The following is a 72,089-nucleotide window of genomic DNA, read 5'->3' on the forward strand; positions in this document are numbered from 1 at the left end:
AACTAAGTAACGTTTCTGGCTTTTTTACATTATTAAACATTATTAAGCATCCTACCCTGCATGGTAAATTCAGTCAACTCTTTAAATTGTTGCAGAGACAATTATTCATTATATATATTCATATATAAAGTATTCATTATCACCCAAACTGTGCCAAGTACTACATAAAGCAAATGCATAATCTTTGAAACTTTTGGAGAAATTCATACTTATTGCTGAATTTTTACCTATATTAAGTAACCCAAATGACAGAAAATCCATAAAAAAGTAAGTCACATATCTTACAATACTACCCTATAAACAGGTTGGAAAAAATGAAAATTGTTGTATGCTGATTTATGTAGGACCCCATAATAAAATCCCACTAAGTCTTAATTTTCCACAATCAAATTTTGTTTTCTTCCATGTCTTACGTGTATTACATTGTTTCATCCTATTTTAAACCATTTATTGAATTCTATGACAACAGGAATGACTAATATGGACTAGTGGAAAAGTACATAGCGAAGAAGTCACATAATTGGTCTAGTGAAGAAGGCAAAAGTCTTATAGTAATCTGTCCTAATGGCGGCAGTCTAAAGAAGACATATGCCTCTAAAATAGAGTAGTACAAAGCAAATCCAAAACAACTAAGCAATTCTTTCTTCTGCTCTTATTTGGGTATACACATGATAGAGGATCATCAATATCATACATTGGGATTTACTCTCTTTACTATGGAAAATATCTGATCTAAACAAAGAATAGTTTTCTGTTTAAAAAAATGCTTTGGAGATGGAGAATTACCACATATACCACACATGAATAACCATTTTGTAATGACTTAGAAGGTACTTCAAGATCTTATACTGTTGAACATTGATTTTTACTATATTGTAGAAGTACAGAAATGCAAGAAAAGGTATCATTAATAGACTACTAGGAAGATGAGGGCTTACGTTAAATTCATTCATTCTGCCTTGTATCTATCCATTTACTCATCCACCTATGCAGTCATCGATCTATTGATCCATGGATGCATCCATTTATCCATACTATCCATTCATTTACACACTATGGGATTTATGGGGATACAGTGGTGCACTAAATAGATATTTTTTTTTCTCATGGAAGTTTCAGAAAGAAAAATACACAAGGGCTATATTGATAAGTAATCTTTTCCCTTGTAAATTTTTAACTATGTAATTTTGACTGATATAGTTATTTCTATTGTTCCAAACTTTCTATTAACTCATTTGATCCCTGTAGCATCCTTTTGAAGTAGTAACTATTAGTCTTCTTATTTTACAGTTGAGGGAATAAAAGCAGAGAAAGAGTGAATAATTCCTGTGGTCACTCAGGTAATAAATAGAAGAAGCAGGATTTGAGCTTATGCAATGCCTCTTCAGGCACTGTGACACTGTGTTCTGAACCCCACACCTCGATATTAGAAGTGTGTTAATACAATCATCAATACTGCAATATTATCAGCAAGAATAACCATAATAATATATGCCACTTTTACTGTTTATAATAAACTTGTCACTATTGACAACTGCTTATAGATATATACTAGTTTAGTCCTCCCAGTGATCAAATGAGTTAGGTATTATTGTGCTTCATTCATAGAATGAAAAATAAGGCACAGAGTGGTTTAATATCCTGCTCGAGATCAAACAGCTTATAAGAAAAAGAGCAGGCATTTGAATCAGGTCTCTTATTCTAAAATCCAGATTCTATGCCAAGCAGCCATAAAAAAGAACAAGATCGTGCCATTTGCAGAAACGTGGATGGAGCTGGAGGCCATAATCCTAAGTGAACTAAGGCAGGAACAGAAAACCAAATACCGCATGTTCTCGAGGTTTTTTTTGTTTTGTTTTGTTTTTGTTTTTGTTTTTGGTGGAGTTTCTGGAGTACAATGGCATGATCTTGCCTCACTGCAACCTCTGCCTCCTGTGTTCAAGTGATTCTCCTGTCTCAGCCTCCTAAGTAGCTGGGATTACAGGCATGCACCACCATGCCCAACTGATTTTTTTATTTTTAGTAGAGATGGATTTTCACCATGTTGGCCAAGCTGGTCTTGAACTCCTGACCTCAGGTGATCAGCCCACCTAGGCCTCCCAAAGTACTGGGATTACAGGCGTGAGTCACCACTCCTGGCCCGCATGTTCTCACTTATAAGTGGGAGCCAAACATTGAGTACAAATGGACACAAAGAAGGGAACAACAGACACTGGTGCCTACTTGAGGGTGGAGGGTAGGAGGAGAGAGAGAATCTCTCGGTGAGATTCTCCGAGGGCACGGTGGCTCATGCCTGTAATCCAGCACTTTGGGAGACCGAGGTGGGCAGATCATGAGGTCAGGAGTTTGAGAACAACCTGGACAACATAGGGAAACCCAATCTCTACTAAAAAAAAAAAAAAAAAAAAAAAAAAAAAAAAATTAGCCGGGTATGGTGACAGACGCCTGTAGTCCCAGCTACTTGGAGGTTGAGGTAGAGAATCACTTGAACCTGGGAGGTGGAGGTTGCAGTGAGCCAAGATTGTGCCACTGTATTCCAGCCTGGGTAACAGAGTGAGACTCCATCTCAAAACAAACAAACAAATAAACAAACAAACACAAAAACCTACCTGTCAGGTATTATGCTTATTATCTGGGTGATGAAACAATCTGTACACCAAATCCCCATGACACGCAACTTATCTGTAAAACAAACCTAGACCCTTGAACCTAAAATAAAAGTTTAAAGAAAGAAAAAAACCTCACATTCCTGACCACTTGCTAAACTTCCAGTTAAATGTTTAATGAAATAAATATTGTGTATAGGCCGGGCACAGTGGCTCACACCTGTAATCCCAGCACTTTGGGAGACTGAGGCAGGCTGATCACGAGGTCAGGAGATCAAGACCATCCTGGCTAACATGGTGAAACCCGTCTCTACTAAAAGTACAAAAAATTAGCTGGGTGTGGTGGTGGGAGCCTGTAGTCCCAGCTACTCAGGAGACTGAGGCAGGAGAATGGTGTGAACCCAGGAGGCGGAGCTTGCAGTGAGCCGAGATCACGTCGCTGCACTCCAGTCTGAGCGGAAAGTGCAAGACTCTGTCTCAAAAAAAATAACAAGTATTGTGCATAAAAAATATGACATACATTGGAACAAGATGGTCAACTAGATGCAGCCGGGGGAATAGCTGCCGCTAAGGGACTGGGACTACTGGTGCACTCCTAACAGATCTGCAGAGGGAAGACACTGAGAGTGCAGGGAGGAAAGACACAGAAGCTGGGCTGAAGGGGAGGAAGCTGGGAACCCTGCGAGGGACCACCTCGCACGGGGACTCCTACCTGGCCCCCACTGACTCTGGCAGAATGGGTGAGTTGGACTGGCAAGGAGCAACCTGCTCTCATTATAGAACTCTGGAATCCTGGAAGGAGGACACCCCTTGACCACAATGGACACTTGAGCTGGCAGGGAAAGCTGCTTAGAGAAGTCTTAGGGGTAGCACATCTGCCAATGCAGAGCCACGAGGGTTTGGTGTGACAGCATCTGTAATAAAGCATGGGTAAGAATGCCCATCCCCCTAGGCCCCACTTGCACCCATAGCAGACTTTGGTCCTAGGGAATCTGTCAGACCTAAGCTCTGCAGGGCAGTCTTGCTCATCAGACGACGCCAGTCCTACCTGAGCAATCCTTGGTCTGCTGGCCTCTCCCAGGGCCCCAGCCTGTCCATGCCTGCTTGCATTGCATCCTCAGGTGCCCTGGGGGCCCACATCATAGCTCCTAGGCTGGCAGACCATGCCTATCCAGCAGACAGCTCCAGCACGGCAGCCAGTCTACAGTGTCATGCACCAGCCTGCCTGCTCCCTCCCCAACCTGCAGCTTCCTTGGGGACCCATGGCCACCCCCCACATCACTTTGCTGGTGTGTGTGCACACACAAATTTTGCCTTCCCAGTCCTGCCAGCACATGTATGTACATGCACCATGCCCTGCCACTGCTGCCAGTGGAAATGCACTCTGCCCCTCCTCTCCTGCTGTACTGCCATTGCACTTGGAGCCTTGGTGGGCTCAGAGCCTGACAGACCCACCCCCACCAGCACCTCACCCTCACCAGTGCCCCACCCATAGGGGTGAAACTAGGCATTGGAGAACAGTGGACACTCCCTCACCCTGAGTGGCCACCCCCACCTGCATTAATGCACAGAGAGGGCACACACAGGCCTGCATCTGCCACTGCTCTGCCCCTGTGCTAACACTACCACCAGTGTGACTACGTGCAAAGTTACCAGTGGAGACCACCAGAGCCATGCTGTCTCCATTGCTACTGTGAATGCAGGCATGGAGGAAGGCACCCCAGCACCTGCTAGCACCCTGCCACAACTGATGAGCATGTACCTTGCTGTGTTACCACTGCTGCTGCTGGCACATGTGAATGAGGACAGATCCTGCGGCCACCACCCTATGAAACACTTTGGCTGGGTGGCACCCATCAGAGGGTAGTGGTCAGTGGTCCAGGAGCACCTTGGCTCCACTGGTGCAGTGGGTTCCTAACCTCGAGGAGATGGAGAAGAAAGTTGGGCCTGTCACAAGTCCTCCAGAGTTAAAGCATGCAGCCCAGGAGATGGGATCTGAGTCTTGGTCCCTAAAATCTTCCAGAAACAAAGCCAGTCAGGTGAACCCATCTTATACCACAATCAAACTCTCAAGATCATCAAATAGGATAAAATGAAAAAAAAAAATCCAAAGGACAGCAACTTCAAAGATAGAAGGAACATCAGCCCACAAAGATGAGAATGAGCCAGTACAAGAACTCTGAAAACTCCAAAAGCAGACTGCATTCTTTCCTCCAAATGACCACACTACCTCTTTAGCAAGCATTCTGAACTGGGCTGAGATGTCTGAAATGACAGATAGAATTCAGAATATAGACAGGAATGAAGACATTGAGATCCAGAAGTATGTTGAAACCTGATATGGTTTGGCTCTGCGTCTCCACTCAAATATCATCTTGAATTGTAATTCCCATGGTGGGAGGTGATTGGAACAGGGAGAAAGTTTCCCCTATGCTGTTCTTGTGATAGTGAAGGAGTTCTCATGATATCTGATGGTTTTAAAAGTGTCAGTTTCCCCTGTGTGCTCTCTCTCTCCTGCTGCCATGTAAGATGTTCTTTGCTTCTGCTTTGCCTTCTGCCATGATTGTAAATTTCCTGAGGCCTCTCTAGCCATGTGAAACTGTAAGTCAATTAAACCTCTTTTCCTTATAAATTACCCAGTCTCGTGTAGTATCTTTATAGCAGTGTGAGAGCAGACTAATACAGAACACAATCCAAGGAAGCCAAGAATCATGAAAAAATGATACAGGAGCTGACAAAAAAAGAATGTACTGATCCAATAGAGCTGAAGAACACATTACAAGAATTTCATAATGCAAGTATTAATAACAGAACAGAGAAAGCTGAGAAAAGAATCTCAGAACTTAAATACTGGCTTCCTAAAATAAGATAGCCAGACAAGAATAGAGAAAAAAGAATAAAAAGGAACAAACAAAACCTCCAAGAAATATGGAATTACGTAAACAGACCAAATCTATGACTCATTGATGTCCCTGAAAGAGATGGGGAGAATAAAACCAATTTGGAAAACATATTTCAGTATATTATTCAAGAGAACTTCTCCAACTCAGCTAGAGAGGCCCACATTCTAATTAAGGAAATGCAGAAAAACCCAATAAGACCCCTCTTAAGAAGGCCATCCCCAAGACACATAATCATCAGATTCTCTAAGGTCAAAATGAAAGAAAAAATGGTAAAAGCAACTAGAGGGAAAGGTCAGTTTACTGACAAAGGGAAGGCCATCAGTCTAACAGAAGACCTGACAGCAGAAACCATACAAGCCAGAAGAGACTGGGGGCCAGTATTCAACATTCTTAAAGAAAAGAAATTCCAATGAATAACTTAATTTCCAACCAAACTAAGCTTCATAAGCAAATGATAAATAAGATTGTTTTCAGACAATGCTGAGGGAATTTGTTACCACCAGACCTGCCTTATAAGTGGTTCTGAAGAAAGCACTCAATATGGAAAGGAAAAACCATTAGCAGCCACTACAAAAACACACTTAAGTACAAGACCAATGACACTAAAGGAACACACAATCTGCATAATAAACAAATAACATCATGATGACAGTATCAAATCCACACGTATCAATACTAACCTTGAATTTAAATGTGCTAAATGCCCCTAATTAAAAGACATGGAGTGACAGGCTGGATGAAGAACCAAGATTCATTGGTATGCTGTGGTCAAGAAACCCAATTTACAGGCAGTGACATCTGTAGGGTCAAAATAAAGGGATGAAAAATAAAATCTACCAAGCAAATGGAAAACAGAAAAAAGCATGGGTTGCAATCCTAATTTCAGACAAAATAGACATTAAACCAACAAGGATTTAAAAAAAAGAAGGCTGTTACATAATGGTAAAGGGTTCAACTCAACGAGAAGAACTATCCTAAATATATATGGACACAACCCAGGAGCACCCATGTTTATAAAGCAAGTTCTTAGAGACCTTCAAAGACTTAGACTCCCACACAACAGTGAGAGATTTCAACATTCCAGTGACAGTACTAAACAGATCATGGCAGAAAATTAACAAAGATATTTAGGACCTGAACTCAGCACTGGTTCAAATGAACCTGATAGACACCTATGGAACTCTCCACCACATTAAAGCAGAATATACATTCTTCTCCTTACCACAGGGAACATACTCTAAAATAGAACACATAATCAGACAAAATGCTCCTCAGCAAATGCAAAAGAACTGAAATAACAACCACTCTCTTGGACCACAGCACAATAAAAGTAGAAATCAAGACTAAGAAATTCACTCAAAACCATACAATTATTTGGGATTCAATAAACTGTCCCTGAATGACTTTTGAGTACATAATGAGATTAAGAGAGAAATCAAGAAGTTCTCTGAAACTAATGAGACAGGACATACAACGTACCAGAATCTATGGGACACAGCTAAGGCAGCATTAAAAGGGAAACTTGTAGCACTAAATGTCCACATTAAAATGTTAGAAAGATCTCAATTTAACAACCTAAAATCACAACTAAAATAACTATAGAACCGATTTGATTTGGCTGTCTCCACTCCCAAATCTCATCTTGAATTGTAGCTCCAATAATTTCCATGTGTTGTAGGAGGTACCCTGTGGGAAATTCCCCCATACTGTTCTTGTGGTAGTGAATAAGTCTCACAATATTTGATGGTTTTATAAGGGGTTTCCTCTTCCACTTGGCTCCCATTCTGTCTTCTCTGCCAGCATGTAAGACACAACTTTTGCCTTCTGCCATGATTGTGGGGCCTCCCCAGCCATGGTTTTTCTTTATAAATGACTCAGTCTCAGTTATGTCTTTATTAGCAGCATGAAAATGGACTAATACAGTAAATTGGTACCAGGAGTGGGTGCTGCTGTAAAGATACCTGAAAATGTGGAAGTGATTTAGAATTAGGAAACAGGCACAGGGTGGAAAAGTTTGGAGAGCTCAGAAGAAGACAGGAAAATGTGGAAAAGTTTGGAACTTCCTAGAGACTTATTGAATGGCTTTGATAAAAATGCTGATAATGGTATGGACAATTAAATCCAGGTTCAGGTGGTCTCAGATGAAGATGAGATACTTGTTTGGGAACTGGAGCAAAAGTGACTCTTGCTATGTTTTAGCAAAGAGACTGGCAGCATTTTGCCTTTGCCCTGGAGATTTGTGGAACTTTGAACTTGAGGGAGAGGATTTAGGTTATCTGGTGGAAGAAATATTTAAGCAGCAAAGCATTTGAGAGGTGACTTTGGGGTCAGGCACAGTGGTGCATGCCTGTAATCCCAGCACTTTGGGAGGCTGATGTGAGCAGATTACGAGTTCAAGAGATCGAGACCATCCTGGCCAACATGGTGAAACCCTGTCTCTACTAAAATACAAAAATTAGCTGGGTGTGGTGGCATGCACCTGTAATCCCAGCTACTCAGGAGCCTGAGGCAGGAGAATCACTTGAACCAGGAGTCAGAGGTTGCAGTGAGCCAAGATTGCTACTGCATGCCAGCCTGGTGACAGAGCGAGACTCTGTCTCAAAAAAAAAAAGTTCAGAAAATTTGCACCCCAATAATGTGATAGAAAAGAAAAACACATTTCATGAGGAGAAATTCAAGCTGGCTACAGAAATTTGCATAACTAATGGGAAGCCAAATGTTAATCACTAAGACTATGGAGAAAATGTCTCCAGGGCATGTCAGAGACCTTTGTGGCAGCACCTTCCATCATAGGCCTGGAGGCCTAGGAGAAAAAAAATGATTTCATGGACCAGGGCAGTGCCCCCCTGTGGTTTGCAGCCTAGGAACTCAGTACCCTGCATCCCAGCTGCTCTAGGCATGGCTTACAAGGGGCCAAGGTACAGCTTGGTCCATGGCTTCAGAGGGTGCAAGTCTAAAGCTTTGGCACCTTCCATGTGGTGTTGAGCCTGTGGGTCCACAGAAGTCAATAATTGAGGTTTGGGAACCTTTGCTAGATTTCAGAGGATGTATGGAATTGCCTGAATGTCCAGGCAGAAGTTTGCTGCAGGGGAGGGACCATCATGGAGTATCATTGCTAGAGCAGTGTGGAAGGGAAATGTGGGATCAGAGCCCCCACAAAGAGTCCCCACTGGGGCACTGCCTAGTGGAGCTGTGAGAAGAGGGCTACTGTCCACCAGACCCCAGAATGATAGATCCAGCAACAGCTTGCACTATGCACCTGGAAAAACCACCGACACTCAACTCCAGCCCGTGAAAGCAGCCAGGAGGGAGGGCTATACCTTGGAAAGTCACAAGGACAGAGCTGCCCAAGACCAAGGGAATCCACCTTTTGCATCAACATGACCTGGATGTGAGACATGGAGTCAATGAGGATCATTTCAGAGCTTTAAGATTTAGCCGCCTCACTGGATTTTGGAATTGCATTCAGCCTGTAGCCTGTTAAATTTTGGCCAATTTCTCCCATTTGCAATGGGTGTATTTACCCATTGCCTGTATCCCCATTGTATCTTGTGAGTAACTAACTTGCTTTTGATTTTACAGGCTCATAGGTGGAATGGACTTTCCTTGTCTCAGATGAGACTTTGGACTGTGGAATTTTGAGTTAATATTGAAACGAGTTAAGACTTGAAGTGAGTGTTGGGAAGGCATGACTGGTTTCGAAATGTGAGGACATGAGATTTGGGAGGGGCTGGGGCAGAATGATATGGTTTGGCTGTGTCCCTACCCAAATCTCATCTTGAATTGTAGCTCACATAATTCACACATGTCATGGGAGGGACCCCATGGGAGATAATTGAATAATGAAGGTGATTCACTACTACTGTCCTCATAGTAGTGAATTAGTCTCATTAGATCTGATGGTTTTATAAGGGGTTTCCCCTTTACTTGGCTCTCATTCTCTTTGTCTGCCACTGTTTAAGATGCTTTTCACCTTCCACCATGACCGTGAGGCCTAACTAGCCATGTGGAGCCGTAAGTCCATTAAACCTCTTTTTCTTAATAAATTACCCAGTCTCTGGTATGTTTTTGTCAGCAACATGAAAATGGACCAATACAAGAACCAAGAGCAAACTAACTCCAAAGCTAGCAGAAGATAAAAAATGGCCAAAATCAGAGCTGAACTGAAGGAGATTGAGACATGAAAAACCGTTAGAAAGATCAACAAATCCAGTTGGATTTTTGAACAAAATGATAAAATAGACCACTATCTGGAAAAATAAAGAGGAAAAGAGAGAGGATACGAAGAAACAGAACAGAAATGACGAAGTGGATATTACCACTGACTGCACAGAAATACAAATAACCATTAGAGAATATTGTGAACACTTCTATGCCCACAAACTAGAAAACAGAGGAAATTGATAAATTCCTGAATACATGCACCCTCCCAAGACTGAATCAGGAAGAAAGTGAATCCCTGAATGGACCAATAATGAGCTCTAAAATTAAATCAGTAATACATAGCCTGCCAACCAAAAAAGTCCATGTCCAGATGTGTATTAGTCAGTTTTCATGCTGATGATAAAGACATATACAACACTGAGAAGAAAAAGAGGTTTAATTGGACTTACAGCTCCGCATGGCTGAGGAGGTCTCAAAATCATGGAAGGAGGTGAAAGGCACTTCTTACATGGCAGCAGCATGAGAAAAATGAGGAAGAACCAAAAGCAGAAACCCCTGATATACCCATTAGATCTCGTGGGACTTATTTACAATCACGAGAATAATAGTAAGACTGGCCCCTATGATTCAATAATCTCCTCCTGGGTCCCTCCCACAACACGTGGGAATTCTGGGAGATACAATTCAAGTTGAGATTTGGGTGGGGAGACAGCCAAACCATATCATTCTGCCCCTGGGCCCTCCAAATCTCATGTCCTCACATTTCAAACCAATCATGCCTTCCCAACCATCCCCCAAAGTCTTAAGTAATTTCAGCATTAACCCAAAAGTCCACAGTCCAAAGTCTCATATGAGACAAAGCAAGTCCCTTTTGCCTATGAGCCCATAAAGTCAAAAGCAAGCTAGTTGGTTCCTAGCTACAATAGGGATACAGGTATTGGGTAAATACTGCCATTCCAAATGGGAGAAATTGATAAAAACAAAGGAGTTACAGAGCCCATGCAAGTCTGAAATCCAGTGTGGCCATCAAATTTTAAAGCTCCAAAATGCTCTCCTTTGACTTCAGGCCTTACATCCAGGTCACGCTGATGCAAGAGGTGGGTTCCCATGGTACTGGGCAGCTCTGCTGCTGTTGCTTTGCAGTGTACAGTCCCCCGCCAGGCTGCTTTCACAGGCTGGTGTTGAGTGACTGTGGCTTTTCCAGGTGCACAGCGCAAGCTGTCAGTGGATTTATCATTCTGGGGTCTGGAGGACGGTGACCCTCTTCTCACAGCACCACTAGGCAGTGCCCCAGTGGGGACACTGTGTGGGGTCTCCAAACCTACATTTCCCTTCCACACTGCCCTAGCGGGAGGTCTCCATGAGGGCCCTGCCCCTGCAGCAAACTTTTGCTTGGGCATCCAGGCATTTCCATACATCTTCTGAGATCTAGGTAAAGGTTCCCAAACCTCAGTGATTGACTTCTGTGTACCTACAGGTTCAACACCACATAGAAGCTGCCAAGGCTTGGGGCTTCTACCCTCTGAAGCTGCAGCCCAGGCTTTATGTTGGTCCCTTTCATCCATGGCTGGAGTGGCTGGGACACAGAGCACCAAGTCCCTAGGCTGCACACAGCAAGGGGACCCTGGGCCCAGCCCAACATACCACTTCTTTCTCCTGGGCCTCCAGGGCTGTGATGGGAAGGGGTGCTGTGAGGGTCTCTGACACGGCCTGGAGACATTTTCCTCATAGTCTTGGGGATTAACATTAGGCTCCTTGCTACTTATGCAAATTTCTGCAGCTGCCTTGAATTTCTCTCCAGAAAATGGCTTTCTCTTTCCTGATGTATAGTCAGGCTGCAAATTTTCCAAACTTTTATTCTCTGCTTCCCTTATAAAACTGAATGCCTTTAACAGCACCCAAGTCACCTCTTGAATGCTTTGCTGCTTAGAAATTTCTTCTGCTGGATACCTAAATCATCTCTCTCAAGTTCAAAGTTCCACCCTTCTCTAGGGCAGGGGCAATATGCTGCCAGTCTTTTCACTAAAACATAGCAAGAGTCACTTTTGCTCCAGTTCACAACAAGTTTCTCATCTTCATCTGAGACCAACTCTGCCTGTACCTTATTGTTTGTATCTCTATCAGCACTTTGGGCAAAGCCATTCAATAAGTCTCAAGGAAGTTCTGAACTTTCCCACATTTTCCTGTCTTCTTCCAAGCTCCCCAAACTGTTCCAACCAGTTCCAAAGTCACTTCCACATTTTGGCGTATATTTCAGCAATGCCCCACTCAACTGGTACCAATTTACTATATTAGTCCCTTTTCACACTGCTGATAAAGACATACCTGAGACTGGGAAGAAAAATAGGTTTAATTGGACTTACAGTTCCACATGGATGGGGAGGTCTCAGAATCATGGTAGGAGATGAAAGGCACTTCTTACATGGAGGTAGCAAAAGAAAAATGAGGAAGAAACAAAAATGGAAACCCCCAATAAACCCATCAGATCTCGTGAGACTTATTCACTATCATGAGAATAACACTGGAAAGACTGGCCCCCATGATTCAATTTACCTCCCTCTGGGTCCATCCCACAACAAGTGGGAATTCTGGGAGATGCAATTCAAGTTGAGATTTGGTTGGGGAAATAGCCAAACCATATCAAGATGGTTTCACAGCTGAATTCTACCAGATGTACAAAGAAGAAATTGTACCATTCCTGCTGAAACTATCCCAAACAATTGAAGAGGAAGGACTCCCTGCTAACTCATTCTATGAGGTCAGCATTATCCTGATACCACAACTTGGCAGAGATACAACAATAAAAGAAAACTTCAGGACAATATCCTTGATAAACATTGCTGCAAAACTTTTCAAAAAATACCAGCAAAGCAAATCCATCAACACACCAAAAATCTTATCTACCGTGATTGAGTAGGTTTTATTCCTGAGATACAAAGTTGGTTCAACATATATAAATCAATAAATGTGATCTAAACAGAACTAAAGTCAAAAACATGATTATCTCAATAGATGCAGAAAAGACTTTCAATAAAATTTAACATCCTTTCATGTAAAAAACTGTCAATAACATAGGTATTGAAGGAATATACCTCAAAATAATAAGAACCGTCTATGACAAACCCATAGCCAATGTCATACTGAATGGGCATAAGCTGGAAGCATTCTTCTTGAAAACTGGCACAAGGCAAGCCCTCTCTTGTCACTCCTATTCAGTGTAGTATTAGAAGTTCTGGCCAGGGCAATCAGGCAAGGGAGAGAAATAAAAGGCATCCAAATAGGAAGAGAAAAAGTCAAACTATCACTGTTTGCAGATAACATAACTCCATATCTAGAAAACCCCATAGTCTTGGCTCAAAAGCTCCTTCAGTTGATAAACGACTTTTGCAAAGTTTCAGGATATGAAATCAAGAAACAATGATCACTAGTATTCCTATACACCAACAACAGTCACGCTGAGAGCCACATCAGAAATGCGATTCCATTAACAATGGCCACAAAAAGAATCAAATACCTAAAAATACAGCTAACCAGGGAGGTCAAAGGTCCCTATAATGAGAACTAAAAACCACCACTTAAAGAAATCAGAGATGATACAAACAAACAGAAAAGCATTCCATGCTAATGGACAGGAAGAATCAATATTGTAAAAATGGCTGTACTGCCCAAAACAATTTACAGATTCAGTGATATTTCTATCAACCTACCAATTACATTATTCACAGAATGAGAAAAAAACTATTTTAAAATTCATGTGCAAACAAAACAAAGCTCAAATAACCAAGGAAATCCTAAGTGAAAAGAACAAAGCTGAAGGCACCATGCTACCTGAAACTCTAGTATAGGGTCAAACTCTAGTATAGGGTTACAGTAACCAAAACAGCATGGTACTGGTACAAAAACAGACACATACACCAATGGAACAGAAGAGAGAAGCCAGAAATAAGGCTGTACACCTACAACCATCTGATATTTGACAAAGCAGACAAAACGAGCAATGGGAAAAGGACTATCTACTCAATAAATGGTGCTGGCTATCCATATGTGAAAGTTTGAAACTGGACCCCCTTCCTTACACCATATAAAACAATTAACTCAAGATGGATTAAAGACTTAAATATAAAACCATAAACTATAAAAACCATGGAAGACAACCTGGGAAATACCATTCTGAACATAGAAACACTATGTATATTTGTTTAAGTTCCTTATAGATGCTGAATGTTAGATCTTTCTTAGATGCATAGTTTGCAAATATTTTCTCCCATTCTGTAGGTTACTCTGTTGACAGTTTATTTTGCTGTGCAGAAGCTCTTGTTTAATTAGGTCCGATCTGTCAGTTGTTGCTTTTGTTGCAATTACTTTTGGTGTCCACTCTGGACAAAGATTTCATGACAAAGACACCAAAAGTAATTGCAACAAAAGCAACAGTTGACAAATAGGATCCAATTAAACTAAAGAGCTTCTGTATAGCAAAAAAAACTATAACAGAGTAAACAGACAATCTACAGAATGGGAGAAAATATTTTCAAACTATGCATCTGACAAAGGTCTGATAAAGAACTTAAACAAATGTACAGAATAAAAGCAAACAACCCCATTAAAAAGTGGGCAAAGGACCCGAACAGACACTTTTCAAAAGAAGACATAACATGCGGCCAAGAAGAATATGAACAAAAGCTTAATATCACTGATTGTTAGAGAAATAAATATCAAACCCACAATAAGACAGCATCTCACACCAGTCAGAATGACTATTATTAAAAAGCAAAAAATAAAAGATGCTGGCAAGGCTATGGAGCAAAGGAAATGCTTACACACTGTTGGTGGGAGTATAAATTAGTTCAACTATTGTGGAAAACAGTGTGGCAATTCCTCAAAGACCCAGAAACAGCAACACCATTCAACCCAGCAATACCATTACTGGGTACATACCCAAAGGAATATAAATTGTTCTTTTACAATGATACATGCACACGTATGTTTATCGCGGCACTGTTCACAATAGCAAAGACATGGGATCAACATAAGTGGCCATCAATGGTAGACTGGATAAAGAAAATGTGGTACATATACATGATGGAATACTATGTAGCCATAGGAGAGAATGAGATCATGTCCTTTGCAGGAACGTGGATGGAGCTGGAGACCATTATCCTTAGCAAACTAATTCAGGAACAGAAAACCAAATACTGCATGTACTCCCTTGTAAGTGGGAGCTAAATGACGAGAATACATGGACACATAGAGGGGAACAACGTACACTGGGGCCTACCAGAGGGCGGGGTTTTGGAGGAGGGAGAAGATCAGGAAAAATAACTAGTGAGTGCTAGGCTTAATACCTGGGTGACTAAAATCTGTATAACAAATCCCTAGGACATGAGTTTACATGTGTATATAACAAACCTGCACATGTACCCGTGAACTTAAGATAAAAGTTAAAAGACAAATGCATCCAAAACATGAGTCAAAATATACATTGTCTAAATGTAACTATTAGAAATAATAAAGTTTAAATTAAAAATAATCTTTTGATAATTCATATTAACATAAATAAAACTTAAATTTTGCTTTTCCCCCTAATTGCACAAAGTAATGATTCTAGGCTATCTGTATCATACCAAGGGATATTTGACTCTGGTATGGACTCCTTGGTATTTCTTGGTTGATGTGTCTAACTAGAGTGAAAGTGTGGGATAAAAAATTTAGCAGAGAGTTTTCAATTAGCATGCAAGCACTTGAGTCCCTGCCACTGAATGGTTAACAAAATCAACAAAGTAAATAGTCACAAAAGTCCTTATTTGCAGGTTTTGAAGTCCAGACTTCTTTGGAATAGTGATGGATGGTCCCTGGCTGATAATAAAAAATTGTAAAAATCTATCTATGATACAAGAGTCCAATTCTAACATAATAAAGAGGAGACTGGGCAGAACCCCTAAAGCCAAGTTTATGATTTCCCAATCAATAACTAAAGCTATTAACACAAGGAAGTGAGATCCATAATGATGGAGAATTTCTGTTGTTCCCTCTCTCCATTAGATGCTAGGGTATTGAGAACAGATTCCATATTTTATAACTTACTTTGTAATCTTAGGATCTAACACAGTGCCTGACATGGAGTAGAAGTCAATGTATGTTTGCTTCACAATTAAATGACAACTGTCTTTTTTAAAAAAATTTTTTAACAGAGACTTAAATGTTAGACCTAATACCATAAAAACCCTAGAAGAAAATCTAGGTAGTACCATTCAGGACATAGGCATGGGCAAGGACTTCATGTCTAAAACACCAAAAGCAAAGGCAGCAAAAGCAAAAATTGACAAATGGGATCTAATTAAACTAAAGAGCTTTTGCACAGCAAAAGAAACTACCATCAGAGTGAACAGGCAACCTACAGAATGGGAGAAAATTTTTGCAACCTACTCATCTGACAAAGGGCTAATATCCAGAATCTACAAAGAACTCAAACAAATATACAAGAAAAAAACAAACAACCCCATCAAAAAGTGGGGAAAGGATATGAACAGACATTTCTCAAAAGAAGATATTCATACAGCCAACAGACACATGAAAAATTGCTCATCGTCACTCGCCATCAGAGAAATGCAAATCAAAACCACAATGAGATACCATCTCACACCAGTTAGAATGGCAATCATTAAGAAGTCAGGAAACAACAGGTGTTGGAGAGGATGTGGAGAAATAGGAACACTTTTACACTGTTGGTGGGATTGTAAACTAGTTCAACCATTATGGAAAACAGTATGGCAATTCCTCAAGGATCTAGAACTAGATGTACCATTTGACCCAGCCATCCCACTACTGGGTATATACCCAAAGGATTATAAATTATTCTACTACAAAGACACATGTACACGTATGTTTATTGCGGCACTATTCACAATAGCAAAGACTTGGAATCAACCCAAATGTCCATCTGTGACAGATTGGATTAAGAAAATGTGGCACATATACACCATGGAATACTATGCAGCCATAAAAAAGGATGAGTTTGCGTCCTTTGTAGGGACATGGATGCAGCTGGAAACCATCATTCTTAGCAAACTATCACAAGAACAGAAAACCAAACACCGCATGTTCTCACTCATAGGTGGGAACTGAACAATGACATCACTTGGACTCGGGAAGGGGAACATCACGCACTGGGGCCTATCATGGGGAGGGGGGAGGGGGGAGGAGGGAGGGATTGCATTGGGGAGTTATACATGATATAAATGATGAATTGATGGGTGCTGACGAGTTGATGGGTGCAGCACACCAACATGGCATAAGTATACATATGTAACAAACCTGCACGTTATGCACATGTACCCTAGAACTTAAAGTATAATAAAAAAAAAAAAAAAGAAAAAGAAGTGTTAGTAAACAGGAAACAGAAATGGACAATTTTAATACAATACATTTTTCCATAAACCCCCCAAAAAAATTTTTTTTTATTATACTTTAAGTTCTAAGGTACATGTGCACAACGTGCAGGTTTGTTACATATGTATACATGTGCCATGTTGGTGTGCTGCACTCATTAACTCATCATTTACATTAGGTATATCTCCTAATGCTATCCCTCCCCACTTCCCCCACCCCACATCAGGCCCCGGTGTGTGATGTTCCCTTTTTGTGTCCAAGTGTTCTCATTGTTCAGTTCCCACCTATGAGTTAGAACATGCAGTGTTTGGTTTTCTGTTCTTGCGATAGTTTGCTGAAGATGGTTTCCAGCTGCATTCATGTCCCTACAAAGGACATGAACTCAACCTTTTTTATGGCTGCATAGTATTCCATGGTGTATATGTGCCACATTTTCTTAATCCAGTCTGTAAATGACAACTTTCATGATAAAAGATTCATGTGTCTGCAGATTTTACAGTTTTGAAGAGATTTTCAGTAATATTCAGACATTTATACAAAGAACTTAAATGATTTTCAAGGTCACAGTTTCTTAATAATAAGCATGGCTCTAGAACTTAGGCCTACTTACTCCTAATACAGTGTGCTTAGCTATATTTTTAAATATGAAAATGCATATACTATGAGCATAAATTTTATGGGTCAATTAAAAATTTCCTAAGATATTATTACATGATATCTGTCTTTAAGCTTATAATATATTTTCTTTCTAGGGTTAATGCTGGAATCACACACACGTCAAGGAAGAATCCACTTGACCACTGAAATTTCAGTTTTCTTAAGTGCAAAATGAAGAGGTTATCTCTGATGTGTGCTTGCTAAACATCCAGAGATCTAGATTTCTGACTATATATTTATATGTCTTTATTTTGATCAAAATTTAAAGCACATTATATAATCCATATAAAATAAGCCCTTGGTGCTTGAGTATTATACCAGTTTATCTTTCATAAATTAAGCTAAACAACCTGAATGCTGCCTTTGGTGGCCAAACTCTTCTGCTATAACATGATCAATTATGTATATTGAATCATTCAACTATTCAAGAAATAAATGACACAACCCTTTACAAATGTAGTGACCAGCCTGGGCAACATAGTGAGATCCCCATTTCTCAAAAAAAAAAAAAAAAAAAAAATACCCGGGTGTGGTGGCACGTTCTTATAGTCCCAGCTTCTAGGGAGGCTAAGACAGGAGAATTTCTTGAGCCTAGGAGGTCAAGGCTGCAGTGAGCCATGGTCACACCACTGCACTCCAGCCTGGGCAACAGAACAAGACCATGTCTCACAAAAGAAATTACCTATATCTTGCAAAGTTTCCATTCTGTTCTGACTTAACTGTGCATACCCTATTGGTAGATATGAACATTTTCAAAGAAAACTTTTCAGTGACTGACATCTGAAGAACAAATCTGTGTCTCAAACTATGTTTGAAGTGATATCCTTTCACTAGTAGTCTTTTAAAATACTAAATATTAGTTTTAGTTCTAAGAGATTACATAATTCATTTTTATAACTTAGATCAGTAATTCCCAAATAGAAATATAGCAGTGTCTCTGAGGGAGAGAGAGAACAGTATAAGATATTAAATTTATTAAAGGGGGCATAAGCTGGAAAAGGTTGAGAGAGCTTGTCACAAAGAACAATTATCTGGACACCCCTGGAGATCTTTCATCAAATGGAAAAAGGAAAGTTCACAAAAGTTAATTGATTTTAAAAAAATAAATGAAATCTAGAACAGATTAATTTTAATGACTATTTTCAAAGAATGATTAATTTGTTAATTATGAATTCTAAAACTAGAAGTTGGCATATGTATGGAATAATATGAACAATATTGGACTGAGGGCAAGAGAGAGCTGAGTTCAAGTCAGCTCTCTGTTATTAGATAATGGAGTCCTTCATTATTCTGAATTTATGTTTTCTTATGTGAATATGAAGGGACTAGCCTAGATGATTGCTAAGCGACGTTAAATCTCTACCCAATTCTTGCTTTTTTTTGGTAAAAGCATTTTATAGCACCCCCGCACACTAAAAATAGCACATAGTACGTATGTAGAGGGATAATAGCTACAACCATTTTCATAACTAGAACTTAAGCCCCTGACTATGGCAGACAGACTAGGAGATCATGCCTTTTTTTTTTTTCCTTTTTTTTTTTTGAGACCTAGTCTCCACTCTGTCTCCAGGCTAGAGGGCAACGGTGCGATCTCAGCTCACTGCAACCTCTGCCTCCTCGGTTCAAGCTATTCTGCCTCAGCCTCCTGAGTAGCTGGGACTACAGGTTCATGCCACCACACCCAGATAATTTTTCTATTTTTAGTAGAGGCGGGGTTTCACCATGTTGGCCAGGATGGTCTCAATCTCTTGCCCTTGTGATCCGCCCGCCTTGGCTTCCCAAAGTGCTGGGATTATAGGCATGAGCCATTGCGCCCGGCTGGAGATCATGCATCTTAACCAAGTCTATATATCAGAATCACTTGTGAAGCAACAACCTCTTGGAAAATCTTATTTGAACATCTCTCCTAGTGACTTTTTTTTTTTTTTTTTTTTTTTTGAGGCGGAGTCTCGCTCTGTCGCCCGGACTGGAGTGCAGTGGCCGGATCTCAGCTCACTGCAAGCTCCGCCTCCCGGGTTTGCGCCATTCTCCCGCCTCAGCCTCCCGAGTAGCTGGGACTACAGGCGCCCGCCACCTCGCCCGGCTAGTTTTTGTATTTTTAGTAGAGACGGGGTTTCACTGTGTTAGCCAGGATGGTCTCGATCTCCTGACCTCGTGATCCGCCCGTCTCGGCCTCCCAAAGTGCTGGGATTACAGGCTTGAGCCACCGCGCCCGGCCTCCTAGTGACTTTTGACATTTATCTCTGGTTTTAAAAACTCCAGTTCCAGACTCTCTTTTGACAAAACGTTTCTTTAGGTTGCAAAAACCTATGCTAACATGGGAAACAAATGCAAAGTCATAATTAATTTCAAAATAGATCATTTCTTTCCTACCCATTTGTGGATAAACTCAATCTCTCTTATTTGTAATTCTCACCAGATCAGAGCTGACAGACCTTAGATATTTTACCTTTTATTTCTTGAACCCGTGACAGTAGAAGATTGGGTAATAGAAACTCAGTTGGCATTGAGATGGAGTATGTATAAATAAAGAGGAACACACATGTGTATTTTAAGTTGTATATGTATATATGTTATATATAATTATATTTGCATATATTTCATATCTCATATCTTCTGTTTGCTCCTCCAAATCCACTTGCCACCCTTTTCACCATTTTCCTCCCTGTTTTCTGCTGCAGGAGACTGACCTGAATGAACTATAATAGTTCCCATGCCCTCTGGCCAGTAGGTAGCTGTGGTAGGACATCATAAAAAGGAGAAAAATGAATTCAGTTTATTTATGCTCCTGGATCACTGGCAAAGTCATCTTCAACTGGCTGTGTCCCTTGACCAGGTCTCCAGTTGGTAAACTTTATGGCACTCTTTGCTTTCAAGTTCTGTTAAGTGTTCCTTTCCCTTATCCCTTGAGGGATGGTAAAAGCTCTGATGCAACTAACCCCAGTTTGTCTCACTAGTTCTTGTGGCTTCTCTGCATTTACACTTTATAAATAGACCCTTGTAAATAAACCCTCCTGGAATTATCTTATTTGAGCATGCCATCGATTTCCTATTTGCTGGGTTCCTGACTGATACCGTTTTTTATGTCAATGGTGCCTTTGAGAATATTTGATTAATACCAAAAATTGTGGAATGCATGGAGACTTGAGCTTTAGTTTGTAACAACAACAACAACAAAACAGAAAGAAAAAGCTGTAACTCTTCTAAAAACAGTATACCTTAGTGGCTGAAGAAGAGTGTGATAAATTGTGTTGAAATTGAGGTAGTAGTGGATATGAGAAAATGAGACGTTGGTCTAATCCGTGATATGGAAATAAAGCAAGGAAATGTGAATTTTAACTGAATGCAAACACCAAGTCACAAGGCTGAGGCTGTTAGTATTTCTTCTCATGCTCCAGAGACACTTGATCTGTAATATTGCATTCATCTGAGGGCAGCTCATTAACAGAAAAATATAGGCAAGCTGGAAGGAGTTCATAGAGGAGTAACAAAATGATAAAAAGCACTGGAGGATTGACATGTGAGAAGAGATTAAAAAGATGAAATCACTCTGCTTTAGCTAAGTGGTGACTAAGGGGGAACATGTCAACTGTCTACAATTATGTGAAGGTTATAAATTCCAAAAGAAAGGCAGTGATTACTACAAATTAAGGTAGTGCTCTGTGTAAAGAGACACATTAACAAGGGAAAAGTTTAGATCAAATAACAGGACCATTTTCTAATGTCTAGCTATATTATGTCTTATAAAGCTAAGTGTTACACACTATAGCCTTTGAAAAAGACAGAAATAAAACAAATTACAAATCATTTCTTAATGATATATATGGATTCTCTATAGCTAGATTACATACCTACCATCTATCTATTGATATATCTTAGAAATCAACCTTTTACAAACATATATCAGAATTAAAATAGTGACTTGTGCTATTACTATAGGTTTTGTACTAGACACATTTAACAAGCATCTTGTTTAATTTTTAACATTGCACTTTGACAATTAAGGCAACTGTGGGTTAGAACATTTGAGTAATATTCAGAATGTCATTCAACTAGTAAGCAGCAGAGCCAAGAAATGGACCCAGGGGTCTTCATTTCCACTCCTTTGCTAACTAAATCCTGGATAGTTAAAATATTTCAGTACATTATTATATCTTAAATTTTCATTATCCCATTATTTACATGGCTATATGAACTATTTTACTAATTTCCATAAAGCATTTTGTTACTGATTTCCTTGACTACATAGCAATATATTTTAGGTACCTTGAAATACAGCTACCTGTGGTCATCAAATCTGCAAGGCATAGACATTTCCACAGCCATTACCCATTCTTAAGCAATCCATGGGGTCACTACCCATTCTAGCTATGTGAATGAGATAAAGCTCAAATAATTTCATTCCTTTATCCTTCTAGACACTATAGTCACTTATAATTTTAAAAAATATTTTCTCCATCCACTAGTTATGCAATTCAAATTACCTAATAAGTTATACCACATTAATGAGGTTTTCATTTGAAAGAAATTATGCTATTGGGCTCTTTTCAAAAAGAAAAACTAGTCAGTCACCTTTCACACTTTATTTTTTCAGTTTAATTAATAGATATTTGGAAAGAAAACCATGCTCATGTGTAACATTTCAAACAGTACAGCAGACTATAAAGTAAAATGAATATAGCCCCCATTCCGCTGCCATCTGTAAGTTTTGTGGATAGAAGTAAGTGCTGCTAACATTGTCTTTTGTATCTTTCCAGGAGTTTTCTATGCACATATCTGTACACATTTTTTTTTTTCACTTAGCCATTTATCTTGCTTATCTTTCCGTATTAGCACATAAAGTGCTACTTTATCCTTCTAAAACATTCTATTGTATGGGTGTAATGTTATTTATCCAATGCTCTTTTGAGAGGGACATTTAACAGATTTGTAGAGATTGTTAAACACACAATTCTGTTATGAACATAGATCTGTATTTATCTTTGTATACTTTCCTATACTGATAGAGCAAATTTTTAGCTGGGGGCATTTCTGGGTCAAATCGTGTGCCGTTAAAATTTTTATAGTTTTTACCAAAATTATCATCCCCAACTTGGGTTTTATGACATAAAAAAACATGTGACAGTTTAAGCAGGCTGTTCATACTTTAAAACTCATATCAAATTTCAAGGTGTGATGGTATCAAGTTGTGCTTTGAGGGCATAGAATGGCCATTTGCAAAAGAACATTTTATTCTACATAAATGTACAAGTCCTGGGTCAGGCTTACCTTAGCCCACTTATATTTGCAAATCAATAACACATGTCTTGTCTGTATTTTCCCATGGCTTAATTAAAATAAATGTACTAATGTTCAAAATAATGAATTTGATTACTTCTTTGTTCTAGGCTTTTGCTTGGGCTATTTCTTCTACTTGGACAATCTACCTTGCTCTAACTTTGCATGTCTAAATTCCACCTACCCTTCATGCTTTATTTAAAATGATACCTTCCCCATCTGAATCATGTTTCCTTCCTCAGAACTTTCAGCACCTCTATTTAACCCTTTTGTAATAAAAACTATACATTTATAAATCCCTGAAAATGATAGCTGTCATTATTAGTAGGCTCTGGAACTCTCCAGTTCTAAAAATGTTCTTATCGTCCCCTGTTTGCACTTACCTGCTCCATGAATTAATTTAGTTCAAACTACATATTCAGTACTGTGATACTACTTTTATTTTATTTTTAAAAATCCACATTTCCATTTTTAACATCAACTAATTAAAATAATATTTTTATCTTAAAGTTCTAGGATTTCCAATACAGCAGAACATGATTTAAAAATACCTCTTTGGAACTTAACTTATAAACAAATGCAACTTTAAAAACTATGAGTTAAATCTGAAACATACTGGCAGGAGTAGCATGGATGCTATCATATTCAAGGCCTTTAGAGGCAGGCTAGCATAGTTTGCAGGCTAGCATAGTTGACAGGCCATTGGACCTATTTATAGAGCTGACTTCTTTTTGCAATGTCAACTGTAACATTATACTTATTTTAAGCCTCAGTATCTCAAATGTCAGCCTCTACTAGTGGAACAGTTCTCTCTTATTTGATATCAGAGAGCCCAATGGAGCCTTCTGAAGTACCTAGTCAGATTAGCAAAGATAATTTTTTAGAAGTTCCTAATTTATCTGACTCTCTTTGTGAAGATGAAGAAGTTACTTTCAAACCTAGTTTCTCCCCTCAACCGAGTAGACGAGGTTCTGATTCTTCTGAAGACATATACCTGGATACCCCATCTTCAGGTACTAGAAGAGTTTCATTTGCTGATTCCTTTGGATTCAATCTCGTGTCTGTTAAAGAATTTGATTGCTGGGAATTACCGAGTGCTTCAACCACTTTTGACTTAGGGACGGACATTTTCCACACAGAAGAATATGTTTTAGCTCCACTGTTTGACTTACCTTCTTCAAAAGAAGATCTTATGCAACAACTCCAAGTACAGAAAGCAATACTGGAGTCAACTGAGTCTCTTCCTGGGTCTACAAGTATCAAGGGTATTATTCGAGTTTTGAATGTTTCTTTTGAGAAGTTAGTATATGTAAGAATGTCTTTAGATGACTGGCAGACACATTATGACATTTTAGCAGAATATGTTTCTAATTCATGTGATGGTGAAACTGACCAGTTCTCCTTTAAGATTACATTGGTTCCTCCTTATCAAAAAGATGGCAGTAAAGTTGAGTTTTGTATACGTTATGAAACTTCTGTTGGTACATTTTGGTCAAATAATAATGGCACAAATTATACATTAATTTGTCAAAAGAAAGAACAAGAGCCAGAGCCTGTAAAACCATGGAAAGAAGTTCCTAACAGACAAATAAAAGGCTGCTTAAAGGTAAAATCAAGGTGAGGATATATCTTACATACTTTATTCATAATCTTAAAGTTTTTATGTTATTCTTTATTTCATGTGTTGTAAGAAAGTCACTCTATTTAAAAATATACTGCTTGCTATGTAAAAAGCAATGGTGCCAGGGTTTAACAAGGTCAAAGCTATTCAAATGATAGCAGTGGGTTATCCTTTCTACAAATGTGAGAAAAAAATATGGGAAGGGGAACATCACACACCGGGGCCTATTGTGGGGAGGTGGGAGCGGGGAGGGATGGCATTGGGAGTTATACCTGGTGTAAATGATGAGTTGAAGGGTGCTGATGAGTTGAGGGGTGCAGCACACCAACATGGCACATGTATACATATGTAAGAAACCTGCACATTGTACACATGTACCCTAGAACTTAAAGTATAATAAAAAAAATATGGGTATAACGCAATAGGTTGGGAGAGAAGTGCACTGTGTATATTACTTGACTAATGAGTTATAAATTATTCCTGTTCAAACCTTAAAATCTAGATTATTCACATACAAAATTATTTACTTTGATATTTAAAGTACATTTATTTTCAGTGGTTTTTAAATGTCTATGTTTTACTTTGAAACAGTTTTGATTAACATAAAAGTATATTTCAATTTGTAAACTTCTCCCAAAAGCTGCAAATAACTTCTTAATAACGGTTTGAGTTATACAGGGATGTTTGAAGTGATACATGTTAATTTAAATTATAAAAGAAATGACCTTAATGATTAACAGAAAGACATAAGTACATGAGTGATATATGAGTTACACACACAATTTCATTAATTATAACCAAGGATAACATTATGGAACACAAATTAGTATAATTTAGTAAAAGTCAATGGAACAGAACAAAAAATGACCCAAATATAAATAGGGATATTCAGCTATATAGATTAGAGACTTGGGATGTGACCCCTCATTAGTAACCTTGCTCTCTTGTTAATGTGAAAAATAAGAAAAACTGGCATTCAGCTGTCTCGATAGTACATAGCTGGCTAATTTCCGTGACACTAGGTAAGTAGATAAAACGTTCATGAGAAGTGATACCCCTTCTGTTCCTCAGTATCCCAGAGGGAAAGTCTACATTGCTCCAGCCACAGGCAAATGTTTGATCATCCTCTGAGTGCTCCATCCTAACTGTCCCTAAACCCAAGGATTTTGGTAACTGTACCGGAAATAGTGTAATATAGGAAATAGGAAATATAGGAAATAGGAAAGGGAACTGTATTTGGAATCAAGACACCCAGAGTTAATTCTCTAAGGGGAATTTAATACAAAGCATAAGATATGATATTGGGAAATTTTTAAAAAATTGTGCTTTAAAGGATAAATAATAACTACTAAATGCATTGTTCCAATGTATTAATAAACTAAATGTAGTATAGGTGGAAGCAATTCAAACATATATGTTATGTTTATTTTCATTTTCCTTTAAAGTCATTTGAAATATTGACTTAATCAACTTTGTGAATTAGGCCAACTTTCTTGGTCTAAATTAAACTTTCTTTGATTTTGACTGATGCTGCTAGGAGAGACAGTTTAATAATAATCTCTACATAGGCTAAAATAATAATTTAGATATTTATGAAATTACTCTAACACATTAGCTACACAAACAAAATAAGTTCAACATTATTTGGCAAACTAATTTACATGTGTAAATATATACCTATTAAATACTTTAAAAATAAGATAATCATCAGTGAATATCTGTTAAACACACTGCAACTTGCTGTATATGTTAGAGAAAACAAAATTTAGAAAAGGTGCAGAATTATTGTCTAAAAGCTCATAAAAGAGGCAGTGTTGAACATAGTGGATTTTTCTGCAATTTAAAGATGCTGTTTTAAGATTGCAAGCAATACCTACTGAACTGTGGTTTGGCTAGGGGATTCCTTTGATTCCTTTGACAGGCCGAACTTGACTGATACCAAGACAAAGAGTCGCCAGCTGATAGGCCTCATCTTCTCCCTTGGGCGTGATGTTTTCGGAACTTTTCCTAGTTGAAGATACGTAGAAATATATGTGTCCACACATACATTTGTATTCAGAACAGGAACCACTGGATTCACAGCGGACACCATTCAAGTTTTAATACTGCTTTGGGGAAAAACCTAAGAAGAACTAAACCACAAAATGGTCTGAAGGCCTGTAAAGTTTCCTAATGAGTTATAAAAATGGAAAAAATCTATCTCCCTCAAAACCACAAATACATTTTCTGCACTTTTGTAACTTAAAAATGACCAACATAATTCAAACCACATTTTGAAAAAAGCATTTGCCTCTGGAGGAGGCTTTTTGTGCTGAGTTTCAGTCCAACATGAATTTTTACATCTGATTTATATACCACTCAAAATGGAGTGTATAAAGGAAATCCTGACAGATCCTTAGAACAGCATGTGCCATAATAGAATATTTATACAGCTTTTCCATGACATAATTTATATGCAATGGGGTTTCAAATATTCCTAAAACTCACACAAGAGAGCATTATCAAATTTCTAAATGAATATTGCAGTTGGATTTTATTGTGAAGAGTTTGGTTAGAGAAAAATAGCACACCTTATTGGTGTTATTTTACAAAATGTGTACTTGGTTAAAATAAAAATGAACTAATATTTATTTGATCAAAAAATTATAGCTACTAAAATCTCCTCCTCTCTCCAAATAGTTACAGAATCTAAATGGGTCATTTTTGAGCATTTCTACACTTCCTATGTAGCTTAATTTGGAGGTTATTTCTTTCAGAAGGTAAAAACAGAACATATATACATATATGTATATGATTTTTTTCTTTATAACTGCAAATAGATTAGTAATAGTGTGTAATATCAGTTATAGTTAAAATGAAAATCAGGCTGCCCTGGTGTAGAGAATAACAGCTAACTTCAATTCTTCTTAATACAAAAGTTAATTTGCTGTCAGGGTCCCTGAGATTTTATCTTCTCAAAGTGTCAATAATCCCTTCTAATAAGTATGGAATGAATGAATGTGGGAATACATTTAGGCAGGATTTCTGTTAAGTCAATCACCTACCCAGGCATTATGTTTTCTCTATGGAGATTTTTCTCATGTTAGAGTTTGCAAATCTCCACATTGTTGTGGGTTGTCTATTTTCTTTTGATGCCTGATAGTCTATACACTTTGGACAGAAAGAAATAAGTAGAGAGAGGGGGAGGTAGAGCTTGTAACTCATAGGCATGTGATTGAGAGTGACCCAAAGATATTTAATTGCACTGAAAGGCATGCATCATGAGATACCTGTTAAGCATCACCACATATCCTAGCAAACTAAGCAGATTTCTGATATATCTGATGGATTTTATTTTAAAATCAATGATAAAGATGACATTGATATAAATCACATTAAATGTACATAGACAAATGAACTAAAATAGCATACAAAACAATATAACCTCAAAGTTAAGATTTTAGGCTTCAGAGTTAAAGATATCTGAGTTTGAGTCCAAGCTCTCTTACATGCTAGCAATGTGAACTTGGGCAAGTTAAGCAGAGAGAAATGAAGGGGAGAGAGAAAACAGCAAAACCAAGTTCAGATTCTCTGGGTATACAATAGAAGCCATAGATAAAAAATGAAATAAGAATTATTTCCACTTGAGGTTTTCTAGAATGCATGACCTAGAGCTGACATTGTGTACTTATTGGCCTTGGGGGTGGTCTCCCTTCTCAGCATCTTGGCTTTTTTTCCTCACTGCCTGCTAAATGTATGTTCCTAATGGCTGGGTACACCGGTTGACTTCATCTGGTTTTGTATTTTATTAAGTGAAACCAATTTATTATTTTAAGTAAAGAAACTGCATGATATAGGTGTTTGATGGTATTTATAACTTGGCCAGGTGAATGCAAATAAAGTTCTCAATGACTTTAAGGCCAAAGGAGAAAATTGATTAGTCCTTAATTTTTGTACTGTAGGAAAAGAACCAGGTACGTTCAGGAATAGGAAAGAGAGAACTCCTTTCTAAAATGTAATTTTAAGAATACAGAGGGTTTATCTTTCAGGGTGGTAAAATTGTGAAAGTGAGGCCAATAAAAGCACTGGGAAATGGGGCGTAAGATATGGCTATGTTATGCGTTTCAGTCAGAGCTGTTGGATTGTGAGACTTCCTTAATTTACACGTACAGTATAATCTGGGGTCCTGGAAATAGTCCAAAGAGGTGTAAATAGCCCCACGAGGCCTTTGGGACCTCATGTATGCCATAACTAACTCGTTTTGAGTCCACACTAATTGTGGAAGCTGGGTCTGTTTAAGGGAGGGACCTCTGGCAAGGCCACGTGGAAACATAAAACACAGCTGTGCAGGGCCCATCAGGAGGGCGTTTGGAAGCAACCAGCTGGTTGACAGCAAGGCGCCAACTGGCTTCACGTTTCCTTGGAGGTCCACCAAGGCTTCATGGCTTCCTGGTTTTGTGGAAGTACATAACGCATCCTAGACTTTCCCTAGCGTGGTTTTGAAACTTTTCTGAGAGAAGAGGAACAAAAGGGTATCCTCCTTCAGGGTGTCTCTCATGCTCTGGCTGAAAGGAGTCGCTATGAATGCCATGCCTCAAATGGATCCTCTGGGATCTCTGGGAGCCTATCCTCCCCACCTGAAGCCCATCTGCAGCCTGTAAAAATAAAGCAGGGCCCACGGTTTCTGAGCCAATAATCCTCCTGGCAAAAAGAAAAAAAAAAAAAAAAAAAAAAAAAAAAAAAAGAAAAGAAAAGAAAAAAGGAAGAAAAAAGAAGATGGCACCGTTATGAAGTGGGCCAACTTAGTTTTTCACCTTCCTCCAGTTCTGCTAACTGTGATTCTCATCCCTATTCCAAGTTTTTACCCCAGCCCCTCACAGGAATAACTCAGGGTTAAAGACCTCAAGGGAAGATATCTGAAGTGGATCTGATTGCCCAGGGCCCTATCAAACTTAAAAAATCCTCTCTAGTCTGACACCTCACTTTGTAACCTTGCCTAAAATTTACATATATGTGTGTTTGTGTGTATATATGTGTGTGTTGTATGTTTATCTATGTAGGTACACATGCACACACGTGTATGAAATTTTCCTTCTTAAATGCAGACCCTTTTGAGGGTGGCAGGAGCTCTCTCAATCTTATACCCATTGAGGTGAGTTGCACAGAGGCACTTTGAGTTTGGACTGAGAAAGTGGAAATGCCTGATTTTAGAGCAGAGAGCACTACAGAGTACAAGGCAGATTTAAGTATGTTGTGATACGGGTTCCATAGTAGTATGAGACTCCTGGGGTCTGGAGTACATGTTTGTATGGAGGGTGGTGAATTCCAAAAACATTGAAGCACAATGGAAACAGCAAGGGCTTTAAAGTAAGGCAAGGCCTTGAGGTTTTAATTCTAACTAATTACTATCTGCTTGTACTTGGAAAATTATATTTTGTATCTATTTTATTCAAGTGTAAAATAGGGATAATAATTTCTACTTGGCAGAGTTGGTATGAGGAATACATTAGCTAACACATACAAGTATCTATTCCAGTTGCTGACATTTTGTAGATACTCAAAACGGTAGTATTAATGACATTGGTGATAAATTCCACAGTTTCCAATCCTGTGTAGTACTTGGCTAGTACTGTACTCAAGATTAACGGAGAAATGCTGTTTTCTCTCATTATCATTCCTGCTACCAGGACCCAGGATAAAACAAATAGTTTCAAAATTAATCATGGTTTGGTTCAATAAGTCTTGGGGGACTAGCTAGGGAGACTAATATTTATGGCGTTGCTTCTGTGGGAAAATGATTTCCAAATTATAGCATCTTCTGGGTCACAAAGAAAACTTTGGAACATCACCTGTTCATAAATTGGAGACTGAGGACATGTTTTTTTCTTAAGATAGCTCTTCTGAAGATGGTTCTTTTGGACTAAATAACTGAGTTGATTGCACACAATTCACCTTATTATCACTTTATGCCTATGAATAGAAGATGAAATTGAAGTTTGTATAATTCTCTTCTTCTAAGAAAATACATTATGCATCATCAAATTTCGGTCATTCCTCTGTTTTAAAGCATTGTGTGTACCCCACAACTATATGAAAAGGAATATATCTCTTTTCAGAGTATATCTCTCAAATCTTTTCAGGTGTCTATTCTGCTGCTTCAATAACTTTGCTAGGTTAACTAGCATGGTAGTGTTTTTATCTATTAAATAAAAATAACAACTGGTTTTCAAGCCTTAATCATGCCATCCTGCTCTTTAAAGATTTTATGATAAAAAGATGAAAACAAATAAGTTGCTAAATTTAACTGTTATACTGCATTGCTCAGGGACAGAGACCAACTGTACATTAAACAAACCTGTCTTAAGAAATTCTAAAATTCCCTCACACACTAAGTTACTCTGAAAATGGTCTGTGTTGTACATCAGTGCTATTTAAGTGACAACTATAAATTGAATTTTAATATTGTAAGGTAATTGGTGTCCTATGTGTAGTCGTGATTTTGATTTTTATTTACACCTTTTGAAATTTGCAGTAGTAAAAAGGATTCAAATACCCTCCCCACTGATATTTGTAAATTATATTGAAGTGAAAATGCTTTTCCTAATTATGTGAAAACATTTCTTAGCCTATTGACACCATCAGAATACCATCCATGGTATTTAGAGAATTAAGCCCTGGTACAAACCTAACCTATTGACTCTAAAGCTGTATGAATAACCTCCAGCTGATTTTCATTTTTAAAAATTACTGTGGATGTGTTAACACAATTATAAATCACATAGAATTGCTAAGATAAATTTCAGTTTCATAAACTGTATTTGAAATACAAAATATATTCTATCAACCTCACCTTTTGAAGACTAATATTTATAAATAATTTTATAATATATTAAAACAACATAAATCTTGTAAGTACTTACCAATTGAAAAATTGAAGTTTTGAAAAGTCACATTTAGGTGCAGCAGAAAATAGATTATATTGTTCACATATAATCTTAAGTAGGTGCATAAGATTATTGTGTTTATTGTATTTAGTATTTAGTGTAAATATAGTTATAATTATTGTTTCCAATGTTAATACAGTACTTGATTTCTGAACAGTTTTTGTTGAATCCTTTCGTAGAAAAGACCATCTAATTCTATCCTTTGCTTTTAACAGTATTCAGAAAACACCCAGGTTAAACGGTTATATAGTTTCTTCTTAATCATCTTGATATGGTTTGGCTGTGTCCTCAGCTAAACTGTACCTTTAATTGTAATAATCCCCACCTGTCAAGGGTGGAACCAGGTGGAGATAATTGAATCATGGAGGCGGCTTCCCCCATACTGTTCTCGTGGTAGTGAATAAATCTCATGAGATCTGATGGTTTTATAAATGGGAATTCACCTGCACAAGCTCACTTGCCTGCCGTTATGTAAGACATGGCTTTGCTTCTCCTTTATCTTCCGCCATGATTGTGAGGCCTTCCCAGTCATGAGGAACTGTAAGTCCATTAAACCTCTTTCCTTTATAAGTTACCTAGTCTCAGGTATCTCTTTATTAGCAGTGTGAGAACAAACTAATACATATCTCTTGGGAAGATTATGTTCTTCACTAATGTGTTCTATCAGAAAGTTCCATGTCTTTAATGTAGCCACTTATTTTGTTCTGTCTTTAGTCATTTATTTACTCTTTCAGTTGAATTAAATGTTGGAATTCCTATCCTTATACATTAAAATTAAGCAAAATTATATTGTTTCTCGCAAAGATTTCTATTTTCCATGTCAAATAACCTCAATAACTTTTTCCCTTGAGATCTGAACTAGTTAACTAGAAAACAAGTTTGTAGTGTTTTAATGCATACACCAGAGAAGAAAAAACTCCATCATTAACTGAATTCTCATAAGGGGTGAATGATATCATTATTACCAGGACCATACACTGCCAACACTGATGGATCAGCAATAACCCAGTTGGTCAACAATAGTCTAACTAAGGCGTTCTCCAAGCCCTGCCTTCTTTATGTTTGAATTCTCAGTGTTAGAGGGACTATTATTACAATATTTCCTCTGGGAGTCAGAGAAGGAAAGGAAACTTTATTTTACACAATTAGAAAGTTAAAAGGACTTCAGAAGATCACTTCGTTTATTCTATCTTACCTAAAAAGATAGCTATATTAGAATTCTTGAAAACTGGACAAATAATGAGCAATTTAGAATTAAAGTTACACTATTTTCTAGATATCTAATTTTAAAATAACATTTCATTCCAGAATGTAACTGTATAAATAAGATGCTGACCATAACTTTTTAGCCTTTATTTCTTTTTTACATTTTTATTTTAGTTTAGTTTCAAAGAATCCATGTGCAGGTTTGTTACATGAGTTTATTGCATAAGGCTGGGGTTTGGACTTCCATTACTCATCATAAATGTAGTAACCATGAGGTGGTTTCTCAAACCTTGCTTCCCTCTTTCTCTTCACACTTCTATAGTCCCCTGTGTGTATTGTTTCCATCTTTATGGCCATATGTACCCATTATATATCTCTCACTTATAAATGAGAACATGCAATATTTGAGTTTCTATTTCTATGTTAATTCACTTAGGATAATGGCCTCCAGTTGGATCCATGTTGTTGCAAAGGACACAATTTCATTCTTTTTAATGGATGCATAGTATTCCATAGTGTATATGTACTTTAATCCACCATCAGTGGACACTTAGGTTCATTCCATGACTTTGCTATTGTGAATAGTGCTACAATAACATCTAAGAGTGTGTCTGGAAAAGAAATGTTGAATAAATTTATAAAAATAATATGCAGCTTAGACCCACTGAAATTTAAATTGGTTTACATTGTATCCCTTTGTTAATATGAGTCTACAAGCAGAAATTATTTGAATATATGCTAAATTTCTTGACTGTGTGTGTATGTATAATTTTAACTAAAAGCTATTTGTTCTAGTCAATGAATATATACAGAATTTTGGTACAGTCATTCCAGTTGATAATTTATTTAGGAAATTAAACATGGGGAGCAGTGTAATACTGCCCAGTTATGGTCAACCCACCCTTGATGCACCACTTTTCTTATGTGGAAAAAATACGCACACAAACACATGCACATGCACACATGAGCTTTTCACTTAACCTGATCTCTTTCTTATGTATATATGTAATCCATATAAAAAAGACATTCTCCAAAGAGTTCATATGTTAGCTAGTATTTTATATTTTCTATATTGGTAACATCTCATTCCAAGTTAACTTTGGTAAACTGAGTTAAGTTTTTAGACATTGGCAATTATATGAACATTCAAGGCATTTGCTTGCAAATCTCATAAAACCCATTCAGTTCAACAGGACCCCTAGTGCTACTGTGTACCCATATTATGAAACTTGCTTTCACCCCTGATTAATTTTTTTTACTTTCTTTAATTTACCAGTATTTCTAACAACATTTTCCCATGAAATAGCTACTTCTAGAGCACAACTTTTCCTAAATAAAATGTTGCTGTTTGTCACTATTACATCTGATGCAATTTATAGGCAAAGAAATTAACACCTAGCAAAAGACTTACCAGATATTTTTGTGTCTGGAAAAAATAGAACCTTTGCCACACTGCCCTCTATATCAGTTTAGTCAGCATGTTTACAATGTTGGCATTTCTAGGCAGTCTCCAGGTACAGTCTATTTTTTTTTTCAAACCGTAACATTGTATTTTATTCATAATTTTTTAAATAAGTAGCTTTATTCCCTTGTGGAAAATCCAGAAATTATTTTATTGTAAATCACTTCAGTCAATTCTTAGGCTACTTTCAAAGGTCATTTATTACATTTACAACATTTTTTAAAAACAACTATGAAACTAAAACCTGCTAGCCATAACATAGGCAGGGTGATGGGAGCAAATATTTTGATTTTTTGGTTAAATTCCAGAAATGTATTCCTTTAATCCCATGAAGTAGTTATAGATGAAGAAACTGAAACTCAGACTTTTCAGGTAACCCTTGATGAAACTGGGATTACAGCCACTTTTGATGTCAAAACCACCTTCCCCTTCACTACTAATGCTGCCTTATTAGGTAACCATTTGTGAACAGTAAAGAATATTAAATCTCAATAAAGTAGTGGGCCCTCAATATGCTGAAATGTAAATATTTAGAAAGCTCCTCCAAGTTTATGAATACAATGTAGTGATTGTAATAGGGCTTTCCTGGTTTCTGATGCTATTTATGAGCAGTAGTTATAAAACAATACATTATGGGATTTAACAATCCTATTAATAATGCAAGATTCTGATTTACAGGTAAACATGAATGCAACCAAAGATATGTTTTTAGAGCTTTCCGTTAAGTAGACACTACTTCTTCCACTTGTGTTCACTGTTTCTACTCAAGCCAGTTGCTTGCTTTGAAAACATTTTTTTCCTTGTCTCTTACTATTCCATTTCCACCTTCCACAAGAACCAGTTTGATTTTCCCTCTTGAGGCTTTCCTAATGTCTCTAATTATCCAGATCCTTCCCTTCTCTAGGCTCGGCATTTAATGCCTACATCATTCATCTGATACATGTCAAATGTTGCCTATTTCTGCACTTAAGAATTCATATGTGTGACCTTCTTCCCAAGTTCTTTGAGGTCAGGAATGGTATATTAGTCTAAGTATTAGTCCCCATGTGGTTAACAAAAACCTTTGAAAAACTATTAATGGCAAATAGTTTTCTCATTGATAACTCTGAGGCGTAGTAAAATCCAAAAAGGCTTCTGAATAGTTAAATAATGAATTATGTTCATTATGGTTTTAATGATGAGTGTATTTATTGGTTTCATAGTTTTTAAAAATCAGATGCACCCTGTACATCTCCATTGGAATCTCTTAATCATTGTAACTATCACTTTTTGTTTCAAAAAGTCTTGATTAACTTGAATATTAATTTCTAGTACCATGCAAGTTAGATATGTTTATATAATTTAGTACTTATAAGAAGAAATTTTTTTTTACAAAATTAGGAGTATATATACATATATAATTATATATGTATATACTGTATATACTTAATATACTTATATAAGTGTACATACAAGTATATATATCATTATACATACTTGCATATATCATGTATAGCACTGTATATATATAAAAATCACTATATAAACATAAAATGCTATATATACACAAATGTACATTTTTGATATATGTCATATATAATATAGCATATACATACTATATATGTAGGATATCAATATTTTATGTATATTGACATATATAATGATATATGTATAAATCAAACAAACCATTGGAAAGTGATGATTCTGAAAGACAGCAAGTGTAATCTTGCAAGTGCCTTCACTTATATACCATGTTAGGAAGAAAGAAAAGACCAGAATATATGTGGTTATGGTATTTTTATATGAAATATTCTCTTACACATAATAAACTATACACACATTAAACTATCAGCATTATCCATGAACTTGCGTTTAAACCATTATATTGCAGTTCTACCTTCTTCAATAACTGTCGCTTTATTATTTTCACCTCAAGACACTGATTGTTTATTTTATGAGATACACTTTATGGTACTTGCATTTATAGTAATTGGGCAATTCACTACATAGTACAACAACTGGAAAACATTTTGCTAGCCCAAGTCTAAGTCTTCATAAACATGATCAATTTTGTAATAAGCAGAAGTTGTTAACATAGAAATGATTAATGTTTCCTACCCAAAACAACATCTAGGCTTCCTTTCAGTTAAAAAAAAAAAAAAGTAAATTTAAATTCACTGAAGTATGGAGAGGTAATCCTCATGATGAATGAAAATTAATTGTTTTACAGATTTAGTAGCAGAAGTGCAATCCATATACAATTTATATTAATGCTAGCATGTTTGATTATGCATGCCCCTTTCTTCCTCACTCCTCTAGAAAACCTTAACAGAATATTTTTACTAAAGGACTTAATTTCACATTAACCATACCTTCATATAGCAAAAGCCAGTGTAGGATACAAGTGTAAACCGGTGCTTTTCAAAACTGGCTGCACATAGCAAAGGGAAAAAATAAGGCACCCACACCCAGATTCAACTACAAAGACTGTAAGTTAATTGGTCTGGGGTGTTTGCAGGCTTGGTATTTTGAAAAGATCTCCAGACTATTCCAGTGTGCACAAAGGTTGAGAATGACTGATGTAAACCAAGGACATAAATACTGGTGTTTTGAGTTATAATTTAAAAAATAATGAAAATTTTGTAACTAGTCACACTATCCCAAAATAATAATGCTACTTAAACAAATAAAAATAAGTAAATCCAAATAAAATAACACTCTAGAAAATGTGGCATGAAGTATTTTTAAGTATTAATAACAACATTAAGGATGTGGGACATTCAGATACAAAGGATAAGCTTTATATATTATTTATTAAATATACTTTGCTGCTTCAGTGATGACTTGGAAAAAAAGGGAACATGTTTTTGGGAAAAAAAGGTACATCACACAGCATGGCAAAGTTAATTTTCATTTAGAATGAAGTAAACTTTTAGAAAGAATTCATTTTTCTTTTTAAAGACATTGGATGAAGTGGTAAGGACAGATTTTAATCAGTAATACACTATTGCAATAAGGAAGTGGGTCCATCGTGAACTGAACTCGGCTTGAGTTGGTACAGAGGTGACTGGGTATTTTTAAGGGAGAATGAAGGAGTAAAGAAGGGGCAAATAGGATCTGGGTGAGTTCCTGACTCTTAATAGAGTCAGAAAACCGAAAAATTGCAAAGGACTGGTCTTTATAAATGCTGATTAGGCTAGCCAGTCTGTTAGCTGGAAATTCTAGTTAGGATTCTATCCTTCCACAGACTGGGAAATAGAGACCCTATCTTTCCTGATGATTACATTTTAGTGAAATGGCTTTCAGGCCCTGGAAAAAGACAATATTGAATTGTAGGACATAGGTGTACATCTTAACACAGAGAGAAAGGATTTGCACTTGTAAGCCCTTTTTAGTAAAAGCTCTAAGAAATGGTGGTGGGCCCTATCTTCAGGTGTTGGCTGGAACAAACAATAAACTCTTTTGGCAGCCTTGAGCTTTCTCAAACAGGCACTTTAAATATGACAAGGGTCATCCTAGAAATATGGCCTGAGCTTTAGAAAAGATGTTAGTATTTGCTTAAGTCTTTTATTGTGGGGAAAGGAGGAGGTCAAAACCATTTGTGTTGAGAGGCTGTAGTTTGTGTAGGCTAGGGTTGAGGCCTAGTCAAGAACATGGGCCTGAAGAACCTGGCTGGAGTTTGGTTAAAGAGAAAATTTTTATCATTATCTTTATCACTAAGATCTAATTGTACTCATCTTTTACCTGTTTTTGTTGGATACAAATCTCTGTCACTGCCATGCCCCATTATATTCCATCTGCCTGGAATATTCTTCTGTGCTGTCTTCTTCATCTCAATAGTCATACTAAGCCCTCAGGACTCAAACTAAATGCTCCCTCTGCCAGGAGGCCTTCCCTGGCCACCTCTGTTTTGAGTTTGACTTAGTTCTCTTATTATTTTCTTCTATAGAAATCCATGCTACCCCAGTCATGAAGCTTACAGCTGGGATTTTAAAGTGCTGTTTTGGGTTATCCTTCATTAGACTGTAAACTTTATGAAGGCAGAATTTGTTCGATGTCAGCCTGAGCTAGTAGTTTAACTTCTAGCCCAGTACAAATTAAATATTTGTTGAATGAACACACGTTGAACTGTATCCAACATTATTCTGAATTGGTATCATATTCAATAGACAGATTGAGTCCTTTAAACCCACTGGGTAGCAGTGTCCTTCCAAGTATTGATTAATGTCCTGTGTTGCTTTGTTAAAAGTGTGACAGAGATCCCCATCCTTGTCAACATAACTGCATCTCCGCAGAGTTTGGCTCTTGCACTTCACTCCTTTAGCAATCCCAGTGCGTGGTCCATTTCCTCAGTCACCTGCTGTTTGCCTTTCCCCTTTTATCTGGTTCTCAGCTTGACCTTTCCAGAACACCATATTGCTCTTATACTAATCTTCAACGGTAGTCATCCTAGTGAACCCTTCTCACTTCATCTTCTTAGGATTTTCTGGTAATAAATTCTACTCATTTAATCAGGGACCCAAAAGCCTCCAATGGGGCAAGGTGTCTTGGCACTTATAAGCTCATCCTGACCTCCTTCATCCCCTCCAGTGGGTGGCTCCAGTGAATAAAAGATGATGTCTCTACTGTAAGTTTCTAAGTTTCCTATATCATTTTCATAATTTTTTTTTTTTCCTTTAAGAGACAGGGCCTCACTCTGCTGCCCAGGCTGGATTGCAGTGGTGGAATCATAGCTCACTGCAGCTTGGAACTCCAGTAACTATTTGATGTTTTCTGGCATTTAATATTGAAATTAACATTAGCCAGAATAAGAAGTATAATTAGCTGCTTGTAATAAGCGTGTGAATAAGCTTATTAAGAATAATAAGAATAATTTATTCTAAAACATATTACCTCATGTTGAAAGGGTTTTAATCAAATAAAATCTATGTAGGATCTCCTCAAGACAGTGAGGACCTTAAAGCTAACTTAAAAATTATACAAATTAATTTATATGGACATATAATTATTTTATAATCAATAAATATAGACTTCTGTAGACCCACTGTAGTGTTTAGGATATATGGAGTTTACAAGTAAAGAACTAAGGATCTGTATCTCCTGACATTTAGAAGAGAAATAGTAATGAAAAATTGTATTGTATTTTGGATCAGGTTAGAATAATAAAGTGTCAAGAAAGTGAATACAAGCAGTATATAAAGTCTCAGATGAAAAGTTATACCATAACATATTTTCCATAACACGGCATATGAATAGGCTTCAAAAAGTACTTGAACACCTTTCCATGGATTCTGTAGGTAATTCTGTTGCAGGAATGTAAGTTTGATTCCCTTCTTCATAGACTGCTAGTTCAAAGACTGAACAACTTTTACTCCGTATTTTTTTCTTCATATTTTTTCAAAAGGGAATGTGTCTATTCACTTTTTTGCATAAATACAAAATGCCAATATAATCATAATAACTGATGCTTCCTGCTTACTTGCTATATGCCAGACATTGAGTGCTTACATCCATTTCCTCATTTATTGTGTTACATTGGTATCAAATACTCTTACTTGATTTAATTGCATTCTTTTTTCTGGTGTCCTCTCTTGTGCCTTTCTCTGCTCTTTTTTGGTATTCCATTCCACTATGTTTTCTCCACCCACCTTCAGTCCAAATTATTCAACTGCTAATTATGCTACTCACGTTTCATCGTTTCATTTTTAAAAACAAGTGCTTTCTTCACTTTGATGTGTCATTGCCAAAAACCAATTTCACATTGGAGAAAAATATAAAAGCAGATTTTATATTTTTCTGAATTCGACTGGTTTAGTCAAAATGGTGCAAGCAAGTGGTTTGTATGTATAAACCAGCCTTAAGTAAAAAAAAACAACAACGACGAAAACATGAGCTGAAGAGGAGGAGTTCTCTGAATGTGAAGTGGTAGATTCCATATCAGTATAGGCTCTTTTGTGAAGAAATCTGTGACAGAGGATGGAAGAAACAAAATAGTTCACAAAAGGTGTGGGTGAGGGGTTGACAAAGAAGATGTGTAACACAAAATGTGGACATTTGTGAGGTATGCCTCAGTGCTTTGCGTTCATAATTTGCATATTAAGAAGTCACGCATCTGCACGTTAATGAATCCCCAACTAGTCTCTGACACAATAGACTGATAGTCCCTGGAGGAGTCATTATGGCCTATCATGTCAATGATCCGCATATTAATGACTCTTATATGCTCATCAACAGGTAGTGTAATAGGCTTCCATTGAGTTCTTTTTCATTTGCTTTATAAATATATCCTCTCTTCTCTTTTTTGTAATACTATTGTGAAGAATTGACAAAAAGGTGCATTAAGATGATTTTAATGTGTGACGTAAGTTCACCAAAGCATTAAATTTAGAAACAATGCTTTAAGACTTACTGAATCTGCCTGGAAACCTTTTCAAATGCTGTGAAATACAAATCCAGTGTAATAATAGGGTTCTTGTTTGGATTTTAATGCAAACTCATCCAATTTACTGTATTTCTATTTTTCCTGATACATAAATTTATGGCATGATTAGCATAAGTAGAATAACTAGTTTGAAAATATGTTTGTAAAATGGAATTGCTTGAAAATAGGTATATATTCCAAAAGATTTCATATCATAGAGGCATCTAACCACTTATAAAAACTATAAAGCAGTAACTGATAATATAAACAAAAACATAGAGGAAATACTAGACATATATTTGACTGTATAGCAATCCAGAAACATGCCCAGGGTCTAAAAATTGACTTCATATCTTTTAAAGTTAACATTTAATAAAAGTAGTCACAACAATGCAGTATCTTAACATTCTAACTTGCTTTGGCATGCTTTAATTTTGTTAGTCCTAATTATTTAAGATATCTGATTTTTTTTAACAAATGTAAAAATCTATGATTTACCATAAAACATATTGAAGCATTGCTTTTCCAGTATTTTTATTGAGTTATGCATCATTTCACCTGATTTACTCTCCAGATAATGGGAGGGCTATTTGAAATTCTTCGTCAAGAGGCAGGAATGAGATAGAAGCTAGGAAAAAAGTTGAAGTTTGGTACTTCGTTCTCCTTAAAAAATAACAAACAAACCACATGAAAACATCTCATCTTGGGGAACATTAGAGGTCACACATGCTCAGGTGAGTGGCTGCAGTTTGATGCTGTGAGCTCACACCTGCCACCCTATTGGGTAAGATCTTCCTCTCTTGAGCACTGTCACTTCTGAATGATTTGATTTCAAAGTTCAGAAGTCTCATCCCCTCCTGTATTCGTTCCTTCTCCAAACCCTTCCAAACATATACTGAGAATTTGGTTTACATTTAAGATCACCTTTTCTTAACAACAGTTTTCAAAATAATATGTTAATTCAAATACAGTAGAGTTTGAAGGTTAGAGCTCAATATTTAACAAATCAAGTGACTTAGGTGAAGTTTACTGTAGATTCCATGGAAGAAACAGGTTTTGTTGAACTGGAATTAGTTGACTCAGTGGTCATGACTCTAATAATGATTTTTTATACAATCACAAAAAATTAACATCATTATGAAGAAAATAACACCTGAAATTTAGTATCCCTAGAAAAAAAAATACACATGACAACACACTGATTATTTTTGAAGGCTGTAGGCATTATAAAGCTGTCAGCATATGTTGTGAGGAAATTGTGGAGATAAGACTTCTGAGGTGGCAAGACTCTCAGCTAGACAATTGCTACTTTCTTGCTACCCACCTGTTCCAAGGGTGACTATTGCTTCATTTAAGAACGCAGGTAAAATAAGGACTTTAGGCCAATAAGTTTGAGATTTTTAAAAATGGTATCTCTCTGGAGTATGTTCAGTTTTTCTGGTATCCATCACTGAAAAACATTTGTATTTTTCTCTCAATTGAATATGATTGGCAGGTTGTAATGGAGTTCTTTGGGCCAGGTTTATCTGTAAGTCTTCTTTCACTTATGACATATGAATTCTGCTTGTAATTAGATCTCATTCCAAAGCAACCTAAATGTTTTTTGGTTCACACTTGGACCTCCCAGATTCTACTTAGTTATGCATTAGATCCTGAAAATTGAGTGCCTCTTTGGAGAGTACACTGCTCTACAGAATTGCACATGGTGCCCAATCCAATCAGAGAATTAAGTCTAAAATGTCTTTTTTCCCTACTTCCTTTGGGGTGAGCTAGAAAAAACACCGCCACTTACCTCTTTGTCATGACAAAGCAGATTTAGACCGGTTATCCTTGGTAGGAACTGAAGAGTTAAAAAATAAGAAACTTTTGAAGAGAGATTTAACAAAGAATTCTCCAAAAAGGTTGTTTTTCAGTCGCTTTTCTGTCTGCAGTTGAAATTTCCTGGATCAATAAGGCAAAGTACCTTTTGTTTTCAGTATGTTCTCAAGATCAAGCTCGGAGGTACTGGACAATGTTCTAACTTAGGTATTGAAATAGAGAAGATTTTTAGAAATGCAATAATTCAGTTTTATGCAAAGAGGAAGATAATTCAATGAAACAATCTGGTCACAAACATACTGGTATGTTCTGAGTTACTTGAATGCTTGAGAAGTTCAGTACAGTTTCCCCAATGGGCTTGTGGTTTTACATGGTTTATAGTCACATTTTAAAAGTAATAAATTAGCTTATATAATAGGTATATTCAATGTATTGTTTTTCTTAATCAATTATAGATATTGGCAATGTTTTACTTTTGAAAAGGTTTTCTTTTCCATAAACAAAATATCATGGAAATACACCATTCCATTACATGTAGTAGAAATAATACAAGATTAGCTTACAAACTATGCACGTGAGATTTCTGTGGCATTAAATTTAAATTGATAATATAGATCATACAATTTAATTGACAATTTATCCTTGGCTATATTGCAATTTTAGGTTGTCAAGAAAGTGAATACAAGCAGTATATAAAGTCTCAGATGAAAAGTTATACCATAACATATTTTCCATAACACGGCATATGAATAGGCTTCAAAAAGTACTTGAACACCTTTCCATGGATTCTGTAGGTAATTCTGTTGCAGGAATGTAAGTTTGATTCCCTTCTTCATAGACTGTTAGTTCAAAGACTGAACAACTTTTTTTGTTCAGCATTTCTCCATTTCTTATTGGAGAATTGATTCTACCAGCATTTTTGTTTTTGAAAAATATTAGGAATTTTTCCAATTAAACACCTCTAAATGATACTCAGAATACTCCTATTAGTTATACAGATGTAGAGCTCTTAAACTGCAAGGCATGTTATTTAATATTAAAGCTGAGAAGGCAAATTGGTTCCATTTTGAGCAATGAAGGGGTTGATGGGTAGTGGCTGCCTGGCTGTGTAAAAGAAAAGTAGTGGAGCTCAATACGGCCACAGCAAGGAAGTTCCTTTATCTGTTATCAGTGCTTGCCGTGAGTGTTAGAAAGGTAAGCATGAGTGTATTCTATCTGTGGTCTTCTAAGCTAATCCAGAGCTTTCACTTTACAGATAAGAAATGTGATGCCCACAAAAAAAACAATGTTTCGGTCAAAACCAAAACAAAATGATGTGCCTTACTGTGTCAGTTATTAGTTTCCAGATTCAGCATAGAAGAATATAAAGACATTTTTAAAATTCTCACATTTTTTCTTGAGATTATTTTTTTGCTTTTTTCAATGCCTGTTAATCATGCCAGACTGTATTCATTTTGTTTTCATTTCTGGCATTATGAAGAAACTAAACCTAATGCATCTTTTCATCCTTAATTCCTTCTGCATAGTTCCTTAAATTTGTTTTTCCTCAGGCACTTCCCTTCACAATTAGACACCAATCTCTCTTTTAATCAAATGTTTCTCTTCCGCTTTTGGTTTTATTCCTGATCAAGAGAAGACTAGCCAGTACTGTAACACCAAAGGAAAATATATTAAGCTGTAGTAGTTGGGTAATGTATTATGAATTTTGCCTATTGTTAAGTATAAGCCTTTACTTTCTTCCTTTCTTCGATATATGAGTGGCTATGAAATGGCAGAATTCTAAAAAGTCAATTTTTAGAGAAGTTGCAACATAATATTATGAAAAGAAACAGTCCACAATACACTATATAATTATTTATCCTTGGAAAACCTATTCAACATTTCTGTATGTGTCCATTTAGTGCCAATGATGATATACTGTTCTTGAATGACTTTTTAAAAATCTCAAAGGAGGCTCATATTATTTCTGATTTTAAAGGTCATTTATTTTCCTCTCTTTCATGGGGTGAAGGGATGTGAAAGAAAAAAATGGGATCACAAGCTTTGAATGAAGAGGGCTGGTCTGAACTTAAGTAGTTTCACATTTAGTTTTTAGTTGTTTATCATAGAGAGAGAGGTGATGCCCAAGAATTCCAAGTTTGGTCCTGTTTAGAAAATTCTGAGCACTTTCAGGCTGGGTATAAGGGAGACACAAATACAATATTCATGATACACTTTGGAAATGATCCCTTTTCATGCCAACATTTTGATTCCTCTTGGAGCAGAATTAGGCTTTGCTGCTTACAACCTAATCCTGCCATTCACCTTAACTGGTTGGGTAATTCCATCACATCAGACTTAGACTTTGTGGCATAGATCTTTAAGAGGTTTTGCTCATTTTTTAAGAGACATATGGGGTTTTAGCACAACGGGATCATAGGACCTTTGGAAAAACTATATTATTATACTAAAAACGACTACATTTTGACAGTGTTAAAATTAATTGTAACTCCAAAAGCAAAAGTGGAACACATCCAGAAGCTGCAGTAATATTAACATGGTGCCTAAATCCTGACACTGAATAAATCAATTGGGTAATGGAAAAAGGTACAAATTATCATGCCAGTGTACATTGTATTTGGAGAGGATACTTTTAAACAAAAGGTTACTGTCACTGAAGATCTAATGATTTTTTTTTGAAGGGTGCTCTTCTAATAATAAGGGTATATTCAAATGGCTGAGCAAGTATGCTATCAAGGACTGCACATTTTACTCTTAGAAGTACCTTGCATATTAAATATATGAGAGAATATGGTAAACATTAAAAGTATAGATAACTCAGTGTAAAAGAAGCAGCATATAAATTTGTTTTTGTGATAATTAGAATTAATGATCAGTGTGCCATTTACTACATTTCCTAATAAAAATAATTATTTAGTAAACACTTTCATGTGTTGGAAACTATGCTAAATAATTACTCTGTGTTAGGAGTAGGCAAGATTTTGGAGAAAAATTAGACGCAGAGAGGTTGATTAAGTATCTTGACTGAAGTCACACGGTGAGTAATTGACTTAGTAAGTGTTAAGTAACCGGAAAGACTGAGATTTGCATGCAGGTTTTTTTTTTTTTTTTTGCTTTTTTGTCACCACAGATTGACCCTTTACGGAAAGAACACTAACATAATGACTAAGAAACTTAGAGCTAGTTATGGATTTGCCACTAGTTGGTTGGTATGACTTCTGCCATATTGTTGAACTGGCCTTTAGTTTTCTTTTCTCTATGAAATGATGGGATGAGATAATCCAAGTATGAGGTCTCTTACAAATCTGAGAGGAATTTGGCATAAAAAGTAAAATAAACTTTCTGTAAGTTGCATGGGGCTCAGAGGTAAAAAGTCTGTAGAACTCACATTTTTGAATGATTAAGAGCTGACTTAAAAACACAATTTTTTTTTTTTTTGCTTATTAGATAGGTTGAAAATGTCCTTCAATTTCTACCCCATTGATGTTTCATTATTTTATTCTGTAAGTCACAGAAGATGATTGGTCTATTCTTCAATGTGTTTCTTCTTTTCTGGGTATATATGAGATACACAAACATTTATTTTGTGCACAGAGCTATAGCTGTAGCATAATCGTGGGTAACTTGCTGGAAAAGTTTGAGACATAAAGACGCACTTTGTATACCACATTCCTGGAGTCTGAGTGTCTGCCTGCAGATATTCTTTTTCAATATGTGTAGTTAGACAGCACTAGTGCACCTCAGCTAACTCTGAGGTTCCAGTTAAAATGCAGATTCCCACTGCCCACTCAGAGATGCTGATTCAGTAGATCCGATTTCTGGCCCCGAAGCAGCATTTGTAGTAAGTACCAGGTCATTTTCTCATAGGAGGTCTGTGAACCACATTTTGAGAGGCACTGTTTGGGTTTAAATTTGTGCCTCTTAAGCTAGTTGGCTACCAATTGGTTGGTGCCCTGGGCCTTTAGTCTTTCATATTTTTACTAAATTGTATCTTGGATTACTTAACAAGTTGAGAATAATTCTTTTTTTACTTATAAGGTTTTTGAATATAATGCCTTAAGCTTGGAATTGCTTCTCTCCTTTTCTCTAGCTAAGGCTTCTTATTTAGGTTTCAGCTTATGGACTATGTCCTTCTAGAAGGTATTTCCTACCCCACTCTGTTCGTCACGGAGCTCACAGTTGTCGTACCCTGGGGCTGCTGCTTTATGTACTTGTCCACTCTCCCCATTGGCTTGTGAGCCTTCTGAGGGCAGGGATGTCTTGCTTTTTGTGACAATCCAGTGCAACATTTCGTAATTGGTGGGCACCCACTAAACATCTGTTAAATGATGATGGATTGAATGAAAAAACACAGATTGCTATACATATAAAATTGCTACTACATGTTACAAGTGTAACCATTGCCTGGAAAACATTCATTTCTTATGTTGAGCACATATTTAATGTCCTTTAGAAGTCATCACATAAAATTTCAATATGATGTCTCACTTCTTTGAAGTGAGGGAAAGTTTACCTTAACTTATAAAGACAGTACAAGCCTGTGTGCAATGATATTGTAAGGGAAAAAGGAAAAATGTCAGTCTGGGCATTTTTCGTTCAACAAACACTAGTTTTCACTTCCAGTTGGTTGAAGAGTTTACAAGTTTAGCACATATCCTTCAATAAAGCTTATCCTCTTTCTTTCACCCATGCTTTTCCTTTTAAATCTCCACGTCAAATGATGGTGTTTCCATCCTTTTAGATCTCCAAATTAGAAGCTTCTGCACAATCCTTTATTTCTTGATTATCTTAAGAGTTATGTAAATAGTAGCAAACCATACTTTAAACTCATATGAAACTAGTAAGAAGCAGGGGAACTGGATTTGGGGCCAGGAATTGCAATAACTCTCCCACCTGCCTATCATCTAGGGAGGAACAGTCTGCATAGCTAAATCCAGTGGGGCAAGGAGATACATTGTTGTCTATACGAGGAGTTTGCAAATCTGGCCTCACATCAAAACCATTTTAGGAAATTTTTAGCACCATCATTCTCTGTTCCCCATCTTTACCTCCATATGCAGGTCTATATTAATTTAGATTTTACAGAGGTAGGGCCTGAAGTTTCTGACATGAAAGGCAATTCTAGGAACTGTTGTTGTATTTGAGATCTATTGTATTTATGAGAGAGGGGAGAGACAAGGTAACAGGGCTTCTAAACAACTGAGATGTTTAAAGTTCCTCTGTGAACTTGATTTCTAGTTCCTTAGAAATTCCTCCAGTAGAATGCCCAAGAGGGCATTCTAAAGGTTGGTAAGAACTCCTTAGAATTTTAGTCACCCAGGTGACTAGTGTGAATGAGAAAACATTTTATTTTCCTCAGTGAATGACTGGAATAAAAATCAAAAACCTAGAAATAACTTGCTGGTTTACCATCTAGACATGTGTACCAGAGATTAGGGAGGAACCCTGAAAAAGGTGTCCACATGAACTCCTGGGAAGCAAGTCACCCAGCACATAAAACATCAAAACCAATCTTCAGACTAATTCAGGACCTTGCTGACCTGTAGTGCAGGATCCCTCAGTTAACCGTCTTGGCCTAGGTCTTAGAAGGGGCAACAATGTAGATTTCTAATTCTGATGAATGCAACTGAGGTTGGGTAGAAAAGGGCTTTAAAAAACATCTATGTACAGCATATTGATCAAATCATATTAATGCTACATCAAAAATTAAAACTCACATTTGGTTCTTTTTCTCTTTCTTCATTAATAGTACCCTTCGCCCTTATTTTGTGCCTGAAAATGTTTCAGGAGCCTCTGATTAGTCTTTCTGCTCCACTGTGGCTCATCCCATCCAGTTTCTCCTGTACATTACCTCCAGAAATAGGTTGGTAAATGTAAATGTGACCACATCTCTCTCCTGTTTAGCCCTAACCCCCCATGCCACTGGTTAAAAAGTATCTAAATAATTCAACCTCCTTTTGCCTGCTATGCTAAGCCCTTTACAATCTGGCTTGAACTAACTCTCATTCTACCCCTTGGCATTCTTTCCCCAAACAGAGTCCAGCCCTTTGAACATCTCATTGTTTCTAGATGTGACTTTTTTTTTTTTTTTTTGAGACGGAGTCTCGCTCTGTCTCCCAGGCTGGAGTGTGGAGTGCAGTGGCATGATCTCAGCTCACAACAAGCTCCAAGCTCCACCTCCTGGGTTCACGCCATTCTCCTGCCTCAGCCTCCCAAGTAGTTGGGATTACAGGTACCCACCACCATGCCTGGCTAATTTTTTGTGTCTTTAGTAGAGATGGGGTTTCATTATGTTGACCAGGCTGGTCTCAAACTCCTGACCCTCATGATCCGCCCTCCTCGTCCTCCCAAAGTGCTGCGATTACAGGCGTGAGCCACCACACCTGGCCCTTTTGTGCTTTTTTTAGTCTTGTCTTTGGCCACCTGTTTTTCCCTCTGCCTACAATGACTGTATTCTTCTCTAATTGGGAAGCTTCTAGTCATCCCTAAAACCTAAATCAGAATGTTAGTAACTTTGAGATAAACTTCCTGATTCCTCTAACAGTCTCCTGATAACTTCTGTCCTTTCTCCTTATTTCTAAGAGAATATCATATACCATTGTTTATTATAGCACTTATCACTTATAGTAATTGTAATTACCTGTTGATATGTCTATTTCCATCTTCACATTATAGCTTCCTTGAGATAAGAAACTAGGGCATATTTATTTTCAATTTCTCAGTGTTTGTTATAATTCATGACTCATGGATTATTTTAAAATATCTATTAGAAAAATAGAGACCCTGATTAAATAATATAGATGACTGTATTATATAATTTAAGGTACAGTGGAAACAAAGTATTGTTCCATTAATTAATTTTTTACTTTTTAATTTCTAAAATTATAATAATTTTAAAATTATGCTTAAATCTTGACTCATTATTGACTCCATAATTGAAAACATTGTCCTGAACTCTGAAGGGGTAATACTTTAAGTCTTAGAAGATAAACAAAAATGTACATATTTTAAAATATTAGATTATTTTCTGAAATATCTAATGGAAATAAGAGAAGCACACTGTCATAGTAATGTTGGCAAAAGGTAAAGAGGAGAAGGGAGGGTGGAAAGGATGCTGTGCAGTTATTGACTCAACAGCATTTATTATGCCACTATTATGTTTCAGGTACTGTGTTAGCCACTGTGAATACAGAAAAATATGAAACTCTCCTTTACCAAGAAGAACTCAAGGAACATAAAGGGGAAATGAGAGATATTCAAAAGTATACTTTCTTCACGTCACAATTTTCATGGTTCTGGGCCCTATCATCATCAACCATCAAGTTCTTTGTCTTTTTTCTCAAATGTTCTAAAGGTCTTGAATTCAACTCTTTAGATGTAATTAGTCATATGACTAGCATTTTGAATTTCAGAGTGGCATTTTATTAATAGACATCCTCTAATGTGGGCCAGAGAGTAATCCATCTATCCTCATAAATTATTTGAAACTAGAATTGAACTATTTAGATATTTCAAATTATTAATAAGCACCTGCAAAACAACCACCCAAAACAGTGACTGAATTCTCATTTCCTGATTCCTTCCCCCTAATTTGACCCACCTGTATTAGTCTGTTTTCATACTATAATTTACAAAAGAAAGAGGTTTAATGGATTCACAGTTCCACATGACTGGTGAGACCTCACAATCATGGCAGAAGGCAAGGAGGAGCAAGTCACATCTTACATGGGTGGCAGTAGGCAAAGAGAGAGCTTGTGCAGGGATATTCCTGTTTTTAAAAACATCAGATCTCATGAGACTCATTTACTATCATGAGAATGGTGCAGAAAAGACCCACTCCCTTAATTCAGTCACCTCTCTCTGGGTTCTTCCCAAGACACATGGGAATTGTGGGAGTTACAATTCAAGATGAGATTTGGGTGGGGACACAGTCAAACCATATCACCACCTGATATAGCCATAATATCATGAAAATCAAGTTATTTTTAGTGTAATTGTTTATTATAAAATTACTTATCACTTGCTATATAAATGTAATTTATAATATATAACAAACCATAGGGACATACAACAGTATGGATAAATCTTATCAATATACTATTAAATGAACAGTTCCAAAGTATTATAACAGAGGACATTCTTAAGCTAAAAACTACACATATGTAAATAAAATTACTTGTCCCTTGCCATATATATTATAAATTAAAGTTATATTTAACTATATATAACTCTGTAATTTATATAAATATATTAAATATTATATATAGGTATATATAGCTATAACTGTATAATTTACATTATAACTGTATATAACAAGGGACAAGTAATTTTATTTACATATATAGGTAATTTTTAGCTTAATAAAAAGAATATCTTCTGTTATACTTTGGAATGGTTCATTTAAAATTATATTGCTAAGATTTATCCATATTGTTTGTCTCTGTGGTGTGTTAATTTTGAGTGCTGTATCATACTCCTTTTTGTGATATTAATAGTTTTGTATCTATTCTTCTGTTGATTTGGGTTGGTTCAAGACTTATACAGCTAACAATGACACCGTGAGCATTCCTTTAGATATCTCAGGTAATATATGCAAGAGTTTCTCTTGGGTATACACCTGGGAGTGGAAGTAGTGGTCATCATTTATATAAATGTTGAATTTTGAAGATAATGTCAGTCAAATTGTTTTTCAAAGTGGTTTTACCTATTTATTCTCCCACCAGCAATGTATAAGAAAGCCTGGGGGGTCAGGTGTGGTGGCTCATGTCTGTAATCCTAGCACTTTGGGAGGCTGAGACAGGTGGATTGCCTGAGCTTAGTAGTTCAAGACTAGCCTGGGCAACATGATGAAACCTCATCTCTACTAAAATACAAATTAGGATGTGGTATCACATGCCTGTGCCTGTAATCCCAGCTACTTGGGAGGCTGAGGCACAAGAACCTGGGAGGTGGAAGTTGTAGTGAGCTAAGATTGCGTCACTGGACTCTAGTCTGGATGACGGAGGAAAATGTTGTCTCAAAAAAAATTTTAAAAAGCCTACAGCTTTAGTCATCTTCAACTCTTGGTATTAATAGACTTTTAATTTTTTATGAATTAAATGAGTATAAAATTATAACTCTTTGCAGTCTTGATTTCATTTATTCTCTAACAGTGCTGACCGTCCCATTATGTACTTATTGACGATGTGTTTCCTCTTCTCTGATATGTCTGCACCCTTGCCACCCTACACACAGCGAATTGTTTGTGCTTTCTTGTTGATTTGTAGGAGTTCATTACGTATTCTTGATGCTTATTTGTGTTGATTTTGTGTAATGAAAGCATCTTCTCCCACTTTGTAACTTCATTTTTACTGCATAGTCTCTTAATAAACATTTTAAATTTTACTACAGTTAAAATGACCAATTTTTTAAATCTTTTTTTTCTTCTTTCTTAAGAAAATATTTCCTACTCTTAGGTCCAGAAGATATTCATATATATTTTCAACTAAGAATTTCAAGGTTTTTGACATTTAAGATCTAAATCCAACTGGCAGCCATTTTCTCTGGCTCAACTTACTGAAAAGTACCATATTTCCTAATGTCTGACATACTATGTTTGTCATTTACCAAGGTTCTGGATATACCATTTGTCATATACCAAGGTTCTAAGCTCTCAATCTTGTCTTACTAGTTTGTCTGACTCTACCAATATAACACTATCTTAATAAATAAATCTTCATTAAAAATACTTAATCTGATAAAATTCCTCCTCCCTGCTATTTCTGAGAAATATTTTAGCCATCATTTGCCCTTTATTTTTCTTTTTAGAATAATATTTTCAAATTCTATAAAAAATGATGTTTTGGTTAGTATAAAATTTATAGATCAATTTGTGAGAGAATTGACATCTTCATAATATTTTCTATCTATGAACATGGTATGTTTATCAACTTTTTGAGGATCTTCTTTAACACTCTTTGATATAATTGTATTACTTTCCCCATAGAAATGTTACACATTTTCTGTTTTTGTTTATAGATATTTGATATGATATTTAAATTGCATTTATTTCTACTTTTCTTTGAATTTGTCCCTGAATTTGAAGTTTTTCTCCTGTATTTCTATATTTGCATTTTAAGACACTAACATAAGAATACATACTTGAATACTTATTTTATCACCAAATAAGTTAAAGCAGGCTCCTGTCCTTTTCTCCATCATTATTTTAAGAATTAAACTGTTTTAGAGAATTGAATTAGAGAAGTGATAGATAGCATTTTGATTAGGTAAAACCAACAATCTTTGACTATTTTTCTTCTACGAATAATACTTTCAGTATTTTTATGGGAATAGACATGAAGCAGGAATAAATAAATGCTGTTTAATGGTTTATATATTTTTAAGCACATAAACATTATGTACATGGAGAAGGAAAGATGTGTCGGCCTGCTGTTGGATTTCATAAAAATAAACTTTGGCATAGTTTTTGACCTCATTAAGCAATATGGCTTTATAAATTAAGTCAGTATCAATTATGCAAGCAGTATATTTTTCTAATAAAATTATATTTATATGGAAGCATTATGTTCTATAAGTCGGCCCACTAAAGATACCGAATGTTTTTAGTAAAGTTAAAATTATGAATCATAAAAATATATAAAACTGAATTATCTTCTTGCATGGTCAGGATGGAAGAATTTTCAATTTCTCATGATTTGTGAATATAAAATTGGCCTTCCTGGGATTTGGATCAAAATTGCTCATGCAATGAAGGCTAGACTCTTATTACACAAATTCATCAGCCACTGCCAACTTTCCAGATTTCTTTTGTTGCAGAAAAGTTGTTGAGAACAGTCACCATAAGGAAATTCAGTTGAGACAGTACGAGAAAATGTGTATACTGGGCCAAATATTTCTAATAAATTGACTTGTGACAACTATACACAAAGTGGGCTTTTTTTGCCCAACATTTTTCCTACTGAGTTTCATGGATAAATCTAAATTCTAATGACTCCACAAATACAACTACAAATAGATTACATTTGAAACAAAAAGGTTTTGTCTTTTACAATCAGTATGCAGGGTGTGCTAGAAAAGGAAATGTAACCCAAATCATTTTAAAGAAGGAAAGTGTATGCTTGCATATAAATGATCCAAAGTCTTGCTTATAAAATTGGCCTGTGGCAGTACATATATAAAGTCTTTTAACTGAGTAAGTTTAGCTGCCTTTCAGTTTTTTTGCTTGTTTCTTTCTTTCTTTTACTTTTGGTGTTTTTTTTTTTTTTTTTTGCTTTTCTGGACAGAGAGTTAATGTTAGTGTTAGTCCAACTGGAAGAATTTTGAGTAAAATGGAACACAAAAAATTAATTGAAATGTTAGCAATTTCCATGACCACAAATGGACTTTCAGTTCATAAAATGTTATCATTAAGCCATGAGAAAAACATTCTCATTTGAAAAGATGAAATTCATTGAAGATAGAATAATCTACATTTACATGTATTTTTACTTTGGTTATACAAGTTTTAATATGATAAACATACTCTGTTTAGAAATATGGCATGGTTTGAATTATTTTTAAATTTTTCTACAACCAATACTTACTATTGCATCATTCCAAAAAGATCATTTTTATTTTAAAAAAATGCCAAGTAATATAGGAAAATAAGAAAGTTATATAATGTTTATTTGGCTTGTTACTGATTGAATTTCCCCCTGAATAAAAATACTTAGAAGATGCAGTCCCAGAAAAACATATAACATTTTCTTTTAAATTTAACAGTAAAGAAGAATCATTAGTAACATCAGAAGAAAATAACTTTGAGAATCCAAAGAATACAGGTAATATTCTTCATTAATTTTAAAACCAAATTTGTCTTTTTGTTAAAGTCTACAATTAAAACAATCTTACATAGGCACAATTATATTAACTTTTCAGATACCTCTATCCCGACAATCGTTTGTTCTCATGAGGACAAGGAAGATTTGGAAGCCAGTAATCAAAATGTAAAAGATGTAAACAGGGAACATGATGAACATAATGAAAAAGAATTAGAGTTGATGGTAAGTGTTCTGGTTGCCACGGTATTAGAGAAGATGAATCCATTTCTGCTTCGAAGATGCTGCAATGCCTGTCTTTCAATAGCTTCAACTAATATAATTTGCAAATGTGAAAGCACAGCCTATTCTGTCCTTGCATCTCTAGCTTGATCAACAAGGCACTTTGATTTCTGTATGTTGCTTCTGGTCTCTGCAATGGTAAATTAATGACATCCATTTCTTATCTATTTACCAGCGGCTCTGAGTAATAGTTTGTAGGAATTACAGGAGAGGTAGCACTATCCTGATGTGCATTTCTAATCTTTGTGACAAGTGTATACTTAGCATAAATTCATCTATAAAATGAGAGGGCTGGACTAGAGGATTGTTAGTGTCCTGTCCAACTCTATAAGTCTATGATTCTCACATGTAACAGCATTTTTTTAAATTCCATCCTTGTGAGAATCTCCAAGTTCTATATCATTGTAGAGTATTAAATTACCAAGCAAAAAGAAAATAGCCTGTGCCATAATTTTAAAACAGGAAACAAATTCAGTACTATACAATTTGGTATTAAATTTGTTATAAATTTCATACTTGGTGAGCATTCAATCTATTTGGAATTTTTTTGGGGGGATGGGTTAGATAGCACTTTTATCACAAAGGAAGAAATAGGAGTAAATGAGTCACATAAAGCAATTTATCCTTTACTGTATTTGGATGGACCTCATATCATTGGAATACATGGATTCATAATCACCTAAGATTAAAATGACATTTGCCTCTTTAAGTGTCAGTGCTGAAACAGGAAAGAAATAGAGCTCATCTATTTCCCCACATATTCCACCTTTTCTATAGTGATATGGGAGCTGCATCACTAAAGTATGCAATTTACTTTGCTCCAACTTTAAGAAACTACAAAGTTGTCACCCATCGTGAGAATTCTCACCAGCTGAAAGTTAACATCGCCATTTTTTTCAAACCACAGAATATAATGAAAGGGCCCTGAAAAATCACGTACTTCACCAATACATCTCATTACAATGAGCAGGCTCAAATATAAAAGTTTGTTTAGAAGTTACTGAGATTGTACATCCAATAAATGAACAGGGAGCTGTAATTTAGATGCTAATTTGCTCCATGCTGACGTTAATGCATAAAACAATGAAGCTCTATAATAGATAGAAATACAACCAAATCTGCGGAACCCACAGGCATTGGCTTACAAGACAGCTGTGCAGTTGACAAGTAACATGAGCCTTATGTGAGAAGAAGGGGAAAACGTAAGATTTGCATATAATTATTGAGATCATGCAAATGTCAGTTATGAGGAGGAGAAAAAAACACAGGCATCTCACTGTTAAATCCTGACAGTTGGCATCACTGAAGAGCTCAAATACATTTGAGTACCAGTTGGCAGAGGGTCATTAAAACAGAATTTGCAGAGACATTAACTCCCTCACTTTTCTTTGAGTGACGTTTTGCTATTAATAGTTTGCAGAGGCTTTGCAGAAAACATATTAATAAGAGAAACTGTAATGGGGGCACCTACAGCAAGTGTAAATGCAGCAAGGGGCACCCAGGAAGCTGCTCTCTAATTGATTAGCATGGAGCTATCAATGTGTATAGCCTAAGTGAGGAGAAAGTGCAATGACAAGCAAGAATAGTTGAATAATACAATGTGATATTTGGAAGCTGGGAAGGAGAGTGACTAATTTGGGCCCCCTTTCTTACTAATCTCATTCCCCAGTCATAGCCTACAAGGATCTCCCCAAAATATCTGGCTTCCAGAGTTTATATGAAATCTACAAATGAAATCAGTCAAAGAAATCTACCAGATAATTACTAGCCGAGTTAGTAAAACCTATCTAATTCACTGCATATTCAAAATGATCTTATGGTCATTATTTCTTTGCTGTTTTTATCCCATAAGATAAATCAACACTTAATAAGAAACAGAAGTACTGCTTCCAGAGATGAAAGGAATACATTTTCAACAGACCCGGTCAGTTTTCCAAATACAGCAGAGGGTTTAGAGAAGAAGCAAATCCATGGTGAAATGTGCACTGACTTGTTCCAAAGGTCTCTGTCTCCAAGTTCATCGGCAGAAAGCTCCATAAAGGGAGATTTTTACTGCAATGAAAAATATTCCTCAGGAAATGACTGTACACATCAACCTTTAGAGGAAATTAGTTCAAATATGAGAGAAATCAAGCCATCATTGGGAGATACTAGTAGTGATGAACTAATGCAATTACACACTGGCAGCAAAGAAGTCCTGGATGATAATGCTAATCCAGCCCGTGGCAATGGCACAATGCAAATACCTTTCCCCTCTTCAGATCAACTAATGGCAGGAAACCTTAATAAAAAACATGAAGGAGGAGCTAAAAAAATTGAAACAAAAGATTGGGGGTGTTTAAGAAGAGATTTCCATTCAGATATATCTGCACGTCTCAACAAATCAACAGAAGAAGGATCTTCTAAGGAAGATTATGGCAATGGTAAGGATGATGAAGAACAAAGAATATATTTAGGCGTTAATGAAAAACAAAGAAAAAATTTCCAAACAATCTTACATGACCAAGAAAGGAAGATGGACAACCCTAAAATAAGTGTGGAAGGGATTGGAGCTAGTAACAGAGACCTGACCGCTCTGCTGAGTGAAGATACCGCAATCCCCACCCGGGCAATCACAGCAGACGTGTCTCATTCACCAAGGACAAATGTAAGTTGGGAAGAAGCTGTGTTAACCCCAGAGCATCATCATTTGACCAATGAAGGCAGCGCTCCAGAAGGGATAACTGGTCAAGTTTGTTCACCAAGAACTGGAAATGTTTTGAGGAATGATTATCTTTTCCAAGTTGAAGAAAAATCAGGTGGGATTGATTCTGAAGATCAGGATAATAGTACACAGCATAAACAAAGTTGGAATGTTCTGGAAAGTCAGGGAAAAGCAAGAGAGAATAAGACAAACATAACAGAGCATATCAAAGATCTAACAGAGCATATCAAAGAACAAAGAGATTGTGAAGATTTGTGGGAAAAAAGAGATAATACGAGGAGTTTGAAAGCTACTACGGAAGAATTGTTTACCTGCCAAGAAACAGTGTGCTGTGAACTGTCTTCTCTAGCTGATCATACTGAGAAAGCAGAAGCAGGTACAGCCTATATAATTAAGACAACATCAGAAAGTACTCCAGAAAGCATGTCTGCTAGAGAAAAAGCAATAATTGCTAAGCTACCTCAAGAGACAGCACGAAGTGACAGGCCCATCGAGGTAAAGGAAACAGCGTTTGATCCACATGAAGGGAAAAATGATGATTCACATTATACCCTTTGTCAACGAGATACAGCAGGTGTAATCTATGACAATGATTTTGAAAAGGAATCACATTTAGGTATTTGTAATGTACATGTAGATGAAATGGAGAAGGAAGAAACCATGTCTACGTACAATCCTAGAAAGACACATGACAAGGAGAAATGTGGCACTGACAATATAACATCCGTGGAAGAATCCTCACAGGTCATTACAGAATATCAAAAAGCAACTTCAAAACTGGATTTACAGTTGGGAATGTTACCAACAGACAAAATGGTATTTTCAGAAAACAGAGATCATAGGCAAGTTCAAGAATTATCAAAGAAAACAGACTTGGATGCCACTGTGCATTCTGCTTTTAACTCAGACACCAATAGAACTCCTCAGAATAGCTCTCCTTTTTCCAAACATACTGAAATTTCAGTGTCAACTAATGAGCAGGCAATTGCTATAGAGAATGCAATTACTACCATGGCTAGCCAACCTATTTCAACGAAATCAGAAAGTATTTGTAATTCAACAAGAGAAATCCAGGGTATTGAGAAGCACCCTTATCCTGAGTCTAAACCTGAAGAGGTTTCCAAAAGTTCAGGAATAGTGACGTCAGGTAGTAGAAAAGAAAGATGCATAGGCCAGATTTTCCAATCAGAAGAGTGTAGTGTGGAAAAATCTCTAGGGCCAATGATTTTAATCAGCGAACCTCTTGAGAATATGGAAGAAGCAAGGCATGAAAATAAAGGATTAGTAAGCTCTGGGCAATCACTATGCTCTTCAGGTGAAAAGGAATCTGAGAGCTCTGCTTCTACTAGTCTTCCTGTTGAGGAAAGTCAAGCTCAAAGCAATGAATCTTTGATTTCAAAATATACCAACTCTAAAATACCTTATTTCCTTTTGTTTCTGATATTTCTTGTAACTGTCTACCATTATGACTTAATGATTGGCTTGGCATTCTACCTTTTGTCATTGTCCTGGCTGTCCTGGGAAGAGGGTAGACAAAAAGAGTCTGTCAAGAAGAAGTAACCCCAGCACTACTATTCTCTCTTAAAAGATAAGCTATTTAACCCCAAACATTTGGATTGGTGAATGGGACTATTCATTGTTCAAAGACCCAGTGCAGTTTTTCTCTTGAAGGATCATTTAAAAAGGAACGCGAATAAGTTTGCTCCTTCATATAAGTAATTATTCTATATAGGACCATTATGTTTGGATCATTAAATACCTATATCAATATGAGATCTGAAGCACGTCAAGTTGAAATTAGGTACAGCTGTTGCTCCTTAGCAGGCTATGAAGTTGCAATGCTTCACATCTCTTCGCTACTTAAAGTGCTATTTCTTACATTCATTTCTCTCGCAATAAAGCTTCATTTTTTTTCCCTGAGAGTATATAGTTTCCCCTAAGGTTTTAAAAAAGCAGATAAATCGTGGACAATGGCAGAGGACTTTTTTGATCTTTTAGTATTGAATATGAAATTTGTATTTAACACTGTATCATTTATCAGGATTCATTGATCAAATATTTCAACCTTTCATATTTTTAAGAAAACATCCATATACATTGAAATGTAAACTTAAACATATTCTGTTCACTTGAGTGTGATACTGGATGTGCGTGTGCACACACACACACATGTATCTTATACCTTCTTTATAGCTACAAAGTCAGGGTGTTCATAAGCAAAATCTGATAAGACTGAAACAATTGGGAGATTATCTTTCAATTCTGCAAAATTTTGTGGGTGGCCTGTCTTTAAGCAATGCTTTTCTCCTGTGAGGGAAGACTGTAACACAGCTGAACTATTTCAATGTCAACTATTCAGAATTGAAACTGTGTATTAAAAGTTTCACAAGCATTGCTTCAGAATGAATTTGCACCTATAAAGCACAAGGCATTAAATGACAATAAAAATTCCAAATGGACTATTTGTTCCACATGGTAGTATTTTTGTCTTCAAACAAAGTTTTGATATTTTCTCATTATAAGACAATGAATTATCCCCCAAAGTGCATTTAGAAAACAAATAGTCTTTGGTGATATTTATTATATGATTATCAGGTTGTTAGATGATAACTCAAAATTTTAAATAGGCAAATAGGTAAAGTGGAAATCGATTGAAGAAATGAATATCCAGTATAGCAGTGACTTTGACTGCTGTTATTACCTATAGCTAAGTGTATATGATAAACTCATTTTAGTCAAGTAGAGGCAATGCAAAGATTTGCATAGTTTATTTTAACTATTTATGGAATGACTACTATATGCAAAACTCTGTGCTCTGTTCTGTGGCATAGCACTTCCTTTGATATGCTGCATAGGTAGTTCTAGGCATAGGTATGTAGTGTGGCACTTTTGTCGTCACTGAAGTTATGGAAGAAAATCACCCAGAGGAGGCCTCTTTGGTTGGTTCTTTTTTCATAGGAACTTCTTTCATAACACATGTAACACTGATTTTCAGATAGAAAAAGTAATCTGTTTATTTACCTGAAAGGGCAAAGTCAATGAGTAAAACTTGCATATGTCATCCCATAGAGCTAAGACATATGCATTTGTGGGAAGACAAAATAAGAATGAAACATTTATCCTGACTTTCATCTGGTAGTAAATGATTTCCTTAATTTTTATTAGGTACATAACTATTTCCAAATCCTCTAATTGCATACTACTCTCAAGTCCCATTGAAAATGAATGCTTGACTTCATCTTTTTAGTTGACCAAATACAAACATCCTGAAGTAGAACTTAGGGCAAATATTTGATTGAGAGGGCAGAATTTCATTCACTACAAGAGAAGTACTGTAATCAGTACCTAGAAATAATCTCTAAAATTGCTATCCTGATAATTTTGTTGACAGGTCTAAATTACAATGAAGTTAAGGTTAGGATTTCCTTAGTTCTTAATGGCTCAGTTTTTGAATTCTACCTTTAAGGGTTTTAGTCAACATGCCATATCTCATTTTTGCAGAGAACACTATACTATGAACACAGGTGTCTGAACTAGAATTATTCTCTTAAAAGACAACATAACTTTTATGTCTTTTATTTAACTTTTGGTAATATTAACTTACCAAGTCTCCTATACATTTTTAATAAGACAAAACAAATTTTAAAAGATTCGAAATACTTAATTGTGTATTTCTCTGAATTCAATGAAGAAATAATTCATGATTCAACTGCATCTCCAAACATTACTTATGACCTTGAAATAAAATAAGAACCTATGAAACTATTGGTATGTGAAGAGATGGATTATTGCAACCTGTTTTGGTCACATCACTATGCCGAGCAAGAAAAGTGGATCTCGGAGTACTAGCAGCCCCTGGTTAATGGAGATCTGTCTGTGAAACATGATGGCAAGAGTAATCTTTATAAGCATAGCTGCCTGCACCGAGTCTCTCCAAGTACCAGTTAAGGCCCAAATGAGGGCATGGCAGGAGATTTAGAGAGGTGCATCACACATCAGCTTCATATGTTGGGTAAGAAACATCACCTCATCTTTCATTTTGCTGGGCTCCTGACTTTTAGAAACAAAATTCTGAATATTTGCAAGTCAAGTAAGTATGGGTAGCAAAAACAATTATCTTTTTAAAAAATCACATCGGTGGCCGGGTGCGGTGGCTCAAGCCTGTAATCCCAGCACTTTGGGAGGCCGAGACGGGCGGATCACGAGGTCAGGAGATCGAGACCATCCTGGCTAACACGGTGAAACCCCGTCTCTACTAAAAATACAAAAACTAGCCGGGCGAAGTGGCGGGCGCCTGTAGTCCCAGCTACTCGGGAGGCTGAGGCAGGAGAATGGCGTAAACTCGGGAGGCGGAGCTTGCAGTGAGCTGAGATCTGGCCACTGCACTCCAGTCCGGGCGACAGAGCGAGACTCCGCCTCAAAAAAAAAAAAAAAAAAAAAAAAAAATCACATCGGTATAGGCCATCAATATCACAATAGATTTCTCAAGGTAAGAGAAAGTAAGCCCATGAGATGACAGTCACCCTTCAACATAAAAGAACATTGGGTTAATGCAGCCATGGTATCCTGCTGAGCTCCAGTATTTTGATAGTGAATTATTTCAAATAATATATATCTATCATTTTATTAAGCAGGCCCATCTTTAACGTGTTATCCCAAACCAGTCTGCTGGTTAAATGGAAAATAAAAATATCCATGCCAAATTTCGGAAAATATTTTTCCCAAATAGCATTTATAATGCTTAATGTTTTTCTCTAGTCATGAGTATTATTTTGTAACACCAGCTCTTTATCTTCATTAGACTCATTCTTTGTATATAAATGAACCAAAAAAACAATGCAAAACAATAAACTAGCAGAAGAACTAGTAAAGATACAAGCAGATTTATCTACTGATTTCTGTTCTTGTGATCTCTGACTTTCAAATTTTTACTGAGAATATAGAAATTGAATTATGCAATAGGATCTTATTCAGTTATTTGAATCTATCTTAGTCAGTTCCTGTAGAACTGAGAAATAGGATTGACTCTGATTCCGCAACAAGATCTGAAATGAGAAGCCAAACTCTTCAAGCACCTCTATCTCTGTACTCTCATATGAAGAGAACAGTAAAAAATTACTGGTATTTATTTGATTAAATTCATTTGCTTATTTTTTTTCCTGTTTTTGGAAATAATTTATAATAAAAATCATGGCAACGTAATTCACTTTTCATATTTTAAATATAGATTTTGCCATTAATCCAACATGTTTCCATCACTTTACCAAAATCTATTTAAAACAACGAATTAAATTTTCACTAGGTTTGAATGATCATGTTTTATAAGAAATGTCTTTATTTTAGCATGTTAAAACCTTATTAAACAAACAACTCTTTAAAAAGCATAACTTTTTTTGTGTCACTTCTATATTTGTTAAATGCATTCATATTACTTTCATTTTTCAAATATGAAACAAATGTGAAAATTTGATGAACTCCCTTTTTCCTAACATACTCAATTCTTTGTATTAATAGTAATAAAAAGAGGCATGGGTAAAAGAATAGATTATAGAAAAATTACCTTAATTTAGCTATGATGCCTCCAACATATGATTTGCAGCAGATTTCAATGCCTAATTAAACTACTGGTCTTGGTTAGAACTGATGCATCTTCCTACTCACACCCCTACTGAAACCATTCAACCTTATTTCCCACTGTTCCCTATCTCTACCTTAGTCAGTGACATCATCCCCAGAACACGCCATAGGAATCTGTTCCTCCATGACTGCTCTTGTATGCCTCCCTGCCTAAAGGACGCTTTCAGCTATCTCTACTTCTCTCTTCCTATCCAGTTCTGCACACTTTGCTATGGAAATTCAAGACCCTGTCTTTTAGAAGTATCCTGCTGTTGGAGTCAGTAGGATCTCTCCATTTTCATATCTCTGACTAACCTTCTTGCATGCACTAGGGATTTGACTCATTATTCTAACTGGACTGTCTGCTTGTTCAAGACAGGGACAAGGTTTCCTATCATACTGCAAGGTCTAGTTTGTAGGAATATTCAGTCAATACTTGTGGATAGAATTGAATTGCTGTGAGGTCTTTATTGAAATGTGGACAGGATACTCTGAGGTCTGATTACAAAGGAATAAATTTAACTAAATCAAAACTGGAATGCTTTAGTAAACTACCAAACACAAGGCTGAAAAAGGCAGAGACATGGAGAAAAAAAGGACAGAATGGTACAATGGATTTGGGAGGTAGGGAGGAAAGAAACATCCTTCTCTCTCCATTTCTGTTAAGAATTAAGTTGATTTATTATATTTATAATTTTTTTCTAGCACATGAATCATTCCCTTTATTTCATGGAGAATAAAATACCAATTATATGTTAAAAGAAAATAATGCAAATTTGAATTCACTGGCTAAGGTGAAAATAGAACAAGACATGTTTTCGGATAAAGTAGCTCAGTAGCTTAAAAACCAAACATCACAAGACATAAAGTGTAAGAAACTCAATCTTCTTAACTGCTGCCATGCCCTTTGAAAATGGCTGATGTTACAGTTTTGCACCTGTTCTGCATGTCAACTTTTAGGGTAAACAGAACAACCAGAAAAAATAATCAGTGGATTTTTTTAAAAAAGAAAGCATTTGCTTGATTAATATATGAGCACCCACCCACCAACATACACACAAATGGCAGTGAATACAATCTACTAATACTTCGTGTAGTGATGCATGTAATGCGTGGTGGTTCATTTTTGATGAGATTCACAGTATCAGACTCAGATATGAAATTAAAATGTTAATACAAAGACATGCCTAATTTTGAGGCAGAGTTCAAAGGAAAGAAACGTAGCCTAGAAATGTGGTAGCATGTCATGTAACAGCTTAAGACTATTGGCAACTAGTATCTAAAGGTTCAAACAAAAGTCAGAAAAATGTCTATTATATGGTAGAATTCAATAATCCTGTATATGATTGACTTGGTTCTGAGTGGAAGCAGACTTAAAATTTCCTTGAAGACAAACTCTATAAAACATAATATCAAACAGCAGAGAGATGGTGCTTAAAAATCATTGAGTTTAGAAATTCTCTTTGTAAACACTTAACCCATAACCTACTTTTAGTAATTTTATGTAGGAAGCTTTTGTGTTAGAATTTGTAAACATTTTTAGCATAAAGTGTTCATAGAAATATACATTTAAATCATTTTATACATACACACTAAAAAGATTATATTTTTCTACATATTAAATTGATTCCCAATTAAATATTTGGAAAATCCAATTGTCCTTTTTTCATGATGCAAATACAATTTCTTTGTTTTTAAGTGAAAAGGTGGAGTCCTACCTAAAGAAGGGAATAAAAAGATTATTTCCTATCTTCATAAATATGTGAAAATATTTTAAATACATTTCTACTCCTTGAAAGTTGGAAAAGAAAATAGAAAGTAAAGATAGAATATGTTTTTCATATTTTCATAATCTTTTGCTTTTATTATTTTTAATTGACATAATTATACATATTTATGATTACAGTGATATTTTATACATTTTTACAGTGTGTAATGATAAAATCAGGGTAATTAGCATATTTATCACCTCAAACATTTATCATTTCTTTGTGTTGAGAATATTTCAAATCCACTCTTCTATTTGAAAATAAACAATAAATTGTGGTAAATTCTGTTCTACTCCCCCTAAGTACTATAGAATGATAGAATTTATTCCTCCTATCTAGATGTAATTTTGTGTCCATTAGCCAATCTCTGACAATTTCTATCTATCCCATCTGTTCAAACTCCTAGTAACCACTATTCTAGTACCCTCTATTCTGTAAGCTCAACTTTTTAAACTTCCACATATGAGTGAGACTATACGGTATTTGTCTTTCTGTGTCTGGATTATTTCACTTAACATCATTTTCTCCAAGCTCATCCATAACGCTACAAATAACAGGACTTCATTCTTTTTTATGGCTTAGTATTCCATTTGTATATATAACACATTTTCTTTCTCCATTCATTTATTGATGAAATTTTAACTTGATTCATATCTAGGGTTATTGTGAATAGTACTGCAATAAACATGCTTCAGTTCATGGTTCAGTTCAGAGATCTTTCTGACATACTGATTTCCTTTATTTTTCATAAATAGCCAGTACTGGGAGTGCTGGATCATATGGTAGTTCTGCTTGTAGTTTTTGATGAAACTCCATATAGCTTTCCAAAATGGCTTTACTAATTTACATTTCCACCAGAGTGTATCAGGGTCCTTCTTTCTCCACATTCTTGCTAACATTTGTTGTATTTTGTCTTTTTGTTGATAGCCATGCTAATTGGAATGAGGTGATATTTTATTGTGGTTTTGATTTGCATTTCCCTGATGGTAAGTGATGGTGAGCACTTTTTAAAAATATACCTATTGGCCATTTATATTCTTCTTTTGAGAAATGTTTATTCAACTCATTTGCTAATTTTTAATCAAGGTACTTGTTTATTGACTGAGTTGTTTCAGTTTCTTGTATATTCTGGCTATTAATTCCTTGTTGGATTAATATTTGCAAATATTTTTCTACTGATTGTTTACTCTGTTCATTGTTTACTTTGCTGTACAAAAGCTTTTTAGTTTGATATAATCCCATTTGTCTGTTTTTGCTTTTGTTGCCTGAGCTATTAAGGCCTTCTCCATAAAAATCTTTGCCTAGACGAATGTCCTGAAATATTTCCCCTCTGTTGTCCTCTAGTAGTTTCAAAATTTGGGGTCTTAAACCATTTATGTTTTTAATTCATTTTGAGTTGATTTTTTAATATGATGAGAGAGGTCTCGTTTTATTCTTTTGCATATGGAAATTCAGTTTTCCCACCACTATTTATTAAAGAGACTGTCTTTCCCAAAGAATGTTTTTGTTGCCTCTGTCAAAGATCAGTGGCTGTTTCTAGTTTCTCTATTTTGTTCCATTGGTCTATGTGTCAGTTTTTATGCCACTACCAAGCTATTTTGGTATAACCTAGTATACTTTAAATTCAGGTAGTGTGATGCCTCCAGTTTTGTTCTTTTTCCTGAGAATTGCTTTGGCTATTTAGGGGTCTTTTGTGGTTTCCTATGAATTTTAGGGTTGCCTTTTTCTATTTTTGTAAAGAATTTCATTAGAATTGTGATAGAGAATGAACTGAATCTATAGATTGCTTTTGTCAGTATGGTTATTTTCACAATATTAATTATTTGAATCCATGAACATAGGATGTCTTTCCATTTCCTTTTTTTTTTTTAAATTTTTTTCATCAGTGTTTTATAGTTTTTCTTATAGGGATCTTTCACCTCTTTGGTTAAATCAATTCATAGGTATATTTCATGGATATTATGAATATAATTGTTTTCTTAATTTCTTGTTTTGCTAGTTGTTGGTGTAGAAAAATGCTATTCATTTTTGTATGTAGATTTTGTAGCCTGTATTTTTACTGAATATGTTTATCAGTTCTAAGGGTTTTTTGGTAGAGTTTTTAGGGTTTAAAATATATATATATATAAGATCATATCATCTTTAAACAGGAACAAATTGACTTCCTCCTTTCCAGTTTGGATGCCGTTTATTATTTTCTCTTGCCTGATTGTTCTAGCCAAGACTTTCAGTACTACGTTGAATAAGAGTGGTGGAAGTAGACATTGCTGTCTTATTCTAATTCTTAGAGGAAAAGCTTATAACTTTTTCCTGTTATGTATGATGTTAGCTGTGGGTTTGTCATATATGGCCTTTATTATGTTGAGGTATGTTCCTTCTATACCTAGTTTATTGAGAGTCTTATTGATGAAGGGACATTAAATTTTATCAGATGCTTTTTCTGTATATATTGGGATAATTATATTATTTTGTTGTTTATTATATTAATATAATATATCATATTTATTGATTTTTGTATGTTGAAACGTCCTTACATCCTTGGGATAAATTCTACCTCATCATGGTTAATGATTTTTTTTTAGTGTGTTACTGGATTTAGTTTGCTAGAATTTTGTTGGAGATTTAAAAAAATCTATATTTATCAGGCATATTTGCCTGTAGGTTTCTATTTGTGTGTGTGTATCCTTGTCTGATTTTGGTACAGGGTAATACTAGCCTCATTAGAATGAATTTGTAAGAATTACTTTCTTAAGTTTTCCCCCTTCCCTACCCTTTCCTTCCCTTCCCTTCCCTTCCCTTCCCTTCCCTTCCCTTTCCTTCCCTTTCCTCCCTTCCTTCCCTTCCTTCCTTCCTTCCTTCCTTCCTTCCTTCCTTCCTTCCTTCCTTCCTTCCTTCCTTCCTTCCTTCCTTCCTTCCTTCCTTCCTCCTTCCTTCCTTCCTTCCTTCTTACCTTCCTTCTTTCCTTCCTTCCTTCTTTTCTTCCTTCCTCCCTTTCTCTTTCTCCCTCTCTTTTTCTCTTTCTCTCCCTCTCCCTTTCTTCTCCCCTTCTCCCTTTCTCACTCTCTCCTCTCTTCTCTTCTCCCTTCCCTTCCCTCTCCTCCCCTCCCCTCCCCTCTCCTCCCCTCCCCTCCCCTCCCCTCCCCTCCCCTCCCCTCCCCTGTCTCACTCCATTGCCCAGGCTGGAGTGCAATGGCATGTTCATAGCTCACTGCCATCTCAAACTCCTGGGCTCAAGCTATTCTCCTGCCTCAGTCTCCTGGGTAGCTAGGACTACAGGTACATGCCAGGCATGCCTGGCTAATTTATTTTTATTTTTATTAGAGACAAGGTCTTGCTATGTTTCCCAGGTTGCTTTCAAACTATGGGGCTCAAGTAATCCTCCTGACTCGGCCTGTTAAAGGACTGGGATTAAAGACACGAGCCACTGTACCTGGCCCAATTTTCTATAAAATTTTGAGAACTGACAAACAACTAACTAGACTAACAAGGAAAAAAAGAAAAACACAACAGAGTAAATACAATAAAAATAAAAAGGGGACATTACCATTGATAACACAGAAATAAAACGGATCATTAGAGACTATTATGTACAACTGTAAGCCAACAAATTGGAAAATTAGGAAAAATAAATAGATTCCTGGACACATACAATCTACTAAGACAAAAATAAATAGAAAACTTGAACAGACTAATTATAAGTAATAAGATTAAATCAGTAATAAAAAATCTCCTCTCAAAGAAAAGCCCAGGACCTGATAGCTTGTCTGCTGAATTCTATTAAACATTTAAAGAAAAATGAATACCAATTCCTCTGAAACTCTTCCAGAAAATTGAAGAAGAGGGTATAGCCTTTAGCATGTTGGGTAAGCCTGTAGATTATAATTTAAGTCAGATTGGCTCTTCCCATGTGAATTCTTTGGCCTATTTAGTCCTATTCGCATCCTTAAATTGTTATTTAATTTAAATACAACAGTTGATGTTTATTATATGAATAAACGACGTATCAGATTGTTCTCTGAATCTTTGAGTATAACTTCTACATATATATCCTACTGATCTGTGCATGTGAGGTTTCCATCTTTAATAACATCAACAATAACAAATTTATAGCCAATTATTGAGTGTTTATAATAAATTGGGTAGTATTTAAAGTTCCTTATGGAAGATAACACATTTTATTTTTCACAATTGCATGAGAAAATTGTCTCATTTTATAGGTAGAAACAGATGCATAGATTAATTTTTCCAAAGTTACACAGTAGTCAGCGGTAAAGTCTAGGTTCAGATCCTTAGTAGTTTTTCTCCAGATTTGATCCTCTTGACTATTTCACTATGTTATACCTTCAATTCAGCTGTTCTTTTAATTGCACAATTTTATTCAGTGTGCTCTGTGGTACTATATTTACATACAAGTACACTACACATAACACACTGTATCTTTTGCACAGATAATTCTTTCTTTATTAATGCTCCTGAAAATGGAAACTTCCTAAATCATTCTATTCTTTTCCATTCATTTTTATTCAAATGGGTTCAATTCAAAAAATACTCATTGGGCTCCTTCTAGGCCACAAGAAATATATTAGTCCTACCTCTTACCTGACTTGAGCACAGCAGTGGAGGTAGAGACATAAACCAATAATGGCAATATCTGTCACCAATTCAGTAATACGGATAAGATTTAAGAGCAGAAGTGGCACAAAGTAAGGATTGTGTGGTTCTATAAGCACTTTGCTTTACACATTTCAGAGATGTGCCATCTTTTTAACACTGTAATTTTAGGGATCAAGGAAATCATACACACAAAATACCCTCCAAATGCATTATTATATCTAACTTTTACTTCACATAATAACTGGGATGAGGATACATCTTGATGTAATTGTTGTAGTGCTTACTTATGCCTAATGTTCTGGTGTAATTAATAGTAGCACCCCTTTAACTTTCATAAGTAACATGGTTTGGATGATAAATTGTAAGGTCAGCCTAATAAATCTATGAAAATAACCTAGCCAATAGGTGTGAAGTACTCTGTGTCACATGAATAAAAGGGGCAGCTTTCAATGCAACAGCCTTCTATTACCTAAAGACAGAATTCTTGTCCTTGGGATCATAGATTACAATTCATGTATAACAGCCCCTCATCAGCTTAGGTAAAGTAGAACAATATTTTTACATATTCAGTAATGCTGAGGACAACGTCCAAAAAAAAAAAAAAAAAAAAAAAAAAAGGAAAAAATGGTAGGGACATGTTAAAAAGAATGTGCTAGCCAAAATCCATTAGAAAGAAATCATTTACATGACTGACATAACGTAATTATACCATTGTGAAACCAGATACTGTATGCCTACTCAGACAGTTTGGGACATGATAATTCCATCATCCAAGATAGCCAGCATGGCACAAGATGGAAGAAACTTTTGTAAAAGTTGTGGAGGCCACTGTGTGATACTCAAAACTATAATGGTTTATGGTGCTAGAAGCTGTATTATGAATATGCATTCTGCTCCTCATCAGTAAAAGGAACAAAAATTTTGGGGGAAGTAACTGTATCCTGTTACCAGGATTTAACAATCATAGGGTAAAACAATACTATTAAAACAGCAAAAATAAATGAAAATGCAAACAAATGACCCAAGATATCCAATAAAAGTCAAAGGTATTTTAAGGCAGAACCAATGTCACTATGTTTAATTTTGGCCTTTGCAGTAACTTTAACTTTTGGTCATAGTTCATGCAGGTGATGCTATGCTGAGACTGAATAACAGTGGATCTCTTTTCCTTCACTCTGCTTAAGGAATGTGTGTATTGGAAACATATCCAAAGAAGTGCTATCATTATGTAAGACAACGGAATAAGTTCATACTGATATGCTAGCAAAAGACTGGCATAGTTGCTTCAAAAGCTTTTAGCTATGCTTCTACTAGCAGCATAACCTTACCCACATAAGACACAGAGGAATGGTTCTTGAAAACTGCTCTTTTTATATCGTCTCTTTGCTCAATTAAAAAAAATTAATGGGTCAATTTGCTGCATCTATAAAACTGTTCTATCACTGAGGGTCAGAAAAGAAAAATAGCTTAGAGCAGCTTGAACTCTGTGAGTTATGCAAGCCCAAAGAGACATGAGGATGGGATTTCGTGGATCAGTACTGTAGTCTGGTCTGTAGTCTGTTAGGAACTGGGCTGCACAACAGGTGGTAAGAGGTGGGTGAGCAAGTGAAGCTTCATCTGGATTTACAGCTGCTCCCCATGACTCCCATAATGACCTAAGATCCATCTCCTGTCAGATCAGTGGTGGCATTAGATTCTCATAGGAGCACAAACCCTACTGTGAACTGCATATGTGAGGGATCTAGGTTGACTGCTCCTTATGAGAATCTAACTACTGCCTGATGATCTGAGGTGGAACAGTTTCATCCCCAAATCAACCACCCCTACAGACCCCCACTACCCAGGTCTGTGGTAAAATTGTCTTCCACGAAACCAGTCCTTGGTGCCAAAAAGTTGTGGACCACTGGTATAAAGGAATTTTGTTCCTGACTAGCTGCCTCATCCATTATCTTCATGTTCCTGGAATTTTCAATACAAAGAACAGTGTATAACTTGTGCTAATTTAATGTAAATTGTTTATAAACAACTTAGGGACTGTTTGATCCTTTCCTTTGAAAAACCTACTCATGTTGCTAATTGGAGTGTATATTCAGGGCATGTTAAATCAATCTACACTCCTAGGTTGCAACCGGTAAGCTTGCCCAAATAAATTACTTATATTAATTTTGCCTCTGCTTCTTCCTTTCAGGTAGACAAAGGCATAGAGCCTATGGTATTTTATAAAGCCGGACATCATTTAAATTTCTAAGGCCAAGTGTAATTTGATAACAATCAAACGTGCTTATTGGTTGAAAATAAGACCCTTCAAGGTAGCTTTAAGCAAAAAATGGAAGGTATCATAAATAAGGCAACTCTGGGTTAGAGGTGAAAATAGGGATCACTAGGAACAGCAACAAGGAAATAAAAAGCCAGCAGAAATGTACTCTCTTTTGGACTTTCATGTTCTCTCATCTTTTTTTTTTCTGTTTTCTGTGTCCCCTTCATTTTTCTGTTTTTGTTAGTGGATTTTCTCCCTCCACTTACTCTTCAAGATATATGGTCCTTAAAATAGAATTTCCCAACAGTGACTTTGCATCCTAATTATATACATCCAAAAGCTTACTGGTTAGAATTTTCCGGGTCTGAGTTCTAAACTTCCAGGACAGAGAAACTCCAAGTTTAGATATTGGATCTTAATATCAGATAGGGGTCGTTGCTCTAACTTGTTCTTTAAAATTCTCTAACTTATGGCTATTTGCTCTTCCATATGAATTATAGGAATAGCTTATCAAGTTTCATGAAAAATGTGATTGAAAACTCAAGTTGAAATTTTACTGAATAGAAACATCAATTTGAGGAGAAATAATATTTTTAAAATATTGTCTT

General features: G+C 36.2%; 1 protein-coding gene across 1 annotated transcript; it reads left to right on the forward strand.

Moving 5' to 3' along the window:
• Nucleotides 1–23,765: 23,765 nt before the first annotated feature.
• Nucleotides 23,766–59,693, forward strand: PPP1R3A (protein phosphatase 1 regulatory subunit 3A). The gene is made up of 4 exons (XM_010374620.2): nt 23,766–24,610; nt 54,184–54,242; nt 54,340–54,464; nt 56,374–59,693. The coding sequence occupies exons 1-4, from the start codon at nt 23,775–23,777 to the stop codon at nt 58,783–58,785; spliced, it is 3,432 nt and encodes a 1,143-aa protein (XP_010372922.2). The 5' UTR covers nt 23,766–23,774; the 3' UTR covers nt 58,786–59,693.
• Nucleotides 59,694–72,089: the final 12,396 nt, after the last annotated feature.

This window comes from Rhinopithecus roxellana, chromosome 6 (genome assembly GCF_007565055.1).
Source record: "Rhinopithecus roxellana isolate Shanxi Qingling chromosome 6, ASM756505v1, whole genome shotgun sequence".
Lineage (NCBI taxonomy): Eukaryota > Metazoa > Chordata > Mammalia > Primates > Cercopithecidae > Rhinopithecus > Rhinopithecus roxellana.

Excerpts from the sequence above, each read along its gene's own strand:
- PPP1R3A (XM_010374620.2), top strand. The coding sequence starts at position 23,775 with ATGTCAGCCTCTACTAGTGGAACAGTTCTCTCTTATTTGATATCAGAG. Across the intron at positions 24,611-54,183 it reads TGCTTAAAGGTAAAATCAAG|TAAAGAAGAATCATTAGTAA; the intron begins GTGAGGATATAT and ends TAAATTTAACAG. Across the intron at positions 54,465-56,373 it reads AAAAAGAATTAGAGTTGATG|ATAAATCAACACTTAATAAG; the intron begins GTAAGTGTTCTG and ends TTATCCCATAAG.